The sequence below is a fragment of the Haliotis rubra genome, unplaced genomic scaffold, assembly GCF_003918875.1.
Source record: "Haliotis rubra isolate DU_JTF1 unplaced genomic scaffold, ASM391887v1 Scf72, whole genome shotgun sequence".
Lineage (NCBI taxonomy): Eukaryota > Metazoa > Mollusca > Gastropoda > Lepetellida > Haliotidae > Haliotis > Haliotis rubra.
In genome coordinates this window covers 1,069,385-1,141,473 of record NW_025767435.1, presented here as the reverse complement: position 1 = coordinate 1,141,473, position 72,089 = coordinate 1,069,385, and the positions used below count along the sequence as shown (strand labels likewise).

Below are 72,089 nucleotides of genomic sequence, written 5' to 3'. Positions count from 1 at the left end.
CCATTTCACCCATGCTGCCTCCCATTTCACTCATGCTGCATCCCATTTCACTCATGCTGCATCCCATTCACGCATGCTGCATCCGGTTTCGACCGTGCTGCATCCCATTTCACTCATGCTGCATCCCATTCACGCATGTTGCATCCCATTCACGCATGCTGCATCCCATTCACGCATGCTGCATCCCATTTCACCCATGCTGCACCCCATTTCACTCATGCTGCATCCCATTAACCCATGCTGCATCCCATTCACGCATGCTGCATCCCCATTAACTCATGCTGCCTCCCATTTAACCCATGCTGCATCCCCATTAACGCATGCTGCATCCCATTTCACCCATGCTGCATCCCATTTCACTCATGCTGCATCCCATTTCACCCATGCTGCATCCCATTTCACTCATGCTGCATCCCATTTCACTCATGCTGCCTCCCATTTCTCTCATGCTGCATCCCATTCACGCATGCTGCATCCCATTTCACCCATGCTGCATCCCTTTTCACCCATGCTGCACCCCATTTCCTCCCATGCTGCATCCCATTAACCCATGCTGCATCCCCATTTCACCCATGCTGCATCCCATTTCACCCATGCTGCATCCCATTTCCTCATTGCCTCCCATGCTCATGCTACATCCCATTCACCCATGCTGCATCCCCATTAACCCATGCTGCATCCCTTTTCCCATGCTGCATCCCATTTCACCCATGCTGCATCCCATTAACCCATGCTGCATCCCATTTCACTCATGCTGCCTCCCATTTCTCTCATGCTGCATCCCATTCACGCATGCTGCATCCCATTTCACCCATGCTGCATCCCTTTTCACTCATGCTGCACCCCATTTCACTCATGCTGCATCCCATTCACGCATGCTGCATCCCATTTCACCCATGCTGCATCCCATTTCACCCGTGCCACACGCGTCCTAAGAACGCACATTTTCACACATATACCGAATATTACAGGGGGCGTAGGAACAAGGGGGCTTAGACCCACACATTTTTCAAGACGAAACCATATCTACCTTACCATAACTACAATTTCATTTTGATTTTCAATACTTTTAATAAATTAGCCCACCCCCACCCCTCCCCAAAACCGTTCCTACGCCCCTGTATTATAATCATGAAATAAGTTTAACATTTCACAAACCGAGTTTATTTTAAAACTTAATAACAACTCCTCCCTTGTGATATAAATGTATTTTGATTTCTCGGAATGTTTTTTTCTTTCCACCACAATAGTAACTGATGACATTGTGACAAACAGATACAGTAGAACACGGTTATAGCGAACACGGATATAGCGTACAAACGGATATAGCGAACAAATTTAAAAGTCCCGTCAACAGTCCTTTGTAATATCATTAAAATTATACGTGAATAACGAACTCGTGAGTAGCGAATTAACGGCTATAGCGAACTGATTTACTGCCCCAAGACCCAATTAACGACGTGATTAGCGAACTCACTCAGTGTCAGCTCAGCCACTTAGCGGTATACATCAATCTTGTTGGCGGTGAATCAACATTGTTTGATGGTCATTAATTAATTAATAAAACAAACATATCGTGTTTAACCCATTCAACATTGCAGGCCGAATAATCGGCCACAACGTTATTTCCATTGCCGTAGTATGATTGGCTGCCTTAGGTCACGTGTCTAAATTTGACCAATCACGATCCTTATAGCAGACTGTGGCGAAAAAACGTCATTAGAAACCGTCATCTTTATCCAATAAAATCGCTCTTTACAACTGTGAAAATACTCTCGGCAAGGGTACAGTGATATTGTTGATGTTCCAGAGCTGTCTAACGATACCTCGCCTCGCATGTTATTCATACGAAGCTTCGAAAACGGAGGTATTTCCCGTTGTTGTGTCATGTTAACGAACGGAAAGACTGATTACATAAAAATGAAAATATAAAAGAAAAAGGCACGGGCATGTTATGACATGTCATAAATGGAAAAAAAAATCGCTTCAGTTTTTGCTTGTTTCGTCGTTTATCTGGACATTATAAATGTAAGAGTGTATTTTCATTAAAAAATCAATTTATTCAAGTTGTAGTTGTATTATTTCAATTTCATTATAAAAGTAAACTTCATATTTATCAACATGATATAGGTAATGTCTGTGAATGTCTACATTTCTATAATCCAAGATGGCGGTCAAATGTGAATAACGAACAACGGATATAGCGAACTAAATTTCTTGGTCCCTTGGAGTTCGTTATATCCGTGTTCTACTGTATATAAATACCGGGCATTACTGTAGGCAGGTAACGCATATAAGCCACTGATGTATCCCGTCGTGAGATAGGCGATGGAGTAGCGGGCTGCTGTAACTGTGGTGAGATTATAACATATACATCGTCCAAGTAGATGGATAAAGAAAGTGACACAAAACTCGTGTGTTTATAGGTTAAACACATAATCAGAGGATAAAGTGTCAGTTCTTTTACACAGTTTAGCTTAACCAAGTGCGCCAGGCAGCGCTCCCTCCCTCTCTCAATGACATACGCCAATACCTACATTCACACCTACAAATAAACAATTTCAATATGCCACGAATCGCCGTTAAATTACAACTTCTCGTTTTCTAGTTTTTAACGTTGGTTTATTACGTGTTCAGCTCAGATTTCATTCTGTATAATTTCTTTACAATGTGCTGGGCTCGGATGGAAAGAATATATCGTGTTATTCTTAATACATCCGTGATGAACATATGTATACATTTCTCCCGAGTCGTGGCAGAGCTCACTTCTGGCAGATCGGGGAATAGCATCACTTGAGACTCGGTAGGGGCTGGCTGTGACTGTAGACGTGCCCTGACCATGGATATGGTATAGACTCTAAACTTCAATAATTACACGTGCATTTTACAATGACGGCATGTAATGTAATTTGAGTTAATGTGTCGGACTTATGTGGTGATGAAAACCAGATATTTGGTTATTTGGAAAGGTCACGAAGGTCAAACAATATCGCGGCATTTGTTTAGCGTTAGAGGAGCCATGGGATGTCGATCTCAAATTTCCATTTCAATAAAGTGCACGGCGACGTATTACTATCAAAGTGATCATGTTTGATTTAAGTTACAAATGTATACCATGTGCTCGCCAGTGTAGCATTTAATGTACATGTTCGGGGCCCTTAAAGAAACAGCTGACACCGAAGTCCTGCATAAAGTGCAGGGATGATGGCCTGGTTGAACAACGTTTTATGGACAGGATTAAATGCAGTTTGTAAGTGCGTGTGTAAAGTCATGGTTTTGACAAAATGTATTCTTTTGAATGGAAAGGTATATAAGTAAATACTTTGGGCTGAGTTTCACCTAAGACCTACATTTAGAAGGAGAACAGTAAACAGCCCAGAACATGATTAATTGCAGTTTCATGTCACATGAGGATTTGTAAGGTAATCTGGCGTTTTACCAGAGAAACATTGTGATGTAAGTGATCAAACAGGAACAAACAGGACTGTAAAACATTACTAGGATATGTCGGTGACATACTCACATGTCATTGTCAGGGCGTCACTAACAAAGTCAATTATTAAGGTCACTTGTTTTAGTCACGATATGTCTGAAATACTGCCGATGTGGTCACGTGTCAAACGTGGGGGTTTTGGTGATGGTGTGCGTGTTTGTATGTGTGTGCGTGTGTGTGTGCTTGAGCGTGTATACATATACACTAAACGCCAAAAGATACGTTACCCTCAAAATTTATGAATTACTTAAAAACTATCTAAGATATGTCAGAAGGTATTAGTTTACAAGAAAGCTTAGATGTCCAAAAGAAAGGTTGATACTAAAGGTTGAAGATAAACCATTTAAAACCACACTTTTGTCAGTATTAAAGCAAGAAACAACTGTTGTAGAGTGTGTAAAATTGTAAAAGAATCATTCCTATGATTTCACTCTTCTAAAACATTTTCTGCTGATTTGCATTAGTGAAAACAAGTACAACGTGTCTTTGATATTGTGAAAACGTGTTTAGGAACACCTAAAATGATCTTTGTGAACAATTTTGTTTGCAAAGTAACATTTTTCCATTTTCTGTTGACACAGCACTATCAATCGCCAAAACGTAGCAATATTCAAACAGTATTTGCATCCATTTCACATGTAGAATGATTCTATAGGGTATGAAGAGAGCCTAGAATGCATGATATGATAAGCAAGTACGAGAAATATGCCACGATTAACAGCTGCAGAGAGAGAGAGAGAGAGAGAGAGAGAGAGAGAGAGAGAGAGAGAGAGAGAGAGAGAGAGAGAGAGAGAGAGAGAGAGAGAGAGAGAGAGAGAGAGAGAGCGAGCCATTGGGATGGTGCAGTTGGGGTCGGCATATGCTGTTGCCAACGCCGTCGGATGCCACCGTATCACGGTTATAAGACTTAGCGCTTCAGACAGACTGGGGTCACCATAGACAGACCAAGAAGTGGACGTCCACGCATCACAATGCAGCGGAAAGTTTCATCCTCACTTGAGTCGATTTTAAGAAGGGTAACGTTTCTTTTGGTGTTTAGTGTATGTGTGCGTGTGTGTATATGTGCGAGTGTGTGTGTGCGTGCGTGGGCGCGCGCGCGAGTGTGTGTGTATGCACAAAATATGCAAAGGTACTGTTAACATTTAAAATGTCTATGACTAGTGGAGGAACAGAAAATCTCCTCCACATCCACATCCACATCCACTAGCACATCGGGACCGCTAGTGAACATTATAAATGAGTGGCCCGTTACATGGTAACTTCAACCTGAACCAATAGACCTTCAAAAAATCCTGATTAAACTTTCAGCATTCTTTCATAGGAAATCCTCCTGACAAGGTTGTTCTCAAAGGCACATCTGTCTCGATTCACAAGCATGAGTCAAGCAAAATTACAGGTGTTGTTTACAGAAAAAAGGAAAAGACCTCAAAGCTGCAACAGACTCATTAGTTACCTGACTTCCCAGGTACCGCTACTTAACTGTAACGAGCACATCAAAGGCAATGCAATGCATGGCTGTATTCACTGAGTAAGGCACGCGATACAACTAGCGGTTTGAAGGCCAATATGAAAAACGTATATATATATAAATGATCCTAAGGGTAATGGGGTCTACAGAGTTATCTCCCTTGACCAACTGCCATATTCAAATTCATGAGATGAAAACCTTGTTTCCTCACTAATTGAATCGGATGCTGTTTAATAAAGCGGAAGTGACGTGAACTACCTGCAATCTAGACTGACTGACTGTATGAGTTTGGTTTTACGCCGCTTTTAGCAATATTCCAGCAACATCACGGCGGGGGACACCAGAAATGGGCTTCACACATTGTACCCATGTGGGGATTCGAACCCGGGTCTTCGACGTGACGAGCCAACGCTTTAACCATTAGGCTACCCCACCGCCCCCTGCAATCTAGAGCTTTGTAACGTATTTATCAAAATGTGCGCATACGTACGTGCGACAGAGAGACCACGTGCGGGGCAATGCTGCAAAAACACAACTAACTTTTGATCTACAATACACATCAACGTGATTTCAATGAAACTTCCCCCAATAACTCAGTTGTCATAAATTCCAGATGCTAGGGGTTCCATCTTAGAAATTTGTAAGAAACATCTAAAAACGAAACGCGTATTACCTTTAAAAGGAGGAATTCCATCGCAACACATTTCCTTAAATCAAAGGAGTCATGCTGATCACGCCCCGGGAGTCGCCACCCCAGAGATCAAACTGTTTGCATGTTTTGACAAAAAGATGCCCAAACCAAGCAAACCTCCTGATGATCAAAGAACAGCTATGTTAACAATACACTTGTTGTGAGGAGAGAAACGCCTCTGACAGTGCATCTTGAAATAGCACTTTGAAACGACTGCACACTCTCACCGTAGGCAAACAACCTCGTAATTTTCAAGAAAGGCACAGGACTTGGTAAAAACACGCTGTTACCTACAGATGTCTGTGTACCGTGTCGGTACAAGGTCAGCAAGTTACGGACAAGGCTAAATGGTTCATCCTCGGCACACAAGGGCATGTAGTTTTTAGGTACTTCTTAAATACAAACGTTATACAACGTGCTTTTTTAAACTAAAAGTTGACGAACTGAACACATAGAGTCCTTGTAAAGTAATTAAAGAAGCACCTGTCTTAAGTTGGCCAACGAACCCGAACCTGAAGACACAGTTAGACAATGTCTGACTATCAGATTTGTAAGTGTTCCTTGTCTGACGTCAAACGTTTTAACGTCGCGATACCTGTCTACCTTCCGGCACGAAACTGTTCCTAACTTCAAGATTCCGAGTGAGTGAGTGATATGGTTTACACCTCTGTTAGCAATATTCCAGCAATATCACGACGGGGTATAGCAGAAATGGGCTTCACACATTGTATCCGTGTGGGGAATCGAACCCTTTCCTTCAGCGTGACGAGCGTACGCTTTAACCACTTGGCTACCCCACCACCCCCAAGACTCCGAATTCACATACGTAAACATAGGTGGGTCGGTAAGATTAGTATCATCAATAATTCAGCGGCGAAATGCTTGCTAAACACACCATGGTAACGTCAGTAAGTGCCCAATGGTTCCGAACAGTTACGCGAAGATTTGAATGAGTGAGTGAGTGAGTTTAGTTTTACGCCGCACTCAATATTTCAGCTATATGGCGACAGTCTGTGAATAATCGAGTCTCGACCAGACAATCCAGTGATCGACAGCATGAGCATCAATTTGCGCAACTGGGATACGATGACGTGTGAGCATCGATCTACGCAAAGAGATGTGCCAACCAAGTCAGCGAGCCTGACCACCCGATCCCCTTAGTCGACTCTTACGATAAGCATGGGTTGCTGGAGATCAATTCTAACCCGGATCTTCGTGAAGTTTTGTATAGCAGTACACAAGGGTATAACATTTAACATACATATATATATATAGGTACCGAATAGCACGGGTCACGTCAGACAGGTATACTATGGGTCAAGTGTGACAGGTAAACTTGAAATGGTCTTGCATGTCCTGTGGGTGCCGAGGATGAGACAGCATCTATTCACGACATATTTTCAAGATGTCACGTGTATATGCGCGTTTAACACAAGGGTCAAACCATTTGTATGACCACCAGTCGATTTATGATCATACTGTTACCATGGTTACATACTGACATCTATATATAGCCAGTCCCCAGCAAACAAACAAATGGAATCCAAGGGATTGAATCTATTATATACTTTAAAATATTTAGAAAAACTATTTCATCAAACAGCCCAATCATTTCTCTACTGTGGTTCATTTTGGTGCAGAAGTAGACTTCCTACAGTTCTGTGAACTCACTCACTCATTCACATACACCCCGACTGACTTGGGGTGGTAGGGTAGCTTAGTGGTTAAAGCGTTCGCTCCTTACGTCGAAGACCCGGGTTCGATACCATTTCTGTTGTCCGCCCGACGTGATATTGCTTGAATATCACTAAAAGCGGCGTAAAACTAAACTCACTCACTCACTCACTCCCCCTGAATCACCCTCTCTCTCACTCACTCGCTCACTCACCGTCCCACTTATTCACTCACTCACTCACTAGAATATTGTTAAAAGCAGCATAAAACTATCATCAGCAATAATTCAAGCGCACCAATCTCCTAAACCGATGTTTATATGGAGACTCCTGTCTTTTTCGAGTTAAGCTATCCTTGAATAATCACGCAAGCAGCGTCCGTATACTTGGCTGCGTGAAGCCGGTTTGCGTGTGGTATGGCTTTATCCCGAACTCCCAGAACATACACATCAGGACGACCATACACAGTGGATGAAACAGGTGGAGCATGGACCGATCTCCCGGATAACTGTTTAAACAGGCAGCGCTTATATCGGTGGCTTCATCCATGTGGATGGGGCTTCCCGTTCAAATAGCACTTTCGTAGGCGCATTATGATTGCGCAGTCTAGTGTGTGATACTTCATGACATAGGTAAAAGAGCATCCACGAAGTGTCCAAAGACAGAATTATTTATGTGTTTTTTTACTTTTCCACTTTAATGGGGTATACAACAAAAGTCTAAGAAAGGATCGATTCATGTCTGCCTTTACTGTAGACTTTTATATTATGTTGATATTCAAGTTGGTTCTCGATATTGAAGGTCACAGATGCTCGGCTTTTAAACTTAAAGGGTGTCTCTGTTGGGGGCTAATTGGCAGGCTAGCCAGTTTCAGGGCACGTTTTACTCGCCTGCTAGGTCAGGTTTTATGATTGAGATCATTCTAGCATAAAATGACTTCTCTTAATCCATTGAAATACAGAAAGGTCAACGACAGAATAACCGGTCCCGATTATCAGAATCTTAACAGAATCCAGTGAGCGTTTTCGGTAAATAGTCGTGGACAAAAGTGGATTGGATTTGTTATTTTGCTGAGTTGTTGTTAAACACCGCACGATGATGCAGCTTTATGATATTGTGTAAATATTAGAGTCTTGACCAGACAATCCAGTGATCGACATCATGACCAGGGTTCAGCTTGTATTTTATCCAGTCAGAACCCGATGATCCAGTGATTAACATCATAAACAGGGATCAGCTTGTATTTTATCCAGTCAGAACCAGATGATCCAGTGATTAACATCATAAACAGAGACCAGCTTCTATTTCATTCAGTCAGCACCCGACAATCAAGTGATTGACATCATAAACAGGGATCAGCTTGTATTTCATTCAGCCTGGATCAGACACACCAGTGGAACCAGGAAATCAATAGCCGAACACACTAGCTACTTGGCTCCCCGAACACTCAAGTAGAGTCATGGCTCAGTGTGCGTATATAGGTGTAGCCTCGCATACCATTGCATACAGTATCAATCTACGGCGTCAGTGTAACATCATTTTAAAAAAATGAACAATTTTGTTAAAGCAGATTATAAAGAAGACCAACCGTATAGGATTTCTTGCACTGTTTACTTCTCTCGCGCAATTGTAAAGATACACAGACTATTTGATATCAAACAAAAATTACATTTTGTAAACTGCGAACATGACGACGTGTGGTAGGTCGGGGAGACGTCTTATGTCAACATCACGGATGCTGTGCTTGTAATACCTCGTCTGTATTACCCCTGCTTTCTATACATATGACATGAGTGTGAACCAAAGCATAACAAGATCCTGTCCCATGTGCATGCCTCCTGTATGGATATCACCAAGCTTTTGATCTCAAAGGAAACGAGAGTAATTGGCGTTATTGGTAATATTCCAATCTACACATGTCTACGTTTATAGTATCTAGCTTAAAAAAAACCAATTTATGTTGCAAAGAATATATGTGTTTGCGATTTCCGTTTTGTCACATTTGTAAACAAGTATGTTACGGATATGCAAGTTTTATTAATAATATAGGCAAAAGAGATCACCCTTGGCCTACACCATCATGGAAATAATTAGGACTGAATACATCTATGTGCTATAAATAGTATTTATCTTAGTCCGGGAATGTAAAGTTTGAGGCAGTGTGCATCTCTTTATCTGACTGACATTCGATGTACATGCATATATGTGGTAGCTATGTTGTCACATCGTGCGATAAGCATTCTACAGCTGCTTGTTAGCGAGAGCGATATGGTTAATGTTACGTACGGAGATAACGGGCATCACAAAAACAAAAGTGATACATCCAGCCTACGTTATATTTGCAGTATCCATCAACACCCACTTAGGGGTGATTGACCTTCTGTATGAGGTGTTGACCCAACGAAGTGTTGCTGATTTGGGTTTACAACGCTTTGATCCATTAAAGGGACTGTGTTGTAGAGAACATCGCTCTGACTCTGCTCGATTTTTCGATGACTTTTTAATCATTCATATTCAATTCTGTTTAACATACGATCATTGATTCGGCAATACTGACATTGGGAATCTTGTTGATCCATTTAAAATTCCCTTTTGATGTCATTATCTAGTGAAGAGTGATTAATTATTAACTTGGGAGGCTAATGACAACTATATACATGTAGATCACTGAGCTAGTGATAATGGCAACGAAGAAGATGATGATGATGATGATGATGATGATGATGATGATGATGATGATGATGAAGAGGAGGAGGATAGTGATGATTGTAATTTTGATGATAATGATGACTAAGGAGCTGATAATGATGACGACAGTGACGACAGTGATGATGCTGATGATGAAGAGGGAGATAGTGATGACTGTATTTTGATGATAATGATGATTATAAAGGAGATGATAATAATGATGACAATGATGATGATGATAATGAGGTTGATGATGACAATGACGATGATGATGATGCTGATGCTGAAAATGATGATAATGAGAAAGAGAAATATGCAACAAAAGAAAAGCTCGGACGAGACCCGTTTCATACCTATATACCTACAGCCTCCGTGTTGTAAACGGAGTGTCGACATTTGGTGACTAACATACATTTATCTCGATTAACATCATGCACTACCCTTGTTTGACGGAAATGTAACCACCCATTCTGAAATGGTGTATGTACGAGTGTAAGAATTACTCATGTTTTTACTTACCTGAGTTTAAGCAGTAACCGTGTGACAAAGTATCTTAATTGCTCAGGTACAGTCGTGGGGTAATTGCTCAGGTACAGCCGTGGGGTAATGTTCATCAATGAGACGGTAGGAAGCCCTTGTATTACCCGACTAACGAAAACCGCAGCACCCTCACACCTTCTCTATTCAGAGATACCTTCCTCGCTATTACGCCATATTGGTTTATACAACGATATTTCAGCATATCGCAGTAGAATCAAACACATACGATCCACATGTGTGATATCTTTCCGATTCCAATAAAAACGTAAGCGTTTTACTACGTGCTGGGGAAAAATTGGCGTTATAACGAGGGGATATGGACAATTATACCATGTCTGAATCCACCTCTTTCCGTCCATTGTTTGGCTTACGTGCTACAAATACTGATTTTATTCTCAACGATAAGGATGCTTAGCTGGATCGTTCCACCAACACGTAACGTCCGTTGCACTGTGTAGACTCAACCCAGGCATTACCGTCTTCCAAACGTGCAGGAGGTGTATTCAGAAATTCGAAAACTTGGAAACAATTTTGACAATGTTACATCAAAGCCTTGGACTGACCGGACGAAAATAACATTTTTTACCAGCCCCAAATCACGTCTAACCAGCCTAAAATCACCTCTAAAGGGGAATTCTACAAAGACTACGTCGTGAAAATATGAAGTATTCAACAATTCTTCATTGTTAAAAATTTCACAAACCAAAACCAAATGTAAAATAAGCACATTTCTATTCCATGGTACGATATGACAATATGTACATATTGTGTTTATTACGTTGAAAAAAATACACAATCGTGACATTAATGCACCTCCATTATAGGTAAGACATACCTATTCGTACACATATGGTTCGATTCACAGCTGCAAAAACACTAGGAAATTAGTTTGAGATAAAACGAACCTTTAAAAAACACGTTTTCAAAATGAGATCCTCCTTAAGTTAATAAAATAAATATTTTCAGACATTGAAAGGCCAAGTAAATAGCAATGACCTTTTTCCAGACTTTACCCTTAGTATCATTTGAGGAGTTGATCTATCTTGATACTGTGAGTATTTTTGTTGCATACAGTATACCACGTAAGAATGGCCAATAATGTGTCACACACAGCCATGGTGTTGTTGTACAGAGAGTGAAGCTTTAAGGAAATAATTTGGAATGAAAACACGTTTTAAAGATCGTATGCAATACCCGCAAATGTCAGGCGGTGAAACATTTATAAAACGATCCTGCTAATTGGCAAAGCCGAGCTGGTCAACAAGAACTGTTCCATGACTGAGTGTGAGACACGAGGTAGGTAAATGCTATACGAAATTACATGGATCTTTGACACTGCGGTTTTGGCTGGCAAGATTGAAGCTGTGTTTTTTAACGGATTACGACCGGGGACGAATTTAAAGATATGTCACCACGTAATTCTGTAAAGCAGTTGCATTTGTATGCCAAGAAGTAGTTAAATAATTGCTATATTTCTTGAAAAATAACATAAGTATTCAGTCATATGACGTTTTTATAGGCTAACATGTTAAGCATTGCTAAAAAGAAGGGCTTGTGTGAGTGAGGGGATGTTAACTCCTGCGCTTCCACCCCCCTCCTGAACCCGCCGATGTTTTTACCAAATACATAGTGAGAAACCCTTATGAATGTCTATTTTCATTTTCTCTATGGAAGCTTATTTAATAGTAAAAAAATTATGTACCATAAAATGCGAAAGTGGTTTAAGACTTGCTGGAGAAGAAATGGCGTTATAACGAGGATGATATGGACATTCTTATATACTACCACATGAAGAAACTGTACATTGTTAAAATTCTTTCTTAATTTGAAAATACAGCAAACTATAACATGTTTCCATGTAAACTGAATAGGTTGATACTGAGACCATGAGAAGATTACAGCATGTTTAATATTCATCACAATATCACGCCCCTCCCCCTATCTCCATCCGACCACATTCCAAACGAAAAAAAAAAACCAAGCAACTACATATAGCAAGTCATAAAACAAGTGGTAAAAACCTAAAGGGCAAAATTGTTACAGTTACAGAACAGCACCGCAGCTTGTTGCATTCTAAAGACGTACCACAAAAAAGGACGTCGATTCGAATATTCGTTTCGATCGTTCTGTGTTTCTTGGTTTCTTAGTACCATACCCGTTCTTATTGGGTTCATCGTCGCTCTTCACAATCTAAACCGTCATCACATTGGTCTTCCAAACTGACAGAACTAGAAGTTATTGAAATTTGTCCAAAGAGACTTTCAACCAAAAACCCATTCACTCACACACAGAAAGAAACCACCCTGAATTTCTCTGCGTCGATTTGACTCGACAACAGCACCGGATGGAGACCATTCCGCAATATTACAGTGCAATATATGTGTTATGCTTAAGAGCTTACGACTCACTTAACGTTACAATCCTTTGAGAAACGATATCGACTGTATCTGAACCTCTGCAGGAAGATTTCACAGCCATATTTTCTGCACTGAAAAGTTGTATCTTATGGTTTCGTTTGTATCATATTATGACAATTCCCATAATGTTAGTCCACCAACGTCATCCTGCACTGTATATAAATACAAGGATATCCGTGGGAAGGCCGATCATAAAACCACGACAACGAAATTGTTGGCGGCGTAAAAACGAAGTAGTGGAGGGTTACCATGAGATATTCGTAGAATTTCTCTAAATATGGAAGCAGAACATTTGAATAAAAGAAACACACACGATTTAGGTTGCCATGAAACGTGAACAAATAATATGTAAAGTGATATTTTGTTAAAAGACTTTAGCACATTGTTTTCTTGAAACTGGAGATGATATATATGAACATCATATTTGAGTTGAAGTCAGGTCCAAACTACATGGTCTGTTTGAGAATTGGTCTGCAACCTATGCTTGTCGTGAGAGGCGACGGAAGGGATAGGTGGTCAGTCTCGCAGACTTCGCAAGTCAAAACATTGATTACACAAGAGTCTCGTTTCCTGCTGACTGGGTTCCGTCCTATTCCGCAACTTAGTACAATAACCAGTCCAGAATTTTGAGACCAATTCATTCAACTGGATACATAAATTTTAATCAGGATTATTTGATACATCTAAGCACTTGTATATTGCAACACTACGCTCCTTCTAATCCTTGCAAACATGTCGTGCAGCGTGCTCTGTCGTACAGCGTGCTCTGACAAACGGAAATCTGGAAATCGTAAAAAACTCAAAACGAGGCTCTGCCGCTAGAAAAGTTTGGCGGTCTAGTACGGACTTGATATTATATCAATCACATTGTGCGGTTCACAACCACACAGAATAAGCGCTAAGAACACATAACAGATGTAACCAGTGAGCCAGATGTATTGTGAATCATTTTACAAGCTCATCAAACAGGGGCAGTCTGTGACGTCTTAGTTAAGGTCATGCTGCCTACACCTCGCCATAAAATATAGAAATACGATGTTATTAAAGTTTGAAATTAAAATTAACTTGTAAATACCATTTTCGTATGAAACAAGGAATTGGAATTCAGTGTAACCATAGTTGTTTGTCGTCTCTCTTTTTACTTTCACACAAGAAAATTCGGATCGGCTGAAATGTAGGTCATTGTCTGAACAGGTTAATGAGACTAATGTTTCGGTTTGTAAAGCATGTCATTGTATCATGCTCATGGTGTCAATCATTGGATAGTTTGGTTCAGACTCGATGTTGCTGAGTGCGGCGTTAAACAACTAGCACACGCGGAACAGATGCGGGGCTGAGTTTTTCTCAAGAAAATATGGCCGCAATGTCAATTTGTTTACTATCAAGTCATTTCCTTTTCCCGTTTGCAAAGAAACCTTTGGAATCTGGGTCGGGTGAGATCACGAACGCACACTACCCAAGTGAAATATGTGTCTTCTTTCTATAAACAGTGGAAAGTGGTGGTGTGTGGCCCTGTGCATAGACCTCAGGTCACAAATCAGTCGAAGTTAAGCAACGCTGGGCGCGGAGAGTCTTTGGATGGGTGGCCTTGTTTGGTAGCGTGACACCTGAGACTCGAGAGCATGTGACACATGTGGTCTCGCCTTGGGCAAGTGAGATTGTTCAAATTTTCTTCTGTTCACCCAGCAGAAAAAAATGGGTACCCGGTGGGATAGGTCATGTGACTATTAACATTCTAACTCCTCACAGGCAGCTTGGGTTATCCGGGGTAATAATGTGCTGTGCTTTGATTGTTAGCGCCATGTGCATACCTAATGTGGAGTTTGGTGCTATATAAATTGACACATTATTATTATTGGAACGGTGTTAGGTTGTTAAGAATAGTTACACAGGGTAAATGATAGGTCTCCCAGTCTCTGGAGAATCTATTCAATAGCAGTCCTACTCAAGTCTAGAATGAGCTGGCAAGTCTAGATTGTCCCAGCTCCTGAGTTTAAGGATTGTCCTGGGATTCATTTGATTTAATGTCTTTTTTGTTATAGATTTTCTAAATAGGGTAGTTATTTTTATGGGATTCTCATGTCGGCCTACTATTACTTCTACTGCAAAGACATGATCAGATGCCGCCACTCGGTAGTCATTGCCGGGGTCAGTGTCGGAGTGTTAGCCCAGCAGACCCCAAACATTTTCTTAAGATCATCTCAAGAACCATTTCTCTTTCTTCTTCAAAGACCAAGCGTACGGATAGCTAAAATGAGGTTAAGAATGATTTTTCGAACTTCAAGAAAAACGTACACCTTTTGTGCTTTTTCTTTCATTTTGTCAACACCCAGACCCTAGAAATAGTCCAAAAAGAGTCTGATTCAAGTCTACAATGATTGAACAAGTCTTGACTGGCTCTGCCTAAACCTGACATTAGACGGTGTTCTGGGTTCCATCTGGAATGTTTGTGTAGATACATATTTTGAATTAAGATAATGTTATTTCTGGGACGAAATGTCAGTCTAGTTAGCTCCATGCCCATCCACTAGGGTTTCACAAACTTCTTCATTACTGCGGCTTTCCTCCCTCGTTAGGCTATCGCACACTGATGACACTGAAACACTCTTCAAAGCCGAGTTGAACCCCACTTGTACATTCTGTACATTTAAAGATCGTGTAGACCACAAAGGGCAATTACCATATCTTGTTCAAGCATGGTATGGTCATATATTTGATTAAAATGAGTGTTTACGGTATTCTGCATTCTTCAAGTCTGTAAAAAGCATAACAACCTACCCATGATTCGTTATTCGAAACACCCGTGAAGATACGGGTTAGAATTGGTCTTCAGTAACCCATGCTTGTCGTAAGAGGCGACTAATGGGATCGGGTTGTCAGACTCGCTGATTTGGTTGACACATGAACGATGCTCATGCTGTTGATCACTGGATTGTCTGGTCCAGACTCGACTAATTACAGACCGCTGCCATGTAACTGGAATATTGCTGAGTACGACGTAAAACTAAACTGACTTACTGGTTATTCGAAACAATATTGAATTATTTCACTTGGAGCTGTATGGGTTTTACTTCTGTTCCGTCCTTATTCTTTAAAGAGGCGAGGGTTAGCCTTGATGTTGAAGCCTTCGCTCGTCGTCCCAAAGTCTCTGGTTCGACTTCTCATGTGAGTACAGTGCGTGAAGCTCAAGTCTGGTGGTTCCAGTCGCGATATAGCTTGATTTGCTAAAAGCGGCGTAAAACCAAAATTCTATTTCTTAGCCATTGACATGAAAATACTCTTAGTCTGTCTGTTTAGTATCCCTGTGGCGTATTGTGTAGTATACTTTGGGCTTCCCAGGCATGTTGTGCAGTATACACAGGTTATCCCAAGACATTTTGTGAAGTATACACAGGTTTTACCAAGACAGGTTGCTTAGAAACAAGATATAATCATGTTGTGTATCTGCGATGTTGATACGCTTCCATCTTCCTGTTACACCCCATAATGGCAGATGGCTTATTCCGATGATCAGGAGCCGTATTAATAAAGCTTCTAAGAGTGAAAAATATTTCTTAACTCTGGTTAATTCTAAGAATAAACCAATTTTTAATCTTAATGTAAGAATTTTCTAAGAGTTGTCTGTCAGACTTAGCTTAACGTTACTCTAAGATTTTTTTGATACACTCCTAAGAATAACTTTAATCTAAGTGTGCATTTTAGGATTCTTAGATTGTTTCTAAGAAAATTCTTAGAATCTTTATTAATACGGCTCCAGATCCACGGTCTTCCCAAGGGTCATCTTGATCTCCACGTGGTGGAACTGCTGTCGATGAGATCTCAGCTTGGAGGTTCTCGGATCTTGAAAACTATTACAAACCAAGAAATTTTGAGTATTGTTGAAATAAATCTTGCGACAGAAATATTACAAGTTCAAGCTTGACTGGTTTGTCATGATCGCTACACCCAGTCAAAGAGTGCCGACTACAAGGACCTGATACACCCAAAACAGTGCCGACTAAGGCCTTACACATCATTACTAATACTTACTCTAACTGGTCAATAACATTTCAGAATTATGCATGAGTTGCTTCCCTTGGGGACTTCAGAATCCTGTGATCGTGGGATCCAAGACCTTCGAGTCCCGGTTCACCCACGTGTTTCTAGATTTGTCAGCACCACACCAGTTTCACCCAACTAGTAAATGTCTGAACGTTTCGGGAATTCCTCCCACATCAAGCTGACATAAGACGGTAAAATCGACTCATTAAGAATTTTGAGTCGCACCATGGAGTTCGCGAAGATTGAATCTGCCACCAGGTGGCCATTTGCACAGCAACTGCACCTTGTCCCCAAACGACCCAAGATGATTTTTTGCATATTTCCTGTTACAAACAAAAAGCAGTGTGGTGGCCTTGTGGTTACAGCGTTAGCTTGTCACGCGAAGACCCGAGCTCGACCTCCACATGTGTAAACTGTGTGAATCCCATTTCAAGTGTCCCCCGCTGTAATAGTGCTTGCAAATGGCCAAAACGGCATAAAATCATTCTAACCCACTCCATTCTAATCCATTGAAAGCATTTTAAACATTTTAAATATGAATTTAGATGGAAATATCCAGATACTCAATGATTGGGTAATCCCTGTAGTTCCTCAGTTGCATGGCGTCCTGACTGACGTAAAAGGCCTGGGCACAAGTTTCTTGAAAACCTGTGTTTGGGTGCATTGTGGCAAAATCGTCGTACATTATTATCAGAAAAAGCAACAATATTTGATGCTTGGGACCGCAACAGCTGAATTCACTTAAACGTCAAAGACATCGGCTGAGGACCGATTATTCCGGCAGATGCATAGGCATACTGGAAACTGGGTCAACACAACGTCACATTGGACACGTCTTTGGTGTCAACCAAAGTGTGATCAACAGGGCATGGAATAGTCTGTCTCACAGTCCCTGGACCACAATATTATCCCATCCCAAGCTATATGGCGGTGGTGTGTAAATAATCGAATCTGGACCAGTCAATCCAGTGATCAAAAGCATGAACATCGATCGACACAAGTGGGATACGATGACATGATTGCGTTAACCAAGTCAGCGAGCCTGACCACCCGATCCCTTTAGTCGCCTTTCAAGATAAGCATAGGTTGTTGAAGACCAATTCAAACAGGTAACTTCACGGGTAGACGGTACTGGGTCCGCATCTCGCTGACCCAGTACCACAGTTCACACACACTGACGTTTGGAATTGGTCGAAGATCATGTGACTAGAGTGACCAGAACTTGGCTTTATTACTGTATAACTATTTAGCTGAAATAGTGTCTACACTTCACAGATCGCCGTGCCCGAATGTGGCGGAAAGGAAAAAAATGTCCGTATCCCAGCTTTGCTGAAAATGGCCCGATCTCAATGTCCAGCAGCGGAACACGATGACAGATTATGTGTGCTCATTGACAGTGATGCCATTCTGGATGTGTACGATTGTTTGTGAAGTTGGACCGGACTTCATAATCACATTCGACAACAGATCTCATGGTACCAGAGTCGTTGATGTGTACCTCGAGCAGGGGTCTATTGGCCACAGGGAACAGTCAGCCTGGTCACCAGACCTCAGCTGTATCGACTGTTCGACTCTTCATGAAACATATCTTCGCGCAATGTTGTCTTTGGTTATTTCAATAAATGCACACAATTTGACATTTTACCCATTTAAAAGTTGTGAACGTTAGGTATTCCGGATTTAACGGAAAGTGGGAATGTGGCAGAATAGGTGGAATTCGTAAAATAAACTGATAAGCTACATAACTTGGACTCTGAGTCTATTACGAGCAAACAAATACAAGGTAATGTTTGGGTCACACACATATTTTAGTGAAATATAAGATGATATCAGGGGGGTTAATTTATCTCATATTTTTAACAGTTAAAAAAACCACATTTTTGAGAATCACTGCAAGTAATGTATGCACGATGAATGAAACAGGAACTCGGAGCATGGAGAAGTGTTGTGTTCCTGGTTAGATAAGGACTGACTGACTGAGTTTGGTTTTACGCCGCTTTAAGCAATATTCCAGCAACATCACGGCGGGGGAAACCAGAAATGGGCTTCACACATTGTGCCCATGTGGGGATTCGAACCCGGGTGTTCGGCGTGACGAGCCAACGCTTTAACCATTAGGCTACCCCACCGCCCCGGTTAGATAAGGAATACTGGTTTTGTGGCCCACCTAAATATCAGCCTCGGGCGTGGGTGATAAATCCCGCTCATCACAGCACTGTGACTACAGCACGGCTGTGTGGTAACATATGTTACGATTGTCGTAGCCCTATCTATCGTATGTATATGTGAAAGTATGAGTATGTCGGAGAGCTGCTACACATTTGTGGAACGAGGTCGGAGAAACCCGTGCTTGTCGCAGGAGCGAATTGACGAATATTCAGTGGTTCCATTGTGTGACATGGTTTTGTGTCACCGTGACCTAATGGCTCGTTGCTCATGCAGTCAATCACTGGTTTGCTTAGCTGATATTGGCGATACAGACGTGATATAACTGGAATACGTATAGTCAGATAATTTCTCACTCTCCCGGCGTCAGAGTTTAAGCATTTTAATATCATCCAACAAAATGGCTTACTGTGAAATGTAATCAAAATGATTTGCATAATATTGTGACGTCATCCCAAAGCGGCAGTTTCTGGCTCGGGAAAAACGAGAAGGCTGTGGCGAAGAAGAGTAGTCCCATTGATAGTGAACGTAACCTCAGCAATGTCATATTCAAGCACATGGGTTACACCTAATGACACACACTCAATAGTTTTAGCTCCGATTCGATGGGAGAACATTGAACGTAAACTGGTATACAAGTACAGATCCCAATGTGCAGAGATATCCGAAACAATCTTCTGATGACAACCACCAAGCGATAACGATGACGTCACACGCTCAAATATTTTAGCTTACTGCAAGAATTAAAATGGCCTCACATTTGCAACGGTAACATCATCGCTTTTGAGTGTTTAATTAATTTTCCTTGATGTTGTTTTCATTATCACTATTGCCTTTATGATGCGAAGAGGTGGCAGAAACTTTTTGTGGAGGGTCACCATGGGATGAGAGTAGTGATTAGGAAGCCAAGTGACGTCACTCATTCATAAACGTTGTGATGTGTATTATTGCACCTGCTACGATGAGAAATATGAAATTTTCAATCTATTCGACCATAAAATGGTGCGATTTTTATGGTGTGTAAGAAACAGATTATTACTGTACTCGGGTCTGTCAGATACCATTTATCTTATAACTCGTTGTTTCGAAAGATACATTTAACTCGCTTTCGCTCGTTAAATACGTTTTGAAACATATTGTTGTAAGATAAATGGTATCTGACAGACTCTCGTTTAGTAATCTCTATATAATGCTTTATTGCCCGAAAGGGAATTTTGTGTACATCAGAGTTAAGAACATAAGAAAACAACATTTAACACATGAGCAGCAACAATGGCATTGATTGCATAGTAAACAGAGCACGCTGCACGACATGTTTGCAAGGATTATAAGGAGCGCAGTGTTGCAATATACAAGTGGTTAGATGTATCAAATAATACTGATTAATATTTATGTATCCAGTTAAATGAATTGGTCTCAAAATTCTGGACTGGTTATTGTACTAAGTTGCGCAATAGGACGGAACCCAGTCATCAGGAAACGAGACTGTTGTGTAATAAATGTTTTGACTTGCAGAACCTGGCTCTATTACTGTATAAATGTTCAACCGAAATAGTGTCTACACTTCACAGATCGCCGTGCCCGAATGTGGCGGAAAGGGAAAAAATGTCCGTATTCCAGCGTTCCTGAAAATGGCCGGTATAGAGAGGGACCCAATCATTACGTGGGGTGGGATAGGCAGGGCTGGAAATCCCGATCTCAATGTCCAGCAGCGGGACACGATGGCAGATGATGTGAGCTCATTGACAGTGATGACATTCTGGATGTGTACGATTGTTTGTGCAGTCGGACCGGACTTCATAATCACATTCGACAACAGATCCCATCGTTCCAGAGTCGTTGATGTGTACCTCGAGCAGGGGTCTATTGGCCACAGGGAGCAGTCAGCCGGGTCAGCAGACCTCAGCTGTATCGACTGTTCGACTCTTCATGAAACATATCTTCGCGCAATGTTGTCTTTGGTTATTTCAATAAATGCACACAATTTGACATTTTACCCCTTTAAAAGTTGTGTTCGTTAGGTATTCCGGATTTAACGGAAAGTGGGAATGTGGCAGAATAGGTGGAATTCGTAAAATATATCAACTGATAAGCTACATAACTTGGAGTCTATTACGAGTAAACAAATACCAGGTAATGTTTGAGCCACACGCATATTTTAGTGAAATATAAGATGATATCAGGGGGGTTAATTTATCTCATATATTTAACAGATTAAAAAACACATTTCTGAGAATCACTGTAAGTAATGTATGCACGATGAATGAAACAGGAACTCGGGGCATGGAGAAGTGTTGTGTTCCTGGTTAGATAAGGACTGACTGACTGAGTTTGGTTTTACGCCGCCTTTAGCAATATTCCAGCAACATCACGGCGGGGGACACCAGAAATGGGCTCCACACATTGTGCCCATGTGGGGAGTCGAACCCGGGTCTTCGGCGTGACGAGCCAGCGCTTTAACCATTAGGCTACCCCACCGCCCCGGTTAGATAAGGAATACTGGTTTTGTGGCCCACCTGAATATCAGCCTTGGGCGTGGGTGATAAATCCCGCTCATCACAGCACTGTGACTACAGCACGGCTGTGTGGTAACATATGTTACGATTGTCGTAGCCCTATCTATCGTATGTATATGTGAAAGGATAAGTATGAGTATGTCGGAACGAGGTAGAGAAACCCGTGCTTGTCGCAGTGGCGAATTGACGAATATTCAGTGGTTCCATTGTGTGACATGGTTTTGTGTCACCGTGACCTAATGGCTAATCACTGGTTTGCTTAGCTGATATTGGCGATACAGACGTGATATAACTGGAATACGTATAGTCAGATAATTTCTCACTCCCGGCGTCAGAGTTTCAGCATTTTAATATCATCCAACAAAATGGCTTACTGTGAAATGTAATCAAAATGCTTTGCATAATATTGTGACGTCATCGTGACATGACGTCATCGGTGTCATGACGTCACAATTACATGACCTCACTAATCCCTGTCACAGAATCTTTGCAACACCCGTTATCCCACATTGTAAACCAAAAGTCACTGTGTTCTTTAATCTGATTGGTTGAAAAACGTGATCAAATGGTATTTGATTCCCGGAAATTCTCTGCGTATTAATACATACAAACATCGCTCACACCATTGTATTGTTACGTCGTCAGCTGTGATGACGTCATTAAAATCATATTATGACGTAAAGTCCGAATGACGTCACAAATGAGCAGTTCCATGGGAGACAGCCGAAACGGCCGGCTGATGACATCTCACTGCTGTACCCGTACTCGATGTCAATGAGTGCAGACACTAAAAACGTGTGTGGACCTTTTGGTTTACTTTTATTATTATTTTAATGTCGATAAACATCATGTGTTGGCTAATTTCCGGTTGAGCATTTGAAGCACGGGAATATTTCAACGAAACCTCCGGGACGTCGTCGGTTCCAAATGAATTCCCGTGCTTCAAATACTCGATAACACCCTAAAGTAGCTTTATCTTCTAAATGAAAGCTTGAAGGAATGAATCCCGCCTTCGAATCAACACTTCTATCAACACTCATAAACTCAGATTTTGAACGTTTAATATATTTGATATCCGATAACACTCGAATTGGTGAGATTCTCTGTTACATTTATATCATGCTAGTCTGAATGTGTCTATCGTGTTGCGAAAGGGAAACGAGAAGCAATGCAAGTGTTAGAGGTGAGGTGAGGTGAAATTGGGTTTAACGTCGTGCTTGAGAATATTTCGCTCATATGACGACGTGCGTGCGTGTGTATGTGTATGAGCGGAGCCGGTACTTGCTTAGTGCAAGTGTTAGATCTTCACCACGGTGAAAGCCAGGAGCACGGGTAAGGAGACAACATATGGGCGAACCTGGGATTCGAACCAAAGATCATAGCTTCCTAACATGCCTAAGGGGCGCAACTCAGTACAGCAAATTCCTATTGGGTGTCGACTGCCCCAAGCGTAGGTCATCATGGTTTGGTTGCAATAACCCTGGCTTCAGCGAAATGGAAACCATCAACTCAAAAAGGCGAAGTAAGTCTTGCTTCCTGGCATGACCTCTTCACAACTGACTTTGGCAGAACACAGACGATCTGACAGGAATCTGTAGAGCTTCATACTTTATGGAATATGTAGACGATTCATAAAAAGAAGCACACACGGAAACTGTTTGTGAATGTCAGTTCCTACTAACGTTATCAGAGACAAGCGTATCAGTGAACGTAAGAAGTGACAGCGCATTATACAGACACACTGTAGAATTTATAAGTATGGAGGTGTTCTTAAAAGTGAGGTCGTCGTTTCTAAGCTTGTTTAACGCCAAATATTTATACCGCAGCAACGATATGGCGCTCGTAGACAGGGAAATGCCATCCTCAGATTCATGTCAGTAAAGAACCACGGCCCTGAGGCGCGGTCTGAACAGACTTGAGATGTTTTCTGGCGCACAGAGATAACTTGAATGTGCCTAATCAGGGCAATGGTAACTTTGTTTAGAATAAACAAAAAGATACCTCACTACCGGACGAGACATGATAGATTTGACATCTAGAGTGGGTGTTATGAGTATTATATCATGCCGCTGTCATCAACATGATATCTATAGTAGTAGTGTATTGTGAACCCCCATTCTCTCTCTCCCTCACTCTTCTCTCTCTCTCTCTCTCTCTCTCTCTCTCTCTCTCTCTCTCTCTCTCTCTCTCTCTCTCTCTCTCTCTCTCTCTCTCTCTCTCTCTCTCTCTCTCTCTCTCTCTCTCTCTCTCTCTCTCTCTCTCTCTCTCTCTCTCTCTCTCTCTCTCTCTCTCTCTCTCTCTCTCTCTCTCTCTCTCTCTCTCCCTCTATCATGTCTTCCTCACTACCGGACCGGACTCATTGCCGCTGTCATCAACATGATATCTATAGTAGTAGTGTAGCAGACCCCCCATTCTCTCTCCCTCACCCCTCTCTCTCTCCCTCTCTCTCTCTCTCTCTCTCTCTCTCTCTCTCCCTCTATCATGTCTTCCCTCACTACCGGACGAGACATGGTAGATTTATTTATCATGATAGATCATTGATATCTAGAGTGGGTGTTATGAGTATTATATCATGCCGCTGTCATCAGCATGATATCTATAGTAGTAGTGTATTGTGAACCCCCATTCTCTCTCTCCCTCACCCTTCTCTCTCTCTCCCTCTATCTCTCTCTCTCTCTGTCTCTCCTCTCCCTCCTCTCTCCGTATGTCTGTCTCTCTCTCTCTGTCTTTGTCTCTCTCCATCTCTCCTCTGTCTGTCTCTCTCTCTCCTCTGTCTCTCTCTCCTGTCTCTCTCTCTCTCTCTCTCTCTCTCTCTCTCCTCTGTCTCTCTCTCTCTCCCTCTGTCTGTCTCTATCTCCCTCTGTGTCTCTGTCTGTGTCTCTCCCTCCCTCTTCTATCTCTCTCCCTCTGTCTGTGCCTCTCTCCCTCTGTCGTTGTCTCTCTCCCTCTGTATTATGTCTCTCTCTCCCTCTGTCTCTCTCTCTCTCCCTCTGTCTGTCTCTCTCTCCCCGTCTGTGTCTCCCTCTCTGTCTATCCCTCCCTCCTCCTCTCTCTCTCTCTCAAATTCACGAAGAACTTAAACATATTTGTATGAGTGCATGCATTCTACACCTTGTTGTGTTTGACCTTTATGGAACTGGGACAAAACAGAACACGTGTCATATACATTTCAACAATTCTAACTGTACGTTAATTCTAAAATGTCAAGACTCGCGTATATATTTGTACCTTTGAGGCATATGGTTCTGCAAATATGCCGCTCACATTTGAGTGAACTGTTTCGGAAATGCACATGGCGAGAGAAGGAGGGAGAGAGTTGCATTCTAATTCCATCTCCCAAGAGTCCAAAACAGCCTTGCCCCAAAATATCAGGATAAAAAACTATTTAATTAAATCACGCATTATATTTCCGTGTTCATCCTTGGTAAATTCCACAAAGTGTGGATTTCAACTTCTTGAATACTATTTTAGATAGTTATTACAAAGGGAAACAAAACACCGCCTTGGAAAGCGTTGAAATATGGATTGGTTGTTTCTACATATTTGCGTATACATAGGTATTTTAATAGGCTAAAATTTCGACAGGTTTTACTTGGGCCCAGCGCTATTCTCGTTGCGCTGCGCGAAGCAACACCCATCTGAGGTTAGAAGAAATGACAAGCTGTTTATCATATAGGATATACAATAAAGAGGTGCAGTCAAACTGGCATGTGTTTTTGTTTTGATTAATGCATACACATGATACAAGACTTAAAGCGTGAAGCTATCGATGAAAAACAGTATTTTGCGCAGAGACGACAGGTAAATATACAGCTGATAACAAAATTGGAAAACAATTAGTGAAATCTGAGTTATCACTGATTTACCATTTTACCATTGTATTTTCTGTTCTGCATAGTTTGATACGCGAGTGTACAGATTACTGTGTGCATGTTCTCGTAAACAAAGCGGGAAACAAGCTTTCAGCTTTGAATACACAATAACATTTAGAAAGTGGTCAAAAGTAACATACTATATGTTATATTTGGGATTTCCCTTTCTTAGTAAAGTACAGATTCTAGTACTGTTGTACTAGGTTTGAGTGAAAACACAATGCTAATGTCGTAATTATATATAGATTTTTAATAAACTCAAACAATTATAAGTATAATATCAGGCAGTTATTTTGTTGGAGGAATATATCCCTTAATATAAACACATAGGAACAATACCCAATACATCTTGTTTGTTGTCATTTGTCTTTGGAACAATATTATATTTAAAGCGTTTATAACCTGTGTTCGTCTTTAAAGTCCCTTTCAGTAACCCATGCTTGTAAGAGGCGACTAACGGGATCGGGTGGTCAGGCTCGCTGACTTGGTTGACACATGTCGTCGTATGCCATTTATGTAGATCGATGCTCATGTTGTTGATCACTGGATTGGCTGGTCCAGACTCGATTATTTACAGACCGCCGCCCTACAGCTGGAATATTGCTGAGTGCGTTGTAAAACTAACCTCACTCATTCACTCTCAGCTGATTGATTATTTCAGTTGTTTCACATGGGTGTCGTGTCTCACTGGTCAGCTGGTGACTTTTAGTTTCATTATATCCACCGCTCTCAAAATAAGTTCAATTAAGTGAGAGAACAATGAATAATCAATCAACATATTATCGGCTTATCATTTGAACAAATTATGTGTTTTTTATGCAGGCGCCTTGATGTGGGTGTATTCCTGTTGGCGTCAGTAAACCCACGTGTACAAACACGTTTGATGTTTCCACTGTGCAAAGAGTGATTAATTAAATAACACAATAACGGTTAATCCACACTCATATAACATAACATTACATAAAACATATTTATAACCCAATCTTAGATAATTACACCAGACATTGCAAATAGCAAAAGGGTACCACTGACTGATATATAGTACCCATCAAAGGTTTAGACTCACTAGTGTAAATGTAGCCACTTACTTCAGTCAACTGTTCTAAACTAGATTTTGCAAAATATCCCAGACTGTTTAAAGGTACTGTTTACACATGAACTGATGTATTGTAAAACAAATTCGTAACGTTGAAAAGATTATTTTATTATATTCTTAAGGGTGAAATACGGCAAATATTAGTGAAAATAAAAATGATATTTTCACTGAGCAGAATAACATTGTTATTCGATATTTGCACATGCATGCTTTTCAGCAATTTGATGCATGATACTCTTGCAACCCATCTGCATAACGTTTGCAGTTGGTTCCCCCAAGTTGTAGAGTAATTCATCTTCGATGTAAGCATACATATAGAAGATATTATATTAGTGCCCATGTCATACTATACTCTCCCCAAAAAGAAACGCATATAGGATTTCAAATGTATTTTTATGTTTATTTTGAATATACTCTCCCAAAAAGAAACGCATATAGGAATTTCAACTGTATTTTTTATGTTTATTTTGAAACATCTTGTAGGCTTTATGAGTCAATGAAATATAGCGAAATTGCACACTGGGAATGCAGACTTATCCGTCTTTGGCACCAACTCGAGGAAAGTCAGTTTGAGTGTCACATGGAGACATGTGGTGGCGCTGAAGTCAATACCTCGTGTGACCACCGTGGGCATCCAGAACTGCACGGCATCGCCTCGGCATCGAACGAATAAGTCTCAGAATCTCGTGTTGCCCAATCGCAGCCCACTCTGCCTGTAGTGCATGTGCGAGTTGCTGAAGTGTCTGGGGCTGAGGGTTACGGCGTCGCACCCGTCTGTCCAGGGCATCCCACAGATGTTCGATCGGGTTTAAGTCCGGTGATCTTGAGGGCCAGGGGAGCACATTGATGTTGTGGTTCTGGAGGAAGTCTCTAGTGTGACGTGCTGTGTGGGGCCTGGCATTGTCCTGTTGAAACAACTCCCTCTGGCGATCAATGATTGGAAGGAGGTGTGGGCGTAGGATTTCGTCACAGTACCGTTGAGCTGTCAGGTTGCCCTGGATCATCACCAAATCACTTCTCCTACGGCAGGTGATCGCTCCCCACATCATAACACTGCCCCAGCCGAATCTGTCCACCTGGGGAACGCAAGCGTCGGCGAAACGTTCACGTCGACGTCTGTTCACCCGCATTCTTCCATCGCGTCGTTCCAGTGGAAATCGTGATTCATCACTGAACCAGATTCTACGCCAATTCGGTAGGTTCCAGGCCTGAACGTTGGTGCACCATTGAACTCGATGTCGACGATGTTGTTGTCGAAGCACAGGGCCAAAATAAGGTCTTCTGGCACGTAAACCAGCCTCTCTCAACCTGTTCCTGACGGTCTGTGCAGAAAGCCTCCTCAATCCGGGTATTTGTCGAGCGGTACTGGTCGCCGTAGCTGTTCGATGACGCAGGTGATGTACCCGGATGTAGCGATCCTGCGCCGCAGTGGTCGCTCGAGGTCGCCCACTACGAGGGGCATCTGCTACCGAATTCTGCCGGCGATATCTCTCCCAGAGCCGTGAAATGGTGCTTTGGTGGACATTCATGCGTCGGGCAACTGCACGTTGAGATTGGCCAGCTTCAAACAAACCAATGGCGATATGACGGTTGGCTTCACTTAGACGTGGCATTTTGCGTTCGTCAACAATATTCCAAATACAGTGAATAATCGACAGACAGCGATCAACCTTTCATACCCATCATTGAGACTATCTGATCCCCAACTTTCACGTGCATTACATGTGAATTGTGTATTCTGTGACACTACACGCCGAAATTGAAAATCATGCTGTTAAATACGGGTATTTTACGGATGGTGCGTTTTGTTGTGCTGTTTCAAAACATAAACACCATAGGACTCATAAACAGAGCAAAACCTTTTGTAAAATGAATCACGTTTTAATTCATTGCTACATGAAATTGCTATTTTCATGATGCGTTTCATTTTTGGGAGAGTATATGTTTACGACACGAGTGCCTAAATGATATACCGATATTTAGGCACGAGTGTCTAAACAGATATGGGCACAAATATGATATTCTATGTATTACTGAAGTCGTCTAATTGAGGAAAGTAAACCCAAATCTACTTTCAAACATAGGCTGGCAACTCGCCTTCGCCGCTTGTAGAACGCAACGTCATAGAAGAAAAGTGACGTCAAAGCATTGTTCATGACGTCACGTCACCATGACAAATTGATATTTTGCCCTAGGGCATCGTATGAAAAATATGAACCCCGATATTTTCGCCCTCGTAGGTAATTAATATACATAACATATAGTGAGTGAGTGAGTAAGTTTAGTTTTTCGCCGCTTTTAGCAATATTCCAGCAATATCACGGTGAGGGACACCAGAAATGGGCTTCACACATTGAGCCCATGTGGGGAATCGAACCCGGGTATTTGGCGTGACGAGCGAACGCCTTAACCACTAGGCCACCCCACTGCCCCATAAAATATAGTGAGTTCTTTAAGTGAGTCTAAACTTTTGAAGGTTGGTATACTTGACATGAAATTTATTGAGTCAAGGTTATCCGAGTGCAGTCACCTCTAATCAAAACTTGCATTAAAGGCAATAATTGAGCATTAAACAATGACGACAAACCCACGCGTGTAGGGCATGGAGGACATAAAACATAGATGACAAGAAGGGAGGGGTAATTGTTGTGTTATACTGAATTGGGCTGAAAAAGAAAGAGTCATCACTCTATTGAGTAAATTGACTGATTTCATTGACGCAAAATAATACCTACACGTAATTAATGCTTATTAAAATACATAACTGTACGTACACATTTGTACACATGTACGGATTCGGTGACATGTTTTCGCAAGCATAATCTGATCAAATATGACAATTCAAGAGGATTCCCTGGTTTTCAATGAGGCACTCCCTTGCTCGTCCGAAACCCAGTTTGTTGGGTGGCTGACGCCAGTTGGCATTCGGTGATGACGCGGGCTGGTTAAATGGCGCCGGCTGGACGACTAAAAGTTGGAGTTTTGTTTCCTTTAAATAGATGCACATTAAATAAATCTTTCCAGGTGTGTTTAACTACTTGTTTAAATTATCCATCCCTCACAATTCAAGATCATTTGAGATAATAATATAACTGTCGCTGATTATCATGGTTTATGAGAGTTTTATGAGGACTTGTTCATGTTTAAGAGGGTTTCATGATCTATATTTATCAGGGTTTTTATGACTTATGAGGACTTGTTCATGTTTATCAGGGTTTTCATGATCTATCAGGACCTGTTCATGTTTATCAACGTTTTCATGACCTATCAGGACATGTTCATGTTTATCAGGGTTTTCGTGATCTATCAGGACTTGTTGGTGTTTATCAGGTTTTTCAGGATCTATCAGGACTTGTTCATGTTTATCAGGGTTTTCATGATCTATCAGGACCTGTTCATGTTTATCAACGTTTTCATGACCTATCAGGACATGTTCATGTTTTTCAGGGTTTTCATGACCTATCAGGACTTGTTCATGTTTATCAGGGTTTTCATGATCTATCAGGACTTGTTCATGTTTATCTGGGTTTTCATGATCTATCAGGACTTATTCATGTTTATCAGGGTTTTCGTGCTCTATCAGGACTTGTTCATGTTCATCAGGGTTTTCGTGCTCTATCAGGACTTGTTCATGTTTATCTGGGTTTTCATGATCTATCAGGACTTGTTCATGTTTATCTGGGTTTTCATGATCTATCAGGACTTGTTCATGTTTATGAGGGTTTCATGATCTATCAGGACTTATTCATGTTCATCAGGGTTTTCATGCTCTATCAGGACTTGTTCATGTTCATCAGGGTTTTCATGCTCTATCAGGACTTGTTCATGTTTATGAGGGTTTTCGTGCTCTATCAGGACTTGTTCATGTTTATCTGGGTTTTCATGATCTATCAGGACTTGTTCATGTTTATCTGGGTTTTCATGATCTATCAGGACTTGTTCATGTTTATCTGGGTTTTCATGATCTATCAGGACTTATTCATGTTCATCAGGGTTTTCGTGCTCTATCAGGACTTGTTCATGTTCATCAGGGTTTTCGTGCTCTATCAGGACTTGTTCATGTTTATCTGGGTTTTCATGATCTATCAGGACTTGTTCATGTTTATCTGGGTTTTCATGATCTATCAGGACTTGTTCATGTTTATCTGGGTTTTCATGATCTATCAGGACTTATTCATGTTCATCAGGGTTTTCGTGCTCTATCAGGACTTGTTCATGTTCATCAGGGTTTTCGTGCTCTATCAGGACTTGTTCATGTTTATCTGGGTTTTCATGATCTATCAGGACTTGTTCATGTTCATCAGGGTTTTCATGATCTATCAGGACTTGTTCATGTTTATCTGGGTTTTCATGATCTATCAGGACTTGTTCATGTTTATCAGGGTTTTCATGATCTATCAGGACTTGTTCATGTTCATCAGGGTTTTCATGCTCTATCAGGACTTGTTCATGTTCATCAGGGTTTTCGTGCTCTATCAGGACTTGTTCATGTTTATCTGGGTTTTCATGATCTATCAGGACTTGTTCATGTTTATCAGGGTTTTCATGATCTATCAGGACTTGTTCATGTTTATCAGGGTTTTCATGATCTATCAGGACTTATTCATGTTCATCAGGGTTTTCGTGCTCTATCAGGACTTGTTCATGTTCATCAGGGTTTTCGTGCTCTATCAGGACTTGTTCATGTTTATCTGGGTTTTCGTGCTCTATCAGGACTTGTTCATGTTTATCTGGGTTTTCATGATCTATCAGGACTTATTCATGTCCATCAGGGTTTTCGTGCTCTATCAGGACTTATTCATGTTCATCAGGGTTTTCGTGCTCTATCAGGACTTGTTCATGTTCATCAGGGTTTTCGTGCTCTATCAGGACTTGTTTGTGTTTATCGGTGTTTTTATGATCTGTCGGGACATGTTCATGTGTATAGTGAACTGTTCAATTTGACAAGGAGTTTCAGGGCTTGCCCACACTGATCAGGATATTTTCCAAGCTATTGAGGGCTTTTTCAAGTTTGACAGTAATGAAAATGTCTTGTTCATGTTCACCAGAGCTTTGTTCATGATCATCAGGGTTTGTTCATGATCATCAGGGTTTGTTCATGTTTGACAAGGTATGTCTATGTTTATGAGGGATTGTTCCTGTTCACCAGAGCTTTGTTCATGATCATCAGGGTTTGTTCATGATCATCAGGGTTTGTTCATGTTTGACAAGGTATGTCTATGTTTATGAGGGATTGTTCCTGTTCACCAGAGCTTTGTTCATGATCACCAGAGCCTTGTTCATGTTCATCAAGGTTTGTTTAAGTGTGCCAGGGTTCGTTAGCTGTTTGTTTGCCTCTTGTTTAAGGCCCCACTCAGCAACTACCAGCAATATGTTGAATCCTGGTTCCGCCAGACTATGGTTTTAGGTTTGTCAGCACCATATGCATGTTCCTGGGTTTCCCCAAGGTGGTAACAGGGACCTGCAGGACACCCTGCTTTCCTCCCCTAATACTTACCGCAACAAAACTTCTGTTCAAAGTAAGTTTAAACTAAACTTATTCACTCACTCACTGATAGATCTTTCTGTAATCTACACCTGAGCTCATAGGGCCTTTTCTAATGCCTGTAATTTTAACAGATAAAGATAATTATCATAGTTTTTATTCTTTTTAAAATACGAATAGCTACGATAAAATATTTACAAGAGACAAATTTAGATTGTTCTTGCAACTACAATGCCCGGACACAATTTCACCCTTCACTTCTCTTTGATTTTCAAATAAAGAAATAAACATGTATAATAATATGCTTTATTTCAGAATATTTAATGATTTGCAACTTCAACAAAATAAGTTGAATATCAACACAGGTTAAATTGAATGAAGATGGTAGCAATGATAATACACCTGTACAATTAAAATGAACAGCATGAACAAACACTGGCACATCCAGTCACCATTTAAAGTGTTCCACTAAATAACATTATATTCAATGTCAGGCTATAAGGCCATGAACATACATGTAGTTCGCTACAGGTAATATGATTAATATTATGTGGTGTTGGAGGAGGTCTAGGTTCAGTTGCAGTCCTCTTATGTCTTAAGTCAGGTAATAAACCATCTTGTTTGGAAATCAAAATTAACAGCGTTTTCTTGCAGATAAGTCTAACTAATTACAGAGTGACAATATCAATTACATAGGCACTTATTACAACTATACCCAGGGCAAGAATTTTGTATATCACATCTTACTGACAGTTTGTGTAACACCTGACCAAAACTCTTGTAAATCACTCTAATTTGAAGGTATGGAAAACTATTTTAAAAAACCAATAAGGCATTTTTAGTTGTAGATAAATAGATTTATATGAGGAACACCCTGTTTGGTAGGTAAGGAGAAAATATAATTGAAAACCAAGATACGTGTATTGATATTTGTACTTTATGTGAATATGTTTAAGTCTTGCTTGAGAATCATTGCTCTTGTAGTTGACTCACTGCAATGTTCTGGTGTAGAATCTGAACCTAGGGATCCACTGAACCTTTAACTCTAAACAAGTCAAGGACCCTTGAGTTACATGCTTAATGTTAAAAATGATATTGTAAGTAGACTTTGGGCTAGTTTTCCTCTGTCGAATAAAACATATTTATTTTGTTACTGATATTTGACGTTATTAGAGCTGTCCATAACCAAGTAAACATAACCAGGTCACTCTAATATACTACTCAACATTTGAGAAGGATACTGGGCGAATTCATGTTGTTATGTTGCTGTACATGATTTTTGTACTTGCCCTGATTAACTCTAAAGGAAGGTGAACATACTCCAGTTACGTAGCCATATGGCATACTATTGTTTGACGTCATCTCCTAGGCAAGCAATAAAATGAAGTCCAACCTGGATATCCAGAATATCCCTCTCGGAGCGTGGGGTAGTATGTTTCAACAGGTTCCCTTAACAAACATGGTTTTATTTCAGATACCAGTGCATTATATGCTAATTTGATGCTACTGTTTACATTGCTCCTTGAAATCTCTGTGTAACTAAAATCAACAGTTCTTTCACCCATGGTGACACTTTGTACAGTCTTGTCCTGGAACTGATGTTGGAAGATGTTGATGCAGCATCTTGTGGAAGACCAAGCTAACATCCCTCCTTTGACTGGATAACGATTCTCTTCACTTTGGGCCTTGTCATGAACTCATCGAGATCAGAGTCACTATTTGAGGAGTTAGAGTCAGTACTGTCATCAGAGTAGTTGCCAATTCCAGGCAATATGCCAATGACCCTGGCTACACCATTCACTCGTCTTGGTAGAGGCTGTTCTTCTGTAGAACTGTCCACTGTGGAACTGTCTGCATCTGAAATGGGTAATAAATGGTGTTATGTAGCAATATTAGACTTGGAGGTTTGTGTGTAGTGTTTGTAGAGATAGTGAAAAACGGTGCAATGTTGAGTGCTATTATTAGCAGCACATGATCAGAGTTAACTCCCCTGGTCATTGTTTACAACCACGACATGCTTGATCATTTCAGAAGTTTGGGAATGGGACTGTTTCTTGAGGGTTAGATGTACATTTACACCTTCCGATTATAGGGCTGGACACTCAGGGACTGGTCAGTTTCAGCAAAATAGAGTTTTGATGATGCAAGTACTTGTTAAGGAGAGTTAACTCAAATTCACATCCTTTGTTTATTTCAATATACGTGTATAAAATGAGTGAAAGTCTAATAATTTAGAAAAAAATCTAAGCTACAAATGACAGCTGGTGTACATTTAGAACAGCAATAGCAGCATTTCCTCTTTTCAGTAATTTCTTTGGATGATTGTTCTGTCAGTAATCCAATCACACATGAGCTTATTTTAATAGGTACATTCTCATAAGACTGTTGTCAATAGACAGTTGATAAATATTTCAAACATATATCCTGTTGTTACAAAAACACAGAGCAAGTTTTTGTCCAAAGTAAATAAATTACGTGGAAGTGGATTCACTTAACATCAAGACCTATAGTTGTTTGAGACATTTCAATGTACATCTGTGTAAATACCTTGCACCATGAAGGTCAGCATGCCAAAGAAAGTCATGATAATGAAAATGGGACACAGGTGGGTTTATTTACATTCTATTTATATCAAGTTATATATGATTTGCTTCTATTTACTGGAAACGGGAAGTAAAATAAGCCTACACGCTGAACTCTTATTTATAAAGATAATTATGTTATCAAAAGGTGCTTATCATCTGGTTCTCAAGCACAGGGCAAGTTTCACCCACAGGGTACTCAAGTTGAACATCTGGACCTGTTGAAGTGATCAAGTACCTGCTTTTGATTGTAAACCTAATACTCTGTGTTTGAATATGATTTGTTGATTATTTATTAATCTAGAGTGGCCACTTACTGATTTCACACAGACTTTTGTGTGAACCCATTTCTGGGTTAACATTTGCATTTTAATTTGATATGACCATGTAACAATGTTAAAATGTTATGTTTTTTGTTGAATCTTGAAGTTGTTTCAATGCAGCCTGAAAAAACTAGTGGTTGATATGATAAACAACATTTCATGCTGTAAGGTTATGATGTCACATGGTCACATGGTGCTATTTGTCACATGGCCCTATTTGTCACCTCTTATGGGGACGATGGGGTAGCCTAATGGTTAAAGCATTATTTTGTCACACCGAAGACCCCGGGTTCGATTCTCCACATGGGTACAATGTGTGAAACCCATAGCTGGTGTTACTGCGGGAATATTGCTAAAAGTGGCTTAAAACCATACTCACCTCTTATGAGTGAGTGAGTGAGTTTAGTAATATTCCAAGAATTTCACAGCGTGGGACACCAGAAATGGACTCCACACATTGTACCCATGTGGGGAATCGAACCCAGGTCTTCCTTATGACGAGCAAACGCTTTAACCATGAGGCTACCCCACCACCCTGTCTCATCTCACAAGTAGTGTAGGTTACAGTTGAAAGTAGGATTTAATGACAAACAGCAGTCATACAAGGTACTCATGCTATTCCTATCTCAGTAGCCTCCAGACACTGAAACCCATTTCTGGCCGTTCTACTACCACAAGAATTTGTTTTTGAAACTTTATGTTTCATATATCGCAAGTTTATGATGATAAATGACAAATTACATATATCTTCATTCCAGAAGATCTTTCACGGCTTATCCACTCTTTTCTACCGGTTCTGCTGATGTTTGTAAAATAAGCAAAAAGGCTGAAGTATTTGTGATTATCAGCATGTGAAGTACTCAAATTTCAGTCGCTGCAGCTGAAACCATAAATTATTATTCCGGAACCATAAATACTTTTTTCAGTTGTCATAATCACAGTATGTGTTTTAGGATACAGTGAATTTTAGTGTCAGACTGACAAGTTATGTGGAACATGTCTGAAGTGTGTTCCAGAGCTATGTATCGAATACATCACAATGTAACTGTTCCAGATTCAAACAACGTAAGGAAAACTATAAAAAGTGGTTCAAGTTACAGAATGCAAAATTTTGTAACAGTGTTAAGCTTATCAGAGTGAGTGAGTGGAACTTACTAATTGAACCTGTCATACAAAGTGGTTCAGTGACTGTGAGTGAGTAAGTTGGCGTTTTACGCCCTTTTAGCAATATTCCAGCAACATCACGGCAGGGGACACCAGAAATGGGCTTCACACATTGTACCCATGTGGAGAGTTGAACCTGGGCCTTTGGCATGACAAGCAAACGCTTTAACCACTAGGCTACCCCACTGCCCCTTCAGTGACTGAGAGAGTGAGCAAGCATGTATGTATGCGTTTTCAGTTTTTCTGCATCTATAACAAAATTGAATTTTCGCAGTGAACACACAGCCTCAAAAGCCTCAATATTATTTAAAACTTATATCAATACCATTCAACTGCAGTAAAGTACAACAACCAAAACATTATTAATCTATATTTCTATTTCAGGAAGGTAATGGTCAATTTCAGGATGACAAGTATGTCAAAGCAACATATATCAAGGAGAAAGCGGGTCACACTGACAAAAAGTCAATATGGAAAAACTGAACTGGAACTTGGAAATGGGGCCAGTAAAGTGTGCAAGAACACATACAGGGGATTATGTAGGTGATAAATAGCAAGTACAATCTCCTTAAGCATGTGTCAGCAAAGCACAGTGAAAGCAAAGAGTAGTGGCAGACCTTTCTCAGTTGGGTGCAAATTCCTACAAAATCCTACAGCATTCCATGATACAACTGTGCCTGCATAGTGAACATCAGCACATTGACAAAAAATTACCTTCAGTGATTTATGTATTTGTTTGTAACATTTTACTGATTAATATCAAGTGTGAAATGGAATTTTACAGCAAAGTCAGCAATAACTCAATAAATACAAATTATTTCTTGAATCAATCATTCATGACAGTGTAAAAACATATTTGACTTCAAAAGTCTGAATTATCGAATGTAAAAGGGTGCTAACTCATCATTGTTGTCACAATTTGATCTGTAATGTTTGATGTTGCATGTGTAAGGATGTCATTGAATACTTCTTGTAATGTCGGATGTTGCATGTGTAAGGATGTCATTGAATACTTCTTGTAATGTCGGATGTTGCATGTGTAAGGATGTCATTGAATACTTCTTGTAATGTCGGATGTTGCATGTGTAAGGATGTCATTGAATACTTCTTGTAATGTCGGATGTTGCATGTGTAAGGATGTCATTGAATACTTCTTGTAATGTCGGATGTTGCATGTGTAAGGATGTCATTGAATACTTCTTGTAATGTCGGATGTTGCATGTGTAAGGATGTCATTGAATACTTCTTGTAATGTCATGTGTAAGGATGTTGCATGTGATGTTGCACCGTGAGGATGTCATTGAATACTTCTTGTAATGTCGGATGTTGCATGTGTAAGGATGTCATTGAATACTTCTTGTAATGTCGGATGTTGCATGTGTAAGGATGTCATTGAATACTTCTTGTAATGTACCGGATGTTGTGTAAGGATGTCATTGAATACTTCTTGTAATGTCGGATGTTGCATGTGTAAGGATGTCATTGAATACTTCTTGTAATGTCGGATGTTGCATGTGTAAGGATGTCATTGAATACTTCTTGTAATGTGTCCGGATGTTGCATGTCGGATGTAATGATGTTGCATGTGTAAGGATGTCATTGAATACTTCTTGTAATGTCGGATGTTGCATGTGTAAGGATGTCATTGAATACTTCTTGTAATGTCGGATGTTGCATGTGTAAGGATGTCATTGAATACTTCTTGTAATGTCGGATGTTGCATGTGTAAGGATGTCATTGAATACTTCTTGTAATGTCGGATGTTGCATGTGTAAGGATGTCATTGAATACTTCTTGTAATGTCGGATGTTGCATGTGTAAGGATGTCATTGAATACTTCTTGTAATGTCGGATGTTGCATGTGTAGGATGTCATTGGATGAATATTCTTGTAATGTCGGATGTTGCATGTGTAAGGATGTCATTGAATACTTCTTGTAATGTCGGATGTTGCATGTGTAAGGATGAGGATGTCTGAATCTTGTAATTGAATACTTCTTGTAATGTCGGATGTTGCATGTGTAGGATGTCATTGATACGGATGTTTGAATGTCTGCTTGTAATGTAAGGATGTCATTGAATACTTCTTGTAATGTCTGGATGTTGCATGTGTAAGGATGTCATTGAATACTTCTTGTAATGTCGGATGTTGCATGTGTAAGGATGTCATTGAATACTTCTTGTAATGTCGAGGATGTTGCATGTGTAAGGATGTCATTGAATACTTCTTGTAATGTCGGATGTTGCATGTGTAAGGATGTCATTGAATACTTCTTGTAATGTCGGATGTTGCATGTGTAAGGATGTCATTGAATACTTCTTGTAATGTCGGATGTTGCATGTGTAAGGATGTCATTGAATACTTCTTGTAATGTCGGATGTTGCATGTGTAAGGATGTCATTGAATACTTCTTGTAATGTCGGATGTTGCATGTGTAAGGATGTCATTGAATACTTCTTGTAATGTCGGATGTTGATGTCATTGATGTTGCATGTAAGGATGTCACTGAATACTTCTTGTAATGTCATTGATGTTGCATGTGTAAGGATGTCATTGAATACTTCTTGTAATGTCTGATGTTGCATGTGTAAGGATGTCATTGAATACTTCTTGTAATGTCGGATGTTGCATGTGTAAAGATGTCATTGAATACTTCTTGTAATGTCGGATGTTGCATGTGTAAGGATGTCATTGAATACTTCTTGTAATGTCGGATGTTGCATGTGTAAAGGATGTCATTGAATACTTCTTTCATTGTAATGTCGGATGTTGCATGTGTAAGGATGTCATTGAATACTTCTTGTAATGTCGGATGTTGCATGTGTAAGGATGTCATTGAATACTTCTTGTAATGTCGGATGTTGCATGTGTAAGGATGTCATTGAATACTTCTTGTAATGTCGGATGTTGCATGTGTAAGGATGTCATTGAATACTTCTTGTAATGTCGGATGTTGCATGTGTAAGGATGTCATTGAATACTTCTTGTAATGTCGGATGTTGCATGTGTAAGGATGTCATTGAATACTTCTTGTAATGTCTGATGTTGCATGTGTAAAGATGTCATTGAATACTTCTTGTAATGTCTGATGTTGCATGTGTAAGGATGTCATTGAATACTTCTTGTAATGTCGGATGTTGCATGTGTAAGGATGCCATTGAATACTTCTTGTAATGTCTGATGTTGCATGTGTAAGGATGTCATTGAATACTTCTTGTAATGTCGGATGTTGCATGTGTAAAGATGTCATTGAATACTTCTTGTAATGTCTGATGTTGCATGTGTAAGGATGCCATTGAATACTTCTTGTAATGTCTGATGTTGCATGTGTAAGGATGCCACTGAATACTTCTTGTAATGTTTGATGTTGCATGTGTAAGGATGTCATTGAATACTTCTTGTAATGTCGGATGTTGCATGTGTAAGGATGCCATTGAATACTTCTTGTAATGTCGGATGTTGCATGTGTAAGGATGTCATTGAATACTTCTTGTAATGTCTGATGTTGCAAGTGTAAGGATGCCATTGAATACTTCTTGTAATGTTGGATGTTGCATGTGTAAGGATGCCATTCATTTTTGTAAATGTTGCATGTGTAGGATGTCATTGAATACTCCTGTAATGTCTGATGTTGCATGTGTAAGGATGCCATTGAATACTTCTTGAAATGTTGGATGTTGCATGTGTAAGGATGCCATTGAATACTTCTTGTAATGTTTGATGTTGCATGTGTAAGGATGTCATTGAATACTTCTTGTAATGTCTGATGTTGCATGTGTAAGGATGCCATTGAATACTTCTTGAAATGTTGGATGTTGCATGTGTAAGGATGCCATTGAATACTTCTTGTAATGTTTGATGTTGCATGTGTAAGGATGTCATTGAATACTTCTTGTAATGTCGGATGTTGCAGGTGTAAGGAAGCTGTTGTCTATATCTTGTAATGTCTGAATCTGTGTGTATATGATTTCTGTTGGCTGTATCTTGTAATGTGTTATGTTGACTGTACGTTAATGCCTTTTGAGTTGTCATATGGATTCCTTAGCTTCTACTATAAATGGATGGGATTATAGGAATAGTATCAGGTCCCTATGTGGCTGTTAATGGGCTTTTTGTTGGAAATCTTAATTGAACCATTTCCCTGGCATTATAGATATTCTGCAAAACCTCTTACACTGGCTAATACAGCTGTTTTGTGAATATGAGCCTTATAGTAGCTAACAGGTCATCTAATAACACCCACACTCTCAGCCTTTGAACAAAACTGCACCATGTGCTGATACAGCAAATTCCATATTTCTGCAGGGGATATAAATATAGAACAAACAGTTGATTACATTTTAATTGAATACTCTATCCCTATGACATAATTTCAAGCCACTTAATAACTATTTCAACGATTATATTCACTAATTAGCCCTGACAAATTATTTCCTGCCATGGGACACATGGGTAGGATGTGACATTCTCAACTTTGTACATGTGGTTCATATCTGCTAAACACAGAGCAGCTTGTGAGTTATTAAATATCAATCACTTCTCAACAACATTAGTTTCAAATGGGAGAAGACTGTTCTGCAATGTTACAGTAGTTCTTTTTTTTTTGCGTCACCGAGTGCTACGGTTGCCACAGGAAAGTGAGCAGAGTGCTGCTCTTGTGGCTGTAAAAGTGAAGGTGGGATCTGTGCCCCTGCTGTGGTTTCTACAGGACAGTGGACACTGTGTCCCCGCTGCGGTTTCTACAGGACAGTGGGCGGTTTCTACAGGACAGTGGGCACTGTGCCCCAGCTGTGGTTTCTACAGGACAGTGGGCACTGTGCCCCTGCTGTGGTTTCTACAGGAAGGTGGACACTGTGTCCCTGCTGTGGTTTCTACAGAACAGTGGGCTCTGTGCCCCTGCTGTGGTTTCTACAGGACAGTGGACACTGTGTCCCCGCTGCGGTTTCTACAGGACAGTGGGCACTGTGCCCCAGCTGTGGTTTCTACAGAACAGTGGGCTCTGTGCCCCTGATGTGGTTTCTACAGTACAGTGGGCACTATACCCCTGCTGTGGTTTCTACGTGCCTATAGACGCATGGGAAAAACGTTATGCACAGGCCTGTGTCTTGGAGAGGAATCGCTTTGGTGGTGGTTCCGTGATGATTTGGGGTGGAATAACAGCACGCCAAAGAACTCCTTTGGTGATTGTTCAGGGCAACTTAACTGGTGTGGGCTACAGGGATCAGATTAATCGACCTGTGGCAATTCCTTTTCTGCGACATGATGGCCCTGGGTTAACATTCCAACAGGACAATGCCCGCCCTCATACGGCAAGGGTTGCTATGGATTTCTTCAACACCACAACGTTGACTTACTGCCTTGGCCTGCAAATTCACCGGATCTCTCCCCGATAGAGCATGTTTGGGACGAGATGGATTGACGTCTACGCCGTCTTCCTCATCCACCAGATAACGTCCTTGACCTTGCAACAGAACTTGAGAGAATCTGGCGTGACATCCCACAAGCCTTCCTTGCACATTTGATAGGCTCTATGCGTCGTCGATGCACTGCTGTTCTCAATGCCGATGGTGGACATACCCATTATTGAGCTTGTGACATGGTCATTTGACCCCTGTCCCACTTGTGGACTCGTGACGTCATTGTGATTGACTTTTCAATTGAAATTCTCCCGACTTGTTATGGTCTCATGATCCCTCCATTAAAGTTTATATGTACCTTTGACATTGTTATCGTACTTATCAACTGGGATAATATTTTGACAATGCACAGTTTCTTTATGTGGCTAGTATATATGTGAAATGCTTGCATCCATCAGTAAATATATGTCTGAAACATAGGTATGCAAGCTGAAGAGGCAATGTAACATAGTATACTGGGTAATTACGGATAGTGTTGTGATAACCTGTTTGAATGCAAACAAATCAGAACTAATTGGGTAATGGTTATTTATGCTGTGTACTTTCTGTTAACATGCAGTTTATCTACAGGTCCGCTGCTTGAGTTGTTTGTAGTTGATGTGTTTTTCCTACCTTGATATAATGAAAGAAACAAACTTTACCACTATATCATTATCCCTTGGAATGATAAATATGGTGTACGCATGCTATTTTATTTTCCTCAAAGCTATAAACTAGAGTGTGTGCATGCATAGGTGCATGGGTGCATGGTTCCCTCAAAGTGCATTTTACATAAAATCAAAATATTAAGTTCCGGACATCTGAATGTTGTGTTTCTATAAAAATGTTCCAAAAACAACATCAATATATTAATGTGATTTTTCAATACTGATTATCAGTATGGTTCATACTGTTTGAATTGTTTCCAGTTGGAACATGTATCCCAACACGAACTGAATTCGACGTTCTTGTGATTTCGACGATTGATTGCATTGCTCGCGTTATATCGGGTGAGTACGTGTGCGATTGGAGTGCACAAACAGTTTCACTGGTAAGGTGGGTGCCCAGTCGCTGTCGTGAGAAGTTTTATTGACAATGGAAATCCGGAAGTAAAGTCATATAAAAAGCAAACAAACATCAATATTATTTACTAAGGCTGTAACCATTCACTCAAATATTCGCTGAATCGAACCGTAGCCCTTCATGAATTCAATTCGTTATTCGTGGTCACCAGAACCGAATATTAACGAATATTTACGTGTTTTTTTAGAGAGCATGTTTTACTTGAACCCTTATGTCCTTTCCAAAGTGAGATATGCAAGAATGGAATATGTACTAGCATTGCAGTAGTGCAAGTAATGTTAGTTTGCCAAGGCGGCACATGGTACTGTCGACTATAACTATTACATACCAAATTTGAGTGTCATGAGATCACCGGTTATTGCTATGACAAATCAAAACTGTCAACATGGGAAATAGATGAATATATCCTTTATCACTCGAGGTTAGTAAAATAAAAAGTTTAAATGATATTACAGATAAAAATTACGTTTTTGTCTTACATCGTCGAAAACCCCTGACACCGGGATATGCTTTGTTCTGTATTGTGCAAGCATCAGGATCATGCATTATGCCTTGTTCTGTATTGTGCAAGCATCAGTATCATGCATTATGCCTTGTTCCATGTTGTGCAAGCATCAGTATCATGCATTATGCCTTGTTCTGTATTGTGCAAGCATCAGGATCATGCATCATGCCTTGTTCTGTGTTGTGCAAGCATCAGTATCATGCATTATGCATTATGCCTTGTTCTGTGTTGTGCAAGCATCAGTATCATGCATTATGCCTTGTTCTGTATTGTGCAAACATCAGTATCATGCATTATGCCTTGTTCTGTATTGTGCAAACATCAGTATCATGCATTATGCCTTGTTCTGTATTGTGCAAGCATCAGTATCATGTATCATGCATTATGCCATTGTTCTGCATTATGCCTTGTTTGTATTGTGCAAACATCAGTATCATGCATTATGCCTTGTTCTGTGTTGTGCAAGCATCAGTATCATGCATTATGCCTTGTTCTGTATTGTGCAAACATCAGTATCATGCATTATGCCTTGTTCTGTATTGTGCAAGCATCAGTATCATGCATTATGCCTTGTTCTGTATTGTGCAAGCATCAGAATCATGCATTATGCCTTGTTCTGTGTTGTGCAAACATCAGTATCATTCATTATGCCTTGTTCTGTGTTGTGCAAACATCAGTATGCATTATGTCTTGGTCTGTATTGTGCAAGCATCAGTATCATGCATTATGCCTTGTTCTGCATTATGCCTTGTTCTGTAGTTGCATCAGAATCATGCATTATGCCTTGTTCTGTATTGTGCAATCATGCATTATGTTTTGTTCCATGTTGTGCAAACATCAGTATCATGCATTATGTTTTGTTCCATGTTGTGCAAACATCAGTATCATGCATTATGTTTTGTTCCATGTTGTGCAAACATCAGTATCATGCATTATGCCTTGTTCTGTGTTGTGCAAACATCAGTATCATGCATTATGTTTTGTTCCATGTTGTGCAAACATCAGGATCATGCATTATGCCTTGTTTCATGTTGTGCAAGCATCAGTATCATGCATTATGCCTTGTTCTGTGTTGTGCAAACATCAGGATCATGCATTATGCCTTGTTCCATGTTGTGCAAGCATCAGTATCATGCATTATGCCTTGTTCCATGTTGTGCAAGCATCAGTATGATGCATTATGCCTTGTTCCATGTTGTGCAAGCATCAGGATCATGCATCATGCCTTGTTCTGTGTTGTGCAAACATCAGGATCAGGCATTATGATGGAAGGAGAATCCACGGCAATATCAACCAATGTTTCTGTTGAAGTAATGTCAACTCACCTTCTACTCTCTGTTTCTTACTGTCATCTGGAGTGTCAGCACTGTCAACAAAAAACAGTTAACTGTAAATACATGAAGAAGAAAGAAATCAAATGTGTGAAGGTTGACAGGCCAAATGACAGGATGGATGGGTGGGTGGGTGGATGACAGATAATACATGGAAAAATTGATGGATGAAAATTGAAACTTAGATGGAAGATGTAAAGATATGAAAAATGAGGACATAACAGATGGATGTGATTTTTAAGAACGATAGATGTTAACAAAATGATAAGTAGATGGAAGGTTGGATGGGCTGAGAAATGAATGGAAGGTCGAGGGACAGATGGAGATACATAACATTCAAGTTTAGTAAGGAAGCATAAGATTATATGGATGAACAACTTCGTTATTACAATATGTGTGAATTTTGGTGTAGGTTCAAACACCGTTATCAAGCAAGCGATGTATAGAGAACAGTGTTCACGAATAGCGTCTGACCCTCTGACAAATCTGGCAGATTCGCCAATGGTCAGACAGAAGTCTACAACCTGCCGGCCCCAGTGTCTGACTGTATATTTCACAATGACCCTGACTGAAGTTGTTTTATGCGACATGTGACACTTGTTTGCTATTTATAAATCTTATGTTTGTTAATAATTTCAATGTCAGTTATAAGAAATATTAAATCTGAAATGTGTGTTTAATTTTATTCCATGGGTCCTGTGCATTTTCAATGGGTCAGACAGACATCTGAAACTTACAGGACCCAATGTCCTGTGACTTTCAAACACCATTCGTGAACACTGAGAGAAGACTGAGAGGCACATATATATATATATATATATATATATATATATATAAGGACATGATCATTGGATTAGGGTTTGAATAAGTTAGAGAAGCCAGCTAACTACATAGTGGTTAAGATAACAGTATATGAAGCTAACAGGTCCATAAACAAATGGATTTTGATTGATGGGGGTCTTTTTCTTCCTTCCGTTGTACTCCTACTTCAATACGCCTCTGAAAGAAGTTCAAGCTTTTTTGTCTGAGAGTATCGGTACATCATAACCCTTCTTCTTTCATATACAAGTTTTGTTTTTAACAAATTAAGTTCAACTAAGTTATCTGCAACCCCAGCAACTGTCTGTTTTCATATTTTTGATATAAATGTATTGCCAATTATAAATTATGCAGCAGAAGTTGGGAGATTTTATCCTTCCCTTGATATTGAAAATGTACATGATCTTTTCTATAAACACCTTCGCTTGAACTGAAACCCCCTTAACATAACTGTATGGTAAATAGAACATCGATCAAGGTTTTGCAGTATGTAAAGGTTATTAAAATTGTAGTAAGTGTTATTGTCACAACACATAAATATTATCCTTAAAAGGTCCCGATGATTTTCAGTATGGAGGGCAGAAAATGGTAAAGCTTGTTGGCTACTAGTGTTACTAAGTTTGGAAATGTAAATGCATTTGGTGTTGGAATTTATGGAAATGGAAATGTAAATGCATTTGGTGTTGGAATTTATGGAAATGGAAATGCATTTGGTGATGGAATTTATGGAAATGGAAATGTAAATGCATTTGGTGTTGGAATTTATGGAAATGGAAATGGAAATGCATTTGGTGTTGGAATTTATGGAAATGTAAATGCATTTGGTGTTGGAATGTATGGAAATGTAAATGCATTTGGTGTTGGAATTTATGGAAATGGAAATGCATTTGGTGTTGGAATGTATGGAAATGGAAATGCATTTGGTGTTGGAATTTATGGAAATGGAAATGCATTTGGTGTTGGAATTTATGGAAATGTAAATGCATTTGGTGTTGGAATGTATGGAAATGTAAATGCATTTGGTGTTGGAATTTATGGAAATGTAAATGCATTTGGTGTTGGAATGTATGGAAATGTAAATGCATTTGGTGTTGGAATTTATGGAAATGGAAATGCATTTACAACATTGTGCTTTAAGCGATGATGCAAAGATATTAGTCAGCAAATATGGAATAATAGTCTGGAATATTATTCTAAGCTGGACTATTTTTGCTCTGTGAAGAAACAGTTCAATTATGACCATCTGACAAGTATGCTGTATCAAATACCACTGGTGATATTTAGTTGTCCTAGTCATAATGTTAGGGTAGGGGCAGGGAGGATGTATATAATACCAAGGCCAAAACATATATGTCCCGTTATGTTGTGCCATACACAGAAACTGAATTCCACTTTTTCTTGAAAGCTCATATTTTATTAAAGATGTGCCATTTTTGTATAAAGATGTCATTAACATTGTGAGACTGATTGTTGCACGTATGAGTATGTTCAGGTGTTGGGACTTGATCTACAAGGCATTAGTTAGTTATGATCAGCCTTGAGAGTTTGGACCACTAGTTGTAACAGGTGCTTTATAGATAGGTCCCTTCATATAACTGCCCTTGCTGTAACCCACAGCCACTGCAGCTTCCACGGGATTCTACTTAACAACAGTACTCAAATCTGTACTTTACTGAGAACGTGTAATAACAAATATAACACAGGGTTTTACATAGCTCTTCGAAAGTAGAAGTCCTGGGGACTGAGGGCATATTTTTTTGAGAGTCCATTTCCAAAATTGGGGGTCCATCAATTTGCATTAAATCAATGATAATGAATGCTTCTCATTTGATAATGATTATGTTAAGATATGTGTTACTTTCAATGTCATTAGAATAATGATTGTAAATAGAATGTTTATATTTTAATATGGGATATCATTACAAACTCAGAAAGTTCTTTCCCAGAAAAAAATTATATCGCGTCCACAAGGACGCACAGGATTTTAGTTTGGGGGTACTTCACCAAATTTCTGCGTCCAATACGCAGGAATCTTGCGTCCCGTAAAACCCTGATATAACATATCATACCTTGTACAAAGTGCCAGTAGCCCCTATATGGGATACACTCAGTCATACACCAGTTGATATTATGAGCAGTGTCATACCGCTGGGGTATGATGACACAACCAAGTCGTCACTATGTCTGACACCTGATCCAGTCATATGTAGTCTCTTACTACAAGCCAGAGAGTGCTGGGATCAACTCTAACCAGAGTCTGACAGGTATTACGCCAACAAGAAAACAATGTCAAGAATATATTTACACCTCACCACATGATGGAATCTACAACATATTTACAGTTGATAATGGAGGACGAGAATATATCTCAATTAGGAAAGTTCACAGGGAATTATCTAGATCTGCCCATAGGCTGATATTCAACCCAAAGACTGTGGTAAAAATTTCCAGTTTGGATTAAAACTTTCCCACTTCCTCATAATTTACAAAAACAAAATCCCAAAGTACCAGTCAAAGGTATTAAGTTTAGAATCCTATACAAATCCCTTGTTCACATAAAAACATACCGTCATACAAACCATTGATTCACATTTTACAAATGATGCTTTCTGTTTATTGGAAATAATTTTGCACAGATTAAAACCAGGGTCTGACTATCATATACAAAACTGTACGTACCAATCAGGTACAGTAAGGATTTCATTGTGGAAATTGTTCTTTTATCAATTGATTCATATTTCACAGTTTTATCTCTGTGTAAAAGATACATTAAGTTTATACAGAAGTCATAAGAGAAAATTAGCCCCTAATCTCATCAGTGCAGTCACCTGGAAGTAGGCCTTGCTCCACTTTCTCAACGGTGTACAATTTCAGTTTTTTCCGGTTATCTGTCATAACTGTTATCCTAACATATGTTTCTGATTGTGAGTTTTATGATAACAGTTTCTGCGGACACTGTGGATGTTGCAGCTCTGTGTTGATGAACCAGCCAGTACATACAACTAATCTCCTGTATAGGATGGGCAGATTATTTATAGCACAGTAATCTGGGAATATTGATCCACCAAATCAGTTCTAATCATTGTTACACTAGTTCCATGTGGTTTTTATCTGCAATAATTACATATCAGATACATGTATAATCAAGTTATCCTGTTTTGGGTTCTACAAATTAAATTTGCAATACTTTCAACTCTCAAAACAAGTTAAAACACCATGTGATAAGAACATATGCTTTTCTATAAACATTTGAAAAAATAGTACCAAGGCACTGTAGCTCACTTGAAAATGAAGAACAACAAAAGTTTTTATCACCATAAATATTAAAAACAATTGTGCACAACAGTCAGGAAAAATTACAATTCACCTCTAATAATTTCAGCAAAATATGTCATTACAATAGAAACATACCTAGCACAGTTCTGTTCCTTCATGGGAGACAATACTTAAGTGTACACAATAATTTTGAGAAAAAAGGTAAAAATTAAAACTGTCAATAAAAACAAGAACAAAAAAAACTAAACAAATACCAATTACATTGCATAATATGTTGTACAAAAAAGGCTGAACTGTGTCCATAAATAGCATTTTTAACATGGAAGCCATATTGAAATTGAGATTTGAACATCTTCAACAAATTAAGGTGTTATTATTGATTTTAAAAAGACAACATGTAAATGTTCAGTTTCATTAATGAACTTTTCCTGTGTAAGGAAATGTATTTTGAAAGAATTGATGAACATGATTGAAGTTGGAAAGGCCAAATCAAGGTCAAAGCTTGAAATATGGCAAACTAACTACAGTCTACACACACATACACTAACTTTCTTTATATATTGAACAAAAGTGACTGAGTGAAATCTGTAGAGGTTTGAGCTCAGTTTGGATGTGCTATGGTAAAATTGAGACCAAAATTTTAATATATCTTATAACACATACATTGCGCCCCACCACTCACTACACATGTTCCTAATTTCAGTTGTGATAAATGACTGAATTATGGCTAAAGCAGGCAATGATAAAAAGTCACATAACTATAAGTCAGGTGAGCTAATACAGCAAAGATTCAAATCTTGTTTCACTCATTCTCAAACATTTGAAAGATGTAATTTTATTTCAGAAAGCTCATCACTCATGTAGGTCCATAGAAGCTTGGCGGAGTTTACAGCCAAATGACAAAATTTATTGCCAAAGTCTGTAGAGTTTGGTGTTAATTTCTGGAAGCTCTAGACATGGTTTAAACAGCTTCCTGTACAGTTTGTGTGTGAATGTGGGTAAAAATTCTAAACAGCTTGATGTTCTGCAAAACATTCTAAAATGAACATGATGCATAGCTTGCCTTGTATGACATGATGTGGTTGGCTAGATTCATTGCATTGCATAACGGTTTTTGACATAATATCTTTACAGTGGCAATGACTTTCCTTGACATTTTAGTGTGAATACATTTGGGCCAAATTAAATGACTGGCAACAGCATACAGATACATTGACAGTGAAACACATGTCTCCCACTGTAGTACAATGAACTGTCAGGTCCACTCTGACTGAGTGAGTGAGTGAGTGTTGGAGAGTTTGAGTGAGTGTTTGAGTGAGTGTTTTGAGTGTTTGAGTGTGTGTTTGAGTGAGTGAGTGAGTGAGTGTTTGAGTGAGTGTTTGAGTGAGTGTTTGAGTGAGTGTTTGAGTGAGTGTTTGAGTGTGAGTGTTTGAGTGAGTGTTTGAGTGAGTGTGAGTGAGTGTTTGAGTTAGTGAGTGTTTGAGTGAGTGTTTGAGTGTTTGAGTGAGTGTTTGAGTGAGTGTTTTGAGTGAGTGTTTTGAGTGAGTGTTTGAGTGAGTGTTTGAGTGAGTGTTTGAGTGAGTGTTTGAGTGAGTGTTTGAGTTTTGAGTGAGTGAGTGAGTTTTGAGTGAGTGTTTGAGTGAGTGTTTGAGTGATTGTTTTGAGTGTTTGAGTGTTTGAGTGAGTGAGTGTTTGAGTGGTTAAGTGAGTGAGTGGTTGAGTGAGTGAAAGTCACTGATTGTACCCGACTGTCATACAAAGAGGTTCAGTGACTGATAGAGTGAGCAAGCGTGTATGCGCATAGTTTTTCAGTATTTTCTCAGTTTCTCAGCATCTAGGACAACATCTTGAAACGTTTGTATTATTTTAGTGCGTGGCTTGTAATGAGAAAAAATGTGATTCATGTCTTGGCCTATCTGGTGATGAAGTACCTATGAGCATCATCAAGGCAAATCTGGGATTTTACACAAGTTTCTGGCATGGCTTAGTGATGTTGTGCACAACGAATGGCAGTGACTTAGATGACAGGCTCACATTTACCCATGTTCTGTATAAAATTACTCAGCACTTACAACATTCAATTGTTACCATTAGTTGGGCTGGGAACAGACAAATAAACCAAAGCACATATTTGATATGGTAGAGATCATCTACACAAATTTAGATGAGATGCAAAAGGAACATCCCCAAGATCTTGGGACATCATCATTTGGAAAGTAACACTGTTGTAAGTGCAGTATGAGAGAAAGGATTTCAATAGTAGTGAGTGGGTGAGTGAGTTTAGTTTTACATTCCAGCTATATGGCGGTGGTCTGTAAGTAATGATTTCAATAGTAACATCTGATATCACATGATCTTTAAGGTCTGGAAGCCTTTCAATGTTGCCTCTTGACATGAAGGGAAGTTAGGCCACTTCTTTACTTGTCTTTCAAGAAACTAACAAAGAAATGTTTCTACATTTTGTAAATATGTCTCTGTACACCAATATACCATGATTTCATTGATAAATACATATCAAAATATTATGTTTAGGAAAATACCTATAAAACAAGTTGTTCAAAATTATGCATATTTCAAAGTTTGCATAAATGACAGGTTGAATTACATGATGAAATTCAGAAATAAGCAACTGGTTCCTGTGGTAATAAAGTTTAACTATTTGTGACCAGCCTCCAGTATGTAATGTACAGTCATCCCTCGCAATAACGCTCTTCGCGATACCGCGGATTCGGTTAAACCGCGGGGTAATCCGTGGCTCCCATAAAAAAAAGTTGCCCAGTGATCACACATATTCACGTGATCGAAAATAGCACATCAACAAATCCGCTGTTGAGCTCTGGTTAATCACGTAGTAAACTAGTGAAATTCAGTGCGGATTGCAATTAACAGTGTTTATCGTATATATCCATGTTTTTTCAGATGCTTAAAACATGCAGGGTCTTTTTCAATAATAATTGATGAACAGCAAAAAACATCGTAATAACTTTATCATAAAGACATGTCGATTATCAGCCAAGTACTTACAACGTTTGCTATGATGCAACACACCGCGTAATTGCGCGGGTATACACCGCCATCCGAGAATGTATGATGTCAGAAAACACATTTTATTTGATTAAATTCAATCCCATTTTCATTCATTAAAACTGTTTACAATAACAAAGGAGAAACCGTGAGTGAAATGGCATTACCTCATTCCATACAACACCCGCTTACCACATTCATGAGGGTCCGTTTTTCGCGCCTACCGCGATAGCACCAATTTCACATTTTTCTCAGCAATCACGAACAGATTACAGCCTTGTCATCCATTGACCCCAAGGCCCCGCGTTATTGACTCGTTGAAGTCATATTTGACAATTAATTGCCAACATTTTGTTTTTACAATCAAAGTGGCACGTACCGCGGGAAGTCAGCGGTGACTTGTCAAACTGTCTCCTACGTAAAATGTATCCAGCCAGGTAACCCAAAGTGCTTAGCAATGCTTATTATTATGTTAAATATGTTTCGTAGAAAACATGCATTATACTTATACGATAGCAATATATAAGATCTCTGTTAGAATAACTGTTTGACATATCAATTATTCTGATAATAGAATAGAAATTCTTGGATGGTGTCTAATAACGTGGGGGGTCATCCATGGACCCCAAGACCCGCGTTATGGCGAGGGATGCCTGTATTGATTCCATAGGCGGTGTGACCACAGCAACATCAAACAACTTGGTGGATGACTCTGACGTTGTCAAAACTGACTGTGGAAACTCCATTGTATGTGGCCATGTCGAATCATGTGGACAAGGCTTATAACAAAATACTGATGAAAGAACACATGCAATATATTGTGGTAGGCATCACAATACATGAATTATTATTACAATATACTGAGTACGCATGTCAGGTTAATGCCCATTATTACTTGTAAGTGATAACACAAAATTAATGTTTTAAAGTGAGTGACAGAGTTTAGTTTTATGCCGCTTATAGCAATATTTCAGCAGGGGACACCAGAAATGGGCTTCACACATTGTACCCATGTGAGGAATCGAACCCGGGTCTTCGGCATGATGAGTGAACACTCTAACCACTAGGCTACCTCACTGCCCTAGTTTTTAAAGAGCAGTAACTGGCAATCCATAGTAAAATAACCATAAAAAACATGAGCCACTGGGGTTTGACAGGGTTTTTGTTATATAACGTCGCACTCAGCATTTTTCAAGCTACATGATGGCAGTCTGTAAATAATCGAGTCTGGACCAGACAATCCAGTGATTGACATCATGAGCATTGATCTACGCAATTGGGTATGATGACATGTGTCAACCAAGCAAGCTAGTCTGACCACCCGATCCCTTTAGTCGCCTCTTAAGACAAGCATGGGTTTGCTTAAGACCAATTCTAACACAGATCTTCATGAGTACTGAGGTATTACAATGCTATAACTATCTTATAGCCTTGTTATCAAGCTGTGAATACAGTTAAGTTTTAGGTTTAAGGAATGGTTTGCAGATTTACAAACCAATGCTATCCCTGTGGCTTGTGCAAATGTGTCAGTTTATGCTCTTCATATCATGTTTGCTAGCTGTTGAAGTGTTCTAGATGTGGGCACTGATTACAGCGTGTAATGTTGAAACAATATGGGTATCACAGCTAGCAGTGATGTCTCACATATCTGTGTCATTTCCCCAAGGTTCACAATCCAACTGAATTTTGCTTACTGCCACTGTGGTTTATATGGAAAGGGAAGGGCTCCTTATCAGTCTCGAAGCCAAGCACCTGCTCACACCGTCAGTGATAGATCCATTTTCCATTGGAAGAGTATCAAAACATCTGTTGGATTGCTTTCAGTCATGCCACGTCTCTGGTTTGCACTGGTAAGAATTCATCATAGAGATATTCCCCGGAAACTCAAAACTGTTGGCGATGCAGCAACAATATTTAACTATTATTAATAAATGTGTAGAAGCCTATCATAAACTCTAGCATTAAAGACTTTTATACCCATAAATATCTGCTAATCCAGATGGTATTCAATAAACATGAGGAATAAGATCAAAAGTAATCCAAAACAATTTCCTGGGACGTCTTGTGAAGAAATATATGAGTGTACACAAGTTACTGTTTCAACTGAGCATATGCAATTGATTATCTGTTCTCAGCTATGTGAGGACATTGGTGTTAAATAACAGGCAATGAACAAACTGCCTCAAAACATAATCCCAGTGTTCAAAATTAAGGGGAGCCCTGGGGTCCTTGAAATTACCTACTATTTTATTTAAGTCTGAGGACTCTTGCTTAAGATTAAGCAGTTCCTACAGTGCACCTTCCCTAGAGCCTTCCTTGTCTTATTGCCTACATGTAACTTTTCCTGGAGCCTAACTTCCCTTCTCTGCCTAGTGCCTACTTTCTCTTTTGTGTCTACCTTCCCTTCTTTGCCTAGTGCCTACTTTACCATTTGTCAACCCTCCTTTCTTTGCCTAGAGCTAACTTTACCACCCACTTTAATTTCATTCCTTCCTTTGTGTCTACCTTCCCTTTCATTGCCTAGTGCCTACTTTACCATTTGTCTACCTTTCCTTTCTTTGCCTAGAGCTAACTTTACCATTTGTGTAATGCTTCCCTTACCTTTGTCTGCAGGCCTTCTATTTTACCCTTTGTCTTTCTTACCCTCCCTTCTAGTGCCTACTTACCCTTAGTGTTCACCTCCCTTCCTTTTTGTGTTCTACCCTCTCCCTTTCTACCTAGTGCCCACTTACCCTTTAGTGTCTCCTTCTTCTCTTCCACTTTTTTCTTTGTGTCTAACTTCTTCCAGTGCTAACATTCCTTGTGTACCCTACTTTTTTTCCGTCTGCCTCCCTTCTTTGTGTCCTTCTAGTCCTGGTCTTTTTCTTCCTTCTTTCTTCCCTTGTCTTTACCTAGTGCCTACTTCCCTTTAGTGTCTAATTCCTCCCTTCTTTGTGTCCATGTGTGTCTACCCTCTTCTTACCTAGTGCCTACTTTCTTCCCTTTACCTGTGTCTGTCCTCTTTTTCCTCTTTCTGTGTTCCATGTGTGTCTACCCCTGTTCTTACCCTTTAGTTCCTTTGTGTCTCCTTCTTTGTAGTGCCTACTTACCTGTGTCTTCTTTTCTTTGTGTCCTTCTTTTGTTAAGAGCCTACTTTTGCACTTCCTTTTGTCCTTACCCTTTTAGGTTCAGCCTCCTCTTGCCATGCCTCCTACCCTTCCTGTACCTTAGTGCCCCTTCTTCCTGTGTGTCCTTTGTGTGTACCCTCCTTCTTTAATGTCCTTCTTTGTGCTCAATTCCTCCCTTCTGTGTCCAGTTCCTGTGCCTCACCTCCATCCTTTTTGTGTCACCTCCTTCTGTCCCAATGTGTCCTGTCCCCTTGGTGTGTGTACCATTCTTTTACCTCTTTGTCCTTGTGTCTTCTTCCTCCCTCTTTGTGTGTCTTTTACACTGTGTCACTTCTTTTGTGTCCTTCATCTCCATTGTGTTGTGTCCTCCCTTCTGTGTCAGACCCTACTTTTGACCCTTTGTGGCTCCATTCTCCTTCTTTCTTTGCTTCTACCTCTGTGTGTCACCCTGTCTGTGTCAGTCCTCACTGTCATCCTTTGTGTCACCTTTCTTTGCTCTGCCTCATCCTTTGTCAGGTTCACCCTGTCTGTGTCCTAGTGCCTTCTTTGTGTCCTCCTTCTTTCCTAGTGCCTACTTACCCTGGTCTTTGTGTCGGCCTCCTCCCTTCTTGTCTGTGTACTTCTTGGGTCTTTTGTGTCTAACTCCATTCTTTGCCCAATGGGTCCTTGTGTCCTTTGTGTCTACTTTTCCTTTTGTCCCTTCTGGGTCCTACATTCTTTGTGTCTGGCCCCACTTCTTGCCTTTCAGAAGTCCTTGTGTCCTTTGTGGTCCTGGTCTTTGCCTCCAGCTCACTTTGTCCCTTTGTGTCCTTCTTTTTTGCCTGGTCCTCCATGTCTCCTGTGTGTCCCTTCTCCTTCTGGTCTTTCTAGGTGCAGGTGTTCAATCCTCCCTTCTTTGTGCCTACTTATGTGCCTTGCCTCTGGGTCCTCCTTCACCCTCTTCTTTCTTAGGGTTCTAATTCTCTGTGTCTTAGTGCTCCATTTCATTCCTTTAGTGCTCATCCTCCCTTCTTTTGCCTTGTAGCCGTCAAACCATATAGTTGAATATTGCTCGACGTGAAAATCCAAACTCACTCACTCCTTTGTGTCTAGTGCCTACTTCTTTGTCTTCTTTGTCTAGTGCCTCTTTGCCCAGTGCCTGCTTACCCTTTGTGTTCACCCTACCCACCTTTGTGTCTACCCTCCCTTTCTTTGCCTAGTGCCTACTAACCCTTTGTGCCTACCCACCTTTCTGTGCCTAGTGCCTACTTACCCTTTGTGTCTACCCTCACTTCTTTACCTAGTGCCTACTTACCCTTTAGTGTCTACCCTCCCTTCTTTGCCTTGTGCGCCGCCATATAGCTGGAATATTGCTGAGTTCGACGTAAAACTAAACTCACTCACTCACTCTTTGCCTAGTGCCTACTTACTTTATTATTATTATTTATTTTTTTTTTATTATAGGATATTTATACAGTGCACATATCGACGTAACTAGTGCATGATCAAGGTGCTGGTATTTTCCTCGATCATTGGATGTCAATCTCAATGGCACAACGTATTATCAATCTCAACTCCCCAGGGATCATACAACTCTTCCAGCCACTGGGCACACAGAGTTTTACGGCTTTTTCATCCTTACCAGGTACCCATTCACAGCTGGGTGGACTGGCACACATTGTCACAGTACTTTGTCCAAGTTTACTGCATGTTGCTGTACCTGCAACTAGGTGTTTGCACGTATAGATGTGGCCAACATCTTGTCGTATACCAACATATTCATGGGTTCTTTTAAGTGCACAGGGTTGTGTACTGTACACTACCCTTTAGTGTCTACCCTCCCTTCTTTGCCTAGTGTGTACTTTAGCTTTTGTCTTCAACAGCAACCACTTTGTCTACAGTTCACTTTGATTTCCTCATTTTATTTTTCCAACAGCAACCACGTTGAATACAGTTCACTTTGCCTTATTCGTTTTATTTTTCCAACAGCAACAACTTTGTCTACAGTTCACTTTGCCTTATTCGTTTCATTTTTCCAACAGCATCAACTTTGTTTGCAGTTCACTTCACCTACACTACTGATATTTAAAAAAGTACTAACTTCGTTTACAGCACACTTTGCCTTGTGCTTACTATATTTTCTTGGCCAACAGAGCACTTCATTTTGTGAATGCTTTATTCAGGTTAAGCACATGGTACAACACCACAACTAAGTCATTTCCAGTGAATTCAACAAAACTGACATGAATATGAAACATTCAAATGTTCACATAATTTTGCATTCATCCAGCCTTTGCCATAAAAAGTGAAAAAAATAATCAATATGAACCCTTTATTTCCATACTATCATGATTTTAATTGGCAAGTAAGCTTAAAATAGCAGCGCTGCATATTTTAATGCTTAACAACATGCTTAATCACAAATATACGACCAAACTTAAGTCTGAAAAGAAAATGAAGCCTGGTAAAACAGATGATACAGCATGCCTGCAAGAGGGGGTTAAAATTCCTCTTGCCAGGGATAAAACAGGGTTAGCATGTTTGAGGCACAACAGTCCAAGTTAAAGCGCTGAAACCAGAGGCTCTGTAATCACTCCCAAAACAATCACATTTGGAGGCGTGGCGTTATGGTACCAAGCTGTACTGCTGCTGTGAGCGACACATTTACATGGGCTGACATATGATTCATATACAAACACCATTTCTGCTATTCCTGTCATTCGGCAAAAATTACAACACTGCATACATTCATTTGTGGAAATTTATGGACGTCAACTTTTGCATTAACAAGATATGCAATCTCTGAATGGCATTAAGAAGTGATACCCATAAAGGAGGAAAATTTATGGATGTCAACTTTGGTGTTTTTGCGGAACATGAACTTTTGGAGCATATCCTTACTCCTTCATCAGCTGAATGAAAGCTAGGAAGCAGAGAGCATATGTGTGTACATGTGACAACAACAATAGTGATAAGATAACAAAGGTGGATGAAAGCTAGGAAGTAGAGAGCATATGTGTGTACATGTGACAACAACAACAATAGTGATAAGATAAAGGTGGATGAAAGCTAGGAAGCAGAGAGCATATGTGTGTACATGTGACAACAACAATAGTGATAAGATAACAAAGGTGGGCGCTTAACAGCCGAAGCCAGCACTCAAGCTATTTTTACAACATTTGTTTAGCAATGATTTGACATGACTAGATAAATTGATAGCCATAGGTGCGACGGGAGCTTCATAGGACAGTGGTTCCATAGGTTTAGAGATCAATCTATAGACAAGACTGGAGTTCCATAAGACAGTGGACCCTCACAGTCCTGTTAATGGGTAATGGCAGCCATCTTTATAATCTGATGAGAATTTTGTGAGCACTGATTAGAGACTTGCAAAGTTTTGGTGTTGTCATGAGTTTTGGGGCAGATGTAGAGTGAGTGAGTATGGTTTAACGCCGATTTTAGCAATATTCCAGCAATATCACAAGGAGGGACACCAGAAATGTGCTCAACACATTGTACCATGTAGGGAATTGAACCCAGGTCTTGGGCATGACAAGCAAACGCTTACACCACTAGGCTATCCAACCGCTCTTGGCATATGAAGAAAATGTAACAGATCACGGATGGACAGATTGATCGTTGAACATGGAAATATTTAAAAAAACAGTGAGTAAATGAGTTTTAGCTTTTAGCAATATCACTTGGGACACCAGAATGAGCTTCACACATTGTACCTATTTGGGTAATCAAAACCACGTGAATGCTTTCCCCACAAGCCTACCACACCTACACTTACAAGTACAGTTGGATATATAAGTTCTTTTTCAAAGAGGGCACCCTGTCCAATGAACATTATCTGCAAACCTGTAAACATGCTAAAACCTAAACCTCCCTTATTTGGAATAAATGAAAAGAAACTATTATCTATAGTAACTGAGAGGAAGGAACATACCTTTTCCTCTTCACAGCTCCCAACAACAAGGACTGTTGTGACTTTCTGCTGGAGGACATCGGTGCAGACTTTGCTGCTGCTGCTGCTCCTGTGGACTTCTCTCCATCTTTTGTTGAAGCCTTCTCTGCGACTTTGGCCACATTTGCATCTTGCAGTTGGTCAAGGAATCACAAACATTCAGGGTTAACAATAACAGTGAGGGAGTGAATACTATTTTATGTACTCATCAGCATGGCAAACCAGTGGTTGATAGCAAGTAACAACCAATGAAATCAGGGTCAAGCTGACATATAATCATCCAGGTCACAGTGTTTACAAGAAGCAAGAGGTCCTATAGACCTTTTCCCTCAGGGAACCCAAAAAGAGTTTTCCAAAAGATTGAACAGACATTACATGAACCTATATAGTGTCAGCTTTAATATACATTATCATGCATTACAAATCTCTAAATACAAAGTGTAACTGAATTCATTTGTATTTCAAATCTATAATTCAGAGGTTTCAAAACAACAAATCATCTAGATAAGCAAGAGGAAGATTACTCTCCATTTCACAAAGATAAATTTAGTCACAAACACTTTCCTTCCCGATGAAATATGTGATGTGGTCAGTAAGTTGAGAAGTCTGTGGACAAGATTCCAAAATTACCCATAGAACAGTGATGAAAAGAGCATTGTTTGATCGAATCGATTAATAAACAGTCATCAACATCATTTGCTCAAAGCCAATCAGAAATGAATATACACAATCCTTATCAAGTTAAACAAAGGTTTCACCACCTAGGAAAATGAAAGAAACTTTGCAAGAATCAGTTTCTAAATTTACAAAATTTACATCTCTATGGTGTTCACAATATTTATAGATGGGTACCATGATCCAAGCTTTCTCATGTGCCTACAATGTACTATATATACTGTAGGCACTGGAAGATATTTTTCATCATGTTCTATTTCCATATATTTTGCCACACAGGCATTAGACCCTGGGAAGCACAACTGATCATTTTGCACACGACTGTTAGTTGTCATATCTGAAACTGCCTTCATCCCGTGAAGATCCGGGTTAGAATTGGTCTTCAGCAACCCATTCTTGTTGTAAGAGGTGACTAATGGGATCACGTGCCATGTGGTCAGACCCGCTGACTTGGATGGCACATGTCATCGTATCCCAATAGATCGATGCTCATGCTGTTGGTCACTGGATTGTCTGGTCCACACTATTTACAGACCTCTGCCATATAGCTGGAATATTGCTGAGTGCGGCGTAAAACCAAACTCACTTACTCACTGAAACTGCATTATCAAGTAATGGTACAAGTCTGAGTAACAGTGTAACCTTTTATATTCAAACTGCTTATGATTTATAGATTGTTGAGATTCATAAATGGTTGTAAACCATTTCAGGTATTGGTTAATAGTTGTGACACGACACTTTCATCATGGCAATCCAAACGTTATCAATAACTGGTTACCAGGACATATGCAGAGTATGCACTTGAGTTTAGTCCAAGGGGAGCAACTCCACGAAAACATTGTCTTGCACAAATCTTTGGCAAGTCATGAAGTTCTGAACTAATGAAGCAGATTACTTAGCAGTGAGTATGTGAGGATGTGGGTAAGTGAAGGCTTACACAAATTTGAAAATTATTTCACGTGTGAGGTCAATGTGAACGGAAAACACAAAGAGAAGATGCAACTTATTTGCAAGTGTTTGATGTTTACAGTTTGTTTAAACGAACAAGCACAGGTATCAGTGTCAGTGAAAGTCAGGGTTTTTAACCCCAAGCAATGTAAATCTTGACTCAGCTGTTCAGACTAATCAAGGATATTCTCATCTCCCTGAATATCGAGGTCTCTTCATTTAGCCTCTCTTTCTCAATCTGCATCTGACGCCGAGACACTTCATCAAGGAACTCTGCTTCATCGTCCTCCAGCCCCTTCACAGCATTACCTGCCAACACAGGTTACTCGTCAGTGTTCAATCTTATGCATGAATGTCTAACTCTAAGGTCCTTATGTTAACACTAATATTAATAGCTGAAGACGTAGGGGTCCCTAAATTCAGTTACTGTGTGCTATTTCCCCAAAGATCCCCATCATTGTCTTTACCACTCATATACACAATCAGCTGACAGTTGGAATAAGATCAGCAACACTAGTATCTATACAACAGCATCTAGTATTCAAGTGACCTAGGTTTACTGCCATTTTCATCTCTATTGCTCTTATATCAAGGTGTGTCCACCATTCTGTTAGACTTTCCAAAATTTCCTTTTATTCAGTTTAAAAAGTTTGAATTGAAAACAACATCAATGTAATTTTTTGGAATGGAAGTTGTCATTTTGAAATTAGTGTAAAAATGCTGGAGAATGCTGCTTTCTGATTGGCTTATGTCAATTTAATGTTGGTCATTGAACTGATAGGTCAAAATGTGCAAATGGATGTCCTGACATGACCTGTAACTGGGCATCCTTGCAGCAGTTTACAGCACCAGGGGGTGGTGAGATAGCCCAGTGGTTAAAGCATTCGCTCTTTATGCCAAAGGCCAGAGTTTGATTCCCAACACGGATGCAATGTGTGAAGCCCATTTCTGGTGTCCCCTGCCGTGACATTTCTGGAATATTGCTAAAAGAGGCATAAAACCCAACTCACTCACTAGAGCACACTGCTTTCAGTGTGATTGGGTGTTTGGGCATTCAGTCAATATTAGGTGAGTGAGTGAGTTTTGTTTTATACTGCTTTTAGCAATATTCCAGCAATATCATGGCAGGAGACACCAGAAATGGGCTTCACACATTGTACCCAGTCAATATTAAGAAGACCATAACATGTACAAATACAGATTTAAGGTTGATCATATTCTGACTAGTAGGACATACTGAATTTAAACTGTTCTTCATACTCTTGCTGTTTCTTGTCCTTTTGTTCTTGGAGTTTGTCGAACAGTGACCTTGTGTCTTCCTCTGGACATTCTGCAAACATCAGACACACATCATGCACATTTCTCCTTGTACCATATGGCAAATATAAACACTGCAAATAGGTAGGTATCTTACCACTGGTGGCAGTTACTACTGTAAAGATCATAATATGGTTACCTCTGCCATTTTGGCCACATTGACATGTAGACTGAGACAAGGATGAACAATAACACATAGTCTGTTAGTCCAAGACAAGCACAAATATTGACAGAGTTGTACGTTTTAGAGCTGGTCGTCAATCACAATATACAGAGCATTACTCAGAGCTCAGTAATCGATCAATAATTGGTTGTAATTGTAAACCCTACCACAAAACTCATGTGGGCAATAAAGGAACACAATCATTACATTAAACCCCACCACAAAACACATGGGGGCAATAACGGAACACAATCATTACATTAAACCCCACCACAAACCTCATGGGGGCAATAACGGAACACAATCATTACATTAAACCCCACCACAAACCTCATGGGGGCAATAACGGAACACAATCATTACATTAAACCCCACCACAAAACACATGGGGGCAATAACGGAACACAATCATTACATTAAACCCCACCACAAACCTCATGGGGGCAATAACAGAACACAATCATTACATTAAACCCCACCACAAACCTCATGGGGGCAATAACGGAACACAATCATTACATTGTGGTTTAGGTTTTGGTTTGCTGGTTTATGCTGCACGAAGACATGTGTCAACGAGCAAGCCTGACCACCCAATCCCGTTAGACACCTCTTACGACAAGCATGGGTTACTGAAGACCAACTCTAACCTGGATCTTCACAGGTGCATAACATTGTGCAACAGGCACTGATTAAAACTATGATTAAGACGATCAAGGATACTTCCTGTTGAGACGCCGCCGCCGGGAGTATGTTGTTTACATTGCAGTCTTATGAGGTGGGAAACTACAACTGTTGTTTATATTTGATTCAACAAACAAAACAATAAGAAACATACTTTCTGAAGTATTATCTTTATGAAGATCGATCAGTCTCCCAAGCTCATCTATAATTTCTGAGCGGGATTGATCGATTGACCAATTATTCAATTAATTGCTCCAGCACTAGTAGTTATATCCCAAAATCAAGTTATTTTACATAAGCACTAGTCAGAAATGACCTTCAAACCTGCTGGGTATGACAATAGGGTACTGGGAGCATATTCTACCCCTAAGTCCTAAGTCTACCCTCAGGATCTTTGCTTGAATGACTGACTCACTGAGTATGATGTTATACTGTTTGAGCAAAACGAGCTGATTGGACACCACGGAGGGGCTTAACAGAGCATACCCATACTGGAAATGAAGAATGGTGTTTTAGGTGATGAGAGAAAGCTTCTCAAGGCTAACCCACCATCCATGTTTCAGAACTTATAATTTCCACTTAGGAGTTCCAGAACATGACATGTACCTAAGGGATCATCAGCTTTGCGAACTTTCTCCCACTGCTCTTGTCGAATACGTTTTTTCTCCTCCACTTCATCCTCTGTGACAAATGACTTTAGAGCAAAGCCAGACGATGTACTCTGTCCGCCAAAGCTCATTGTTGATGTAGTTCCTAAAATAATACAAAGAAATTAATTCTTTCAGTTAAAGACATTCAATTCCATAGTATTATTGATAAACTGATCACCAACATTTTCTTCAGAAATTTCTTCAACAGTAGAACTTTACAGACAAAACCGAACTTCAGCTAAGAAACCGAACTTACAAGCAAGGCAAATAACCCTAAGAATGGAGTTATTCTACCATGTATGAAACAGCACCACCATTAACCAAACTGACACATACTGAACAATACAGAGCTCTATAGGCAAGATAAGCGATATATCAGCAACCTCCATGCTTACCAGTTTACAGAGGGCATTTTCAGTGTTGTGGTCTATATTTTTACATTCATTCACAAATCCTAAGTAGCCAGAGTCTAGTGAGCTCAGTTAACTTATGATAGTCCACACAATAACACTAACATGATAGAAAACATTACGCTTAAAGCCAGATAATGGGACTCAAGATATTTTGGGATAGACCGATATAGCAGCATTTAAATAGTAGCAACAAATGATCATTTTAAGGACTCTGTGAGTCCAAATCAAGACACAATATGCCAATATATCCTCCAGCATGTTTAGGGTCAAATGTTCTTAGCAATCAGAGACGTAACATGTACACGAGACGGCCTATCAACTCTTGTACGCGAGACGGGTGAGTGTCCTGTCCTACTTGTGAAAAATAATATAACAAGTAGACATGGTCATCATCAGTCAGAGACGTAACGTGTACACGAGACGGCCTATCATCTCTTGTACGCGAGACGGGTGAGTGTCCTGACCTACTTGTGAAAAATAATATAACAAGTAGACATGGTCATCATCAGTCAGAGACGTAACGTGTACATGAGACGGCCTATCATCTCTTTACCGCGAGACGGGTGAGTGTCCTGTCCTACTTGTGAAACATAATATAACAAGTAGACATGGTCATCATTAACTCATCAATAGCCCCCGCCACAGTGTTCTGTTCTTATTTGGTTCCTGGTTTTTTTAACTCCACCACAACATTCACGTCCTGAAAACACATACCACACTTGGTTTCCCTATCTATAACGGTTTCTGAGAAAATCTGTTCCCTATCTATAACGGTTTCTGAGAAAATCTGTTCCCATTGGGCATAACATGCACTAAGTCAAGAAACGCATAACAAGGGCCATAACTCTGTAAAGAATTGTAAGATGGTTTCATTTTTGAACTCCATCAAGATATTTGTGTCCTGAAAATACATACCAGTATTACCACATCCGGTTTCCCTATTCATAACGTTTTTTGAGAAAAGCCTGGTCTCACCTGTACATACTTTGATAAAGGTGACATCTGAATGAAGAATGAATTAAAAAAATTCGCTTTTAGTTCCCCTGACAATATTGCCATGACTTGTAGCAATGACATCAGATCCTGACACAGAATGGTATTGTTTAATAAATAGTAAAGAATAAATGGATGAAAATAAAATGAAATGTACCTCGTTGATATATGATAAAGATCAAATTATGGGTGGAATGCAGTTAACCATGCACAGCCCAAGCCAGCATTGCCTGCCCACAGCGGAGCAATTATCCCACTATAGCATCCGATGTCTCGCTATATTGTAGTTTGCCTCATGATCCAGTGCTCTTCAGTGGCACTTCTTTAGAGGCCTATTACGATCCTTAGAGTTACTGTTTAAGGGTTAGGATTTGGTTTTAGGGTTAGAGTCTTGTACCCATTCCGATCCTTAGGGTTAGGGTTTAGGGTTAGGTACCCTTCCCAGTCTTTAGGGTTAGGTTTAGGGTCAGGTACCCTTTCTGCTCCTTAGGAAGCTGACACGTCTTCAGAGGCAAACAACCCTTTCCAGTCTGGAGGGTTTACAGATAGACTTTACCTTAGGACAGTGTTATTTGATTATATCCAATTGAAACACATTTTGCCATATCCCAGAAGTGAGAACGCAGTCCCAGAAACAATGGTGCGGAAAAAAATGAATCGGATTGCCACGGCATAGTGAGGTGCAATCGTGAGAAATGAAAACAATGGTTAATGGTTTGTTTTCAGTTCTAACTCTTGTGCTTCATTGCTGTGGTGATGACGATTACACGAGCACTGATTAACTGTGATGGCGTTCGTGGTCTGAGGTAGATCATCCGCGAATTATGTCACTATTTAATCAAGTCAGTAATCAAGCGACGCGTCGACTAACTGCAGCTCTAATCAACATGATTAATCTGAAAAGGTGCGCCCAGTAAAGTGCTGTACTCCCCAAAATATTGTTTTAAAATTTCTTGTCTGATTTTGTATACCGGTTTTGAAATACCATTTTTGTCAGATTCAGGTAGAAATGATAAATCATCATGACCCTAGGGGACACAGTGCTTGTCCATCCGTAGCAAGCTATACAGTAAACACGGTAATCAAAATTTACGGTAGTACCGATCCTGAAGTTGGGCTGAAAAGGAATCTAGTAGCGGCACTCGCAGATCAGACGATAGGTTTATTGCGCTTATTTATACCAGTCATCTGAATTAGTAAGAAGTGAATGCAAAGATGTCACTGACTATTACACATGATTCTCAAAATTTTCTATAGGTGAATAGATAAAATGAAAAAGTAATACCGGTGAACAGTCGTTCCAAACAATCCTTAAAACGCTGTCGTGTTTACAACAGGAAGTACATTTCGCGCCGTTCCAGTTTCGAAAAATGAAGCATGTAGTGGACAACGCCGAGAATTAAAAGCGGATATATTTTGTCAAATAATCGGGAATGAATAACATTTGCAGATCCAATCATATCCAGGTGACAGCCATAGTCAAAATTCGTTGAATTTCGCAGATAAAGTATTGACTCAAACACAATAAAGATTGTTATTTTATTACTGAATTCGTTTTAGTGTTTCGCTTAACTTTAGACATCCCCTAACACCAAGTTTCGCGTGTAATGCTGCGAAGTGAATTTCACTTCCGACTTCCGTTTGCGTCAATGTAAAGAAGCGGAATGTATTTGCGATAATAAATTCATACTTTAGTCCTGATCAGAGCGTTCATAATGGCAGAAGGGTCATCCTCTGTCCCTAGCAACAAGGGTGATTTGATTGAAAATGGGAAGAACAAGACAAAGATTTGCTGTAAAAGATGCCCGAGTTTAGTTCTTTCACCTAACCAAGCAACATTGACTGAAAAAGAGGTAAGCAGTATTGTCTTGCTTAATATCATAAATATGTTCTAGGATCCTACTTTCAGAACATGTAGTTCTTGTTCTATTTAATGTCATTATGAGAACAACCATTGAATGAATTTGTAGATCTTACTTCTGGAATATTGCAGTGACATAAAATATACATGTACACCTAAATCAAATTTGATTGAATGTCATGAAAAATGATAGCAAAGTCATCCTTGTTTGTGTGTACTTTCTTCAGTTTGTGACTTTGTGTAACCTCAGAATGTTAAGAGTTTAATGAGATTAGGGACTTTTGCAATGTTCTCAGTAATGAACGGTAGCCTTAGTAGTGTATAAATATACTGAGTCTTGATTACCAGCCAGATATTTAATGTTGTTAAACATTGTGTATGATGCTGAAAGTGGAAAAAGTTTTTTCAGGTCCTTGACAGATATATATTTTCATTTATTCAAATCATGAAGAAGCTGATTCCATAAGATTTCTAAACTACTCGACTATGGCTGCTGTATCATCGCTTTTGTGGGACTAATGTGACACATGCGATCCCAGAGTAGAAATGTTCCCATCAACTATCATCATGGTTATATGATAAGCAACTATCATCATGGTCATATGATAAGACTAACGGGGATCGGGTGGTCAGTTTCGCTGACTTGTTTGACACATGTCATCGGTTCCCAATTGCGCAGATCGATGCTCATGCTGTTGATCACTGGATTGTCTGGTCCAGACTCGATTATTTACAGACCGCCGCCATATAGCTGGAATATTGCTGAGTCTGGCGTAAAACTAAACTCACTCACTCATATGATAAGAGGCAGCTTAATGAATCTGGTTGTCAGGCTTGTGCCTCACGGTCATTAATGTCATTGTGGAGCGAATTGTTGCTCATATCTTCAATCACAGGATTGTGTGGTCTATTTACAGGCTGCCACTATATAGCTGGAATATTAATAAGTGTGTTGTTATGCAACAAGTACACACACACTCTAATGCTGAACTGTGATTGACCTGCATTACTGTTTTTTTGTATTTTCAGTTTTTCCTGCCATATATGTATAAAAAGAAAGTGGAAAGCCAGCCTCATGATGGAGAAACCCTGACAGATTACTGGTTGGTGGAGGACATGTTTACGTTCGATAATGTTGGTTTCTCGAACACTGTGGGCTCCATCAAGTATCTTATATGTGCGGATTGTGAGATTGGACCTATAGGCTGGCATGACTTGACCAACAAGAAGGCGTTCTACATCGCAGTTGACCGAGTACAGCATGTTTAACAACAGCTGGGAACTAGGAACATGTATCATAGACTGTTGTTATAAGAGTCTGAATTTACAACAAGAACAACCAGATCATGAAGTCTACTCTTGTTAAAGATGAAAATGAAATACATTCCCCAACTTTCATTCATCATCATATGCAATATCTGCTGTTATTCATTATAAGGCATTCACCACATAATGAGATATCAGTTCCCTGGGCATTATTGCCAGATGAAAATTAAGAAGTCTACTCCTCTCTGTCCATATTTAACACTTATCAGAAAATCATAATAATATAAGAACTACTTTTCAGTTGTTTTCTTTTTGTGACTGGTTACAAAACAAACGCTACTGCAGGGCTTGACACTGCCTTGTACCACTTGGCATGTCTGTGCATGTAATGTATAAGCCTGCTTTATATCTACCAGCATCTTTTTTACCATGTTTACCAAAGTTATTCCAAAATACATGTATATATTGGTGGTGTATATCTTTTGTTATTCAATATATATTTTTTCTGGAATACAGATAGTTATTTTCTGGACATTAAGTGATTGTCATCCCAATTTGCTGAAGATATTTTTAAAATTTGGAAATGACTTATGAAAGGAATTAAAATGTGCTGAGGCCATTTGTCTTGCAAAAATAATACAGATTTTATCTCCTCATGGGAATCTGGGTCAGAAGAGGCTCCAGTCGTGAGAGGAAACAGTGGATTGGGTGGTCTGATTTGGTTTACTTAGTTTATAGCATGTGCTTATGCCTCAACAATGGATGGTTGCTCACAGTATTGATCACTAGATTGTCTGGTCCAGATTCAAATTTACCGGTCGTAGTCATATTGTTGTAATATTGCTGAATGCAGTGTTAAACAACAAAGAATTGAGTCACTATGGTCTCATGCCATTATTAGCACTACTCCAGCAATATGATGATGGGGGACACCAGAAATGGGCTTCACACAATGTACCAAAGTGGGGAATCGAACCCGGGTCTTCTGCATTATGATGAACACTTTAGTCAAGTAGTATACCCCACCACCCAAACAACAAGCAAAGTGTATTAGATCACTGAAGAACCAAGATTTTCTTTTAAGCCATGGCAAAGAAAACAATTATATTGACCTGCCAGCTATGTTTTGTTGCTGTTACTTAAAAGTTCCATCTCAATGTACAATACTTGGATTATCAATTCTTGACTGATATTTGATTATGTAACTCTTTCATAAGGAAAATAACCAAAAATGTTTCAGGGTTAACTATTGCTATTGACCAATGAGGTAAATGTTGAGTTAAGTAGGGTTGTTTACATGTCATTATACACAGCCTACACCAAAGCAGACAATATCTATAGGGGATAATATGCAACTTCATAGGTTTATCTTGAGATCACTTGAAAATTAGGATGTCAATATTTACAATATTTCCACATTATCAAGCTATTAAATGTTGGTTTCTAGTACCCTCGTGATGTCATCCTAATATTACTCTTCAAAACACCATGACAATGTGTTCTTGTTTATATATAACTTCACTCGAAATGGAGCTTGTTATATTTCTGTTATACCCTGTGTGTTATAGTCAGTACAGAGTTGTGTCCCTTGGAATAGCGGGTCACGCACTTCCTGATCACAGGTTGGTTGTTACAAGGGTTGTCACATATCGGAAGGTTTTCGAATAAATTAGTTGTTTTGTTTGGTTATAGATGAAATACTTCCCATTATGACCTATGATAAATCAGTTCAATGCCTAATGAGAATCAGTTGTTTGATTAAAAGGAATTCTCTGCCTTCTCATCATAATCATGATATAATTAACAAGTGTAGGCACTTTCGTTGAGATGAATTATTAATTTGGTATTCATAAATATATCACTATCAATACCGGGAATATATTCTATGTCCCCCTAGTCAACACCATGCTCTTGGGTTTGAAGAAGATCATGAATGTCTGGAATCTGATTCAGTTTGGCTTTCCCTGTCATCTAAACCAAACCTGATACAATAAAACTGTTGAAGTACACTGGACTACAATTAAACAACCCTAACAGATGCTCACACTCAGCATGCGAGAGTCCCCTGGTCCTGTAGTCCCTGGCTAGTGAACATTCATCAGGACCACTAAATTATAAGTTTGCAGTGGTCCTGGTGGACAGTCAATCTTTTTATTGATAGTTAAGTAAATCTACGAATGTTATTTTGGACCAGCGAAGTACAGACAGGGACCACTAATTATTGTCCACTCACTGTTCCTGTGGTCTAGTGGGAAGTTTTGAAAGGTGTCTTTCCCTGATACTGTTAGCTGATAGTGGTCTAGTGGGAAGTTTTGAAAGGTGTCTTCCCTGATACTGTTAGCTGATAGTGGTCTAGTTGGAAGTTTTGAAAGGTGTCTTTCCCTGATACTGTTAGCTGATAGTGGTGGTCTAGTGGGAAGTTTTGAAAGGTGTCTTTCCCTGATACTGTTAGCTGATAGTGGTCTAGTTGGAAGTTTTGAAAGGTGTCTTTCCCTGATACTGTTAGCTGATAGTGGTCTAGTGGGAAGTTTTGAAAGGTGTCTTTCCCTGATACTGTTAGCTGATAGTGGTCTAGTGGGAAGTTTTGAAAGGTGTCTTCCCCTGATACTGTTAGCTGATAGTGGTCTAGTGGGAAGTTTTGAAAGGTGTCTTTCCCTGATACTGTTAGCTGATAGTGGTCTAGTGGGAAGTGAAAGGTGTCTTCCCTGATACTGTTAGCTGATAGTGGTCTAGTGGGAAGTTTTGAAAGGTGTCTTTCCCTGATACTGTTAGCTGATAGTGGTCTAGTGGGAAGTTTTGAGAGGTGTCTTTCCCTGATACTGTTAGCTGATAGTGGTCTAGTGGGAAGTTTTGAAAGGTGTCTGCCCCTGATACTGTTAGCTGATAGTGGTCTAGTGGGAAGTTTTGAAAGGTGTCTTTCCCTGATACTGTTAGCTGATAGTGGTCTAGTGGGAAGTTTTGAAAGGTGTCTTTCCCTGATACTGTTAGCTGATTGTGGTCTAGTGGGAAGTTTTGAAAGGTGTCTTTCCCTGATATTGTTAGCTGATAGTGGTCTAATTGGAAGTTTTGAAAGGTGTCTTTCCCTGATACTGTTAGCTGATAGTGGTCTAGTGGGAAGTTTTGAAAGGTGTCTTTCCCTGATACTGTTAGCTGATAGTGGTCTAGTGGGAAGTTTTGAAAGGTGTCTTTCCCTGATACTGTTTGCTGATAGTTGTTTTGATATTATGAAGTGCAAAAACGAAAAAGGATCAAGATGTAGTTTATTTTTTAAAAAAGGTACTTCCCTAAAAGGATGTCTTATATTGTTCTATATTCTCTTGTATGACAATGTAAAATATATGACAGTGAAGAAGCAATGTAGAAGAATAGCCTGTATATTTTATACCTAATAAGTAAAGATTATTGTCCGTCATTTTCTGCCTCTTGTGTACTTGCATTATTATCAAGAATATTTGCACAAAGAAATAATGCTGGTCTGTTGTTTTAATAAAACAGGACAGTCGTGATAGTTGAGGCAATGAAATATAATTCATGTTTTTCTTCCTCTTTGTTCCTTTTGTATTTTGTCATAAACATCCGTCTGTAATGAAATGATGTCTGCCAAATGCTACTTTATGTGCCAATCAATTTTGCTTTTTTCTGTTTGTGAACAGCTAACCTTGCTAACAGGAATACATAACTGGGAGACAATAAAACTGTTTCTATTTACTGATAAATTGTTGTATGTTGCTGACCCTTGGATATTGGATATTTTAGGTCTAGGGCACTGAAATTTGCAATTCAGAGTTGCCTCCCTTAGTCATGCTAGGATCTGAGGTCACATGTTAAAAGTTTCACCTAGATTATGATTGTTGATCTGTCAGTACGATATTCCTTCTTGTGGGTTTCACCAAAGGGAAATGACTTGCACTTTTGACCACAGACGTGTCACGCTTAGAAACAGCATTAGAAAGACATATAGGTATATAGACCCTACCCTAGTACTATATAAAAGGATCGTACTTAGGTAGGGTCTATATACCTATATGTCTTTCTAACGCTGTTTCTAAGCATGACATGCCCCTGTGCTTTTGACATTCCTCTTGCATTAGGTTGAGTGTTTTACTGTGTTCTACAGTCATATTTATGAGGTAATCTTGCAGTGAATAATATCCTTCAGTGTTCCAAGAATTGTCCAGATATTCCGGGGAGACTGCTGGATGTTTTGACAGCTTTATATCCGAAAGTCAGCTTGTTTAGGATAGTGCTGTGTTTATATGCGGACACAGTTGTAAACTGGTTGCACCGAGTCCTGTATACTGCCAGTATTCAATACAATGATATATTATCTGTTGATTGATGGCTTGTCTGTAGTCTGTAGCAGAAACGGACATGTACAATATTTGTAATGCCATACCCAAGGTGATGTCATGGTCAA

The 72,089-nt window shown here is 39.7% G+C and overlaps 3 protein-coding genes and 1 long non-coding RNA gene across 4 annotated transcripts in view; 2 read left to right on the top strand and 2 right to left on the bottom strand.

Annotated features, from left to right (window-relative positions):
- The window catches only part of LOC124259414, a 25,835-nt gene extending 15,239 nt beyond the window's left edge, over positions 1-10,596 (bottom strand). Inside the window, exon 1 of the mRNA XM_046693556.1 lies at positions 10,533-10,596. The gene's annotated coding sequence lies outside the window, so the exon portion shown is untranslated. The remainder of the gene's footprint in view (positions 1-10,532) is intronic.
- A 21,842-nt stretch (positions 10,597-32,438) lies between these two features.
- Positions 32,439-65,916, bottom strand: LOC124259388 (PSME3-interacting protein-like). Its single transcript, XM_046693518.1, has 7 exons — positions 65,831-65,916; positions 63,096-63,242; positions 61,566-61,658; positions 60,516-60,637; positions 58,688-58,836; positions 44,525-44,565; positions 32,439-34,003 (listed from the first exon to the last, which is right to left on the bottom strand). The coding sequence occupies exons 2-7, from the start codon at positions 63,226-63,228 to the stop codon at positions 33,786-33,788; spliced, it is 756 nt and encodes a 251-aa protein (XP_046549474.1). The 5' UTR covers positions 63,229-63,242; positions 65,831-65,916; the 3' UTR covers positions 32,439-33,785.
- A 252-nt stretch (positions 65,917-66,168) lies between these two features.
- Positions 66,169-70,022, top strand: LOC124259389 (guanine nucleotide exchange factor MSS4-like). Its single transcript, XM_046693519.1, has 2 exons — positions 66,169-66,398; positions 67,436-70,022. Exons 1-2 carry the CDS (start codon positions 66,261-66,263, stop codon positions 67,673-67,675), a joined length of 378 nt encoding a protein of 125 aa, XP_046549475.1. The 5' UTR covers positions 66,169-66,260; the 3' UTR covers positions 67,676-70,022.
- A 60-nt stretch (positions 70,023-70,082) lies between these two features.
- On the top strand, positions 70,083-71,380 carry LOC124259422. The gene is made up of 2 exons (XR_006893833.1): positions 70,083-70,317; positions 70,476-71,380. It is a non-coding gene; the product is annotated as an uncharacterized LOC124259422 (long non-coding RNA).
- Positions 71,381-72,089: the final 709 nt, after the last annotated feature.

Excerpts from the sequence above, each read along its gene's own strand:
- LOC124259388 (XM_046693518.1), bottom strand. The coding sequence starts at position 63,228 with ATGAGCTTTGGCGGACAGAGTACATCGTCTGGCTTTGCTCTAAAGTCA. Across the intron at positions 61,659-63,095 it reads CAAAGCTGATGATCCCTTAG|AATGTCCAGAGGAAGACACA; the intron begins GTACATGTCATG and ends TGATGTTTGCAG. Across the intron at positions 34,004-44,524 it reads TAAGAAACAGAGAGTAGAAG|ATGCAGACAGTTCCACAGTG; the intron begins GTGAGTTGACAT and ends TACCCATTTCAG.
- LOC124259389 (XM_046693519.1), top strand. The coding sequence starts at position 66,261 with ATGGCAGAAGGGTCATCCTCTGTCCCTAGCAACAAGGGTGATTTGATT. Across the intron at positions 66,399-67,435 it reads CAACATTGACTGAAAAAGAG|TTTTTCCTGCCATATATGTA; the intron begins GTAAGCAGTATT and ends TTGTATTTTCAG.